A 72,089-nucleotide genomic window follows, 5' to 3' on the forward strand; every position below is an offset into this window, starting at 1 on the left:
GTCGTGGTCAATGGTTGGGAAGAGTCATAGGAGGGCTAGGGCCCGAGTCTTAGGCTGGGGAAGAGTCCACGTGAAGAGGGGCTCCTCCCCAGGCTTGCGCAAGGGCAGCATCGGCCAAGGGGGCTCACGGATAAAGATGGGAGGCTCAGGGTTGGTCCAATAGGGTCTATGGAGGATGGTCAGGGGTTGGGCCATTGGTTGTGCAGGATGGTTCGCTGTTGGTTCGACCACAGCATGAGGAAGAGGCGCGCGGCTCATGTTTTCTAAAGCAAGGTTCGCGGCGCTGGTTCAAGGGCTTGGGATGGGTTTGGTTGGGTCCGTGCATGGTCCAGGGTCGGTGAGGGTCAGGTGTGCTCGGTGGTGGCTCGATCAGGAGAGTCCTAGAGTGGCTAGGAGTCATAGGCGTGAAGATGAAGCACTTGCGCATCTCTTGTATCTTTGGGGCAGGGCCTATCTGGCGTGTAGAGGCTGGTTCTAAGGGTCAGGGCTGGTCAGTAGGTTACCTAGGTGGGTTGGCTAGGGTCTTGCTCGAGGTGGCTTGACAAAATAGTGAGATGGCTCGGTGGGTTCTATTAAGGGTCAAATTACAAAAATTAAAAATCAAAATTTGAAACATGGGTCCACGGGGGTGGTTCATAGCTCACAAGGGTAGATTAGGTAATAATTAGTCCATGTTTAAAGTTTGGGAAGAAAATATTAAATTTTGAATTTATTTGGGAAATAAACGTCACACGAAATATTTAATAGGAAATTTAATTAAAAGCCTCGAATTTAAGCTAAATAAAATTATGAAGAATTAAACTTAAGCTTAAATAAGTATTTTGGATAAACCCACATCATTAAAAGTAAGAAAAAATCAAAATCAGGAAATATCACGTCTAAGGGCAAAAATGTCATTTTACACCTGGGTAATACGAAAAAGCTTGGCAGCTTCTCGAATGGGTCATAACACATGTTAAATGATTAAATATGATGATTTTGATGAAAATATGATATTTTACGTTTTATTGTAAAGTTGTGCAATTTTTACTGTAAAATGTTATTTTTGAAAAGTAATGATATTTTATGCTTTAAAATGAAAAGAAAAAATATTTTGAGGGATATGAATTGACTGTGACAAATGATAGAGGATATGTGAAGGATCCGTTTTAAGAAGGAACGGTGAACTTACAATTTTATGGGAATGTCGTGAGGAAGAAGGCCCTAAAAGGAGTCCGTTTACGGGAAAAGACCCCAAAGGGAGCCCGACGATCGTATTTCTACGGCGGTGCCTAGTGCCCGTCCCCATGGGCCATGTGGAGCTGAAGACTGATCAGCATACCAGAGGATAAAATGCTAGTCACTTTCAAGGATCAAACTTCACGCAAAATGATAAAAGATTGAAAGTTTTACGATTTTATGATTATGATTTATATATGTCGAAAATTATTTTAAATGGTTTATTTATGTCAAAATTACTTTAAATAAAAGTATGATTTCAATGCATATGATTGTATATGTATTACTTTTTATTCATGTTTAGAACGTCCTAAGTCATTAGACTCACTAAGTTTGAATGTTGCAGGTGATACTTATATTGATGGATGCATTGACGCTTCATTGGATCGAGTCGAGCAGTACACTCCCGAAGGACAGTTGCTTCCTAGTTGCACATGTCATGCTACTATTAGTACTCAAATCGAATTCATATGCAACTCTCAATATACCAATGGTTGCAGATTCGATCGGGATATATGTGTTGAAGGAACCATACTGTACACTAACCACGACTAAAGGTTCTTGCAGGCACTATCAATGATACCTGGGAGATCATGGGGCGATGCTATTAGACACTCTTACCATGATCTGATGGGTGGAATCAGAAATGAAATCTGACATTATTGATCAATGTGTTGGAATTTAAAACAGGTCAAAATGATTATTAAAACATCTTAAAATTTTAACCAAACATTGGATAAGTGTTTGACTATTAATCTATCCTTGTTTAATCCACTCAACCAAACACACCCATAATGTATTATTAAAAGTTGATAAATATATTAATAATATGGGAATATGAAAAATCCTTCTCAATCTAACAAAAAAGCTCACAGCCACCTAAAGGAAACATGGAAGAAAACTTAGGCCAAAAAGCAAATCAGATTTGCTTAATTACTGATTAAGAATCAATAAGTGTTTGGTTATTTATTGATTAAGAATAATAAGCACAAAATTAACAAAATCTTCCCGTCTTTTAAAATAAAGTCACGGCCACCTTGTCGAAAAACAAGGAAAATTTCAGCCACTTTTGTGTCTTCTACCGTAGCACCGCTTCGTCTCCAGAGTTTGGAAATTCGGCGATTACGGTCTCAACGCATAAATCGTTTAGATTTTCTAGTGCAAACCAAGCGAGGAAGACAGTCTTCGATCATGGACCTAATTAGGCGATCAAAAGAGAAGAGCCGTTCATAGGGATATACAAGAAGGGTTATAGCCTCCTAAACACCAGTATAGTTAGGAGTTTAGCGTTGAGAACGCAAATGTATAATTCCAAACGACTTATGAATGTTTTGAACACACGATGCCCAATAACAGAATTTTTAAACTTCCGTTGTGTCTTGGATGCGAGAACATGATGTCCTAACACCTAACAGAGATAATATTACACGTTAGTATCTTGTCACTATTTTATGACCACCTAAGCCCCCAGATCAAGCGGTAAAACGTCGACATTTTACCAACAAGAGCTTTCCAAAAAATCACTCATTACAGTACTACTCTCACTTATGCATGTTTAACACAAAAAAACTTTTCTTGTGGATTTTCTCTTGACACAAACCATCCTTGATCAATTTCCCCAAAATATCTACTTTGCACATCACCTTAAAATATGCGGCCAACACCGGAGCTTCACATTTTTTTTAAAAATATGCTGAATGCGTTTCTTGTTCTTCTGGAATTTTCCCCTCAAATCAGCTTATAATTCACCAATATTTTCCTAAATTTTAACTCCAAATCACCCGGACCATCCACAACCGTTGTACACTATAATCCGCTTGTAACTACTCATCAAATCTTGCCAACATATTCTTTTGCCAACTCTTTTGGTACTTCTGTTGCATTTTTTTATTTTTTTTGTAAGGCCCGAGAATTCGATTACCGTAATCTGAAATGATTTGGGTATATTTACCGTAATCTGAGATTAATCTAGGAATGATTTCTTGATTAATTGAGATGATTATAAACAGAACGGATTAGACCGGAAAAATAAGGGAGAAAAGATGTAAATGTATGTGCAAGGAGGTGTGCTTGCGCACATGCGCGACGAGATGCGCGAATCATGCGCGGAGTGGGCAGAAGACCCCGCGCATATGCGCGAGGTGTCCAGTAGCCTAGTGGAGTGCTCGGTGCATATGCGCGACGTGAACGGCGCATATGCGCGAGCAGGGCAGAAAGGTTGGCGCACATGCGCGGCAGAAGGCACGCATATGCGCGAGTTGATATATGCGGAGTAGGTCTCGCGCATATGAGCAATGTCAGTGCGCGCATATGCGCGAGTAGTCCAGTAGCCGGACAGTACTTCCGGCGCATATGCAGCGGATCTTGGGCGCGCATATGCGCCAGTCATGCAAAAGGAAAAATTGACATTTGGCCATCATGCGACGTATGTGTGTATATATATATATATAGCTAAGTTCCTTCTTCAGAAATCAGAAGAAAGAAACGAAGAAAGAAATCGAAAAAGTTTCAGAAAAATCCTTACGCCTTTTGTGAAAAATCCGTCAGTCCGATTTTGAATCTGACTTCGGTACTGAGTTCCTATCAACGTAGGCTAAAACAGGACGTAAGTTTTACTACGTTTTGATATGTTTTGAAATGGTAGTATTTTCAGAATCTGATATGATTCATATATGATGTTCTTGTCATATTAGACATCGTATAATCGAAAACGGACTGAGGAAAAGATACCATATGAAATTGTTATGATTTTTAGAGTTGAGTTGAGTAAGAATGGATATCAAGATCGAGTGATTATCGAGTATAAGACGTTAGAACTAATATCTGACTGATATGGTATTACTGGATATATTGAGACGATGACGTTATGCTGTTGAAACAGAATTTGATTGAGTTATGATTATATCCAGTACTGATTGAGTGGTGTATTGATACCGTACCCTCGATATTGTTATTGTCAGATTGAGTATTGACAGGCTTTGAGTTCGAGACTTCGACAGAGTCAGAATATCAGAAAGAAAGGTATAAATTAATGTTGAGTTGGGATTGCACAACTCGAGTGAGGTTTGACTCGAGTTTCCCTTAATCACATACTTAGTTTATTACATTGATATTTGTAATTGTTGAGATTGATGTTTGTAGTCTATTGATTTATAGCCACTGCATGTATTGACTACTGATTCGCTAGTCATCGGCTGATTCGCCTAGTTACTGTATGTATGTATTAACTGCTGATTCGCTAGTCATTGGCTGATTCGCCAAGTTACCGGCTGATTCGTCTGGCTATCGGCTGATTCGCCTAGTCCCTGACTGATTCGTCTAATTATTAGCTGATTTGCTTAATCCTTGACTGATTCGTCAATTCTGTGGCTGTTTCGCCCAGACACTGGATATATGAATTATATCGATGCCGTTTAGGGTTGATTCATTCCTACCAACTGAGATTCGATATAATTATTAATATCCTGACATCGGGATCCCTAGGTTAGAGTTGAGTTGAGTCTGAGACGACGCGTTGTTTGAGCCGAGTCTGAGTTTGAGTGTGATTCATTGCTTGATATTGATTTATGTTTCTGATTTGATACATGATATGAGTAATTCTTATATGCTTTTGTATATGCTTTTATATGATTGCATTTTTACATTGTTTATACTGGGATATAATTCTCACCGGAATTATCCGGCTGTTGTCTTGTTTTGTATGTGTGCATGACAACAGGTGGGGCTGGATCAGGGTCAAGAAGAGGATGAGAGAAGACAGTTAGCATGGAGATCCAGACTTAAGAGTATATCTGTTATATCACCTGAGACGTAGTGAAGAAAACAGTAGTTATTATGATTTATTGTTGTACAAGACTTGTACTTAGATCTGAATAGTGATCTTGTAAATGAGATAAGATTTATTTCATATGCTACGTACACTCGTATTTAAAAAAAAAAAATTAGACCCTGTTTATTTCAATTGATTAATTATTCCCAGAAAGTGATTAAGAATTGAATTAAGTTCGGGTCCCCACATTTTTAGTGATCAAAGAATCGTATGCATAGTAAATCAGTAAGTATTGCGTTTTATATATGATTTATAGTATTACTTTCCATTTATCTTGTTTCGGGTTTTCATTTTGTTTAGAATTATGAGAAACAATAGATTCTTTTTACCATATATTATTTACAATTTGTACCTTGAGTTTTATCAAATTTTACATAAAAATAATCTTTATTTTAATAATATTTTATGGTTTTATTCAATTATGATATTTTTTTTATTTGTATACTCCTACAAGCTGCATAAATAAAGCTCTTGAATATATTATAAATACCACGAGGTCCACGAGTCAGTGTATCATTAAATTAATTAAGAAGTATATTATATATTATAAATTCGTTTATAGTCGATTCAACAGTAAAAAAAAAGAATAAAGGTCACTATAGCTCTAGATTAATGTATGTGATGTTACATCACATTTTATTGGTATGCGTATAGTGATCTATGATCATACATATGGACGATCATAAGATGATTACACTGAACTATCCTCTATTTAACTTTCCAAATGGTTATCATTTACAAAGTGGATGTACAACATTAGTTCTTAGACTTGGGACAACATGAAGGTTTTTCGTACTAGCACTGTACTTTGACTTGTTTACAGATTCTAAAAGAGTAATCAGGTGATGAGATTGGGTGTAGTCTCAACATACGTAGGATCCGATTTAATATAGTATGGGATTCACCGCTCACATGTATGGATATCTTATATGATCTGATGAGTTAATATTTAAAGAAATCTCATGCCAGTGTAATATATGTGCATTATGAAAATTTGTTTCCTTAATTGCACATACAATGTTACTACGATTACTCAAGTATACATCAGATCGATGTCGAATTCACTTGCAACTCTGGATATACCAATGATTATAGATTCGATTGAGATATATGTGTTGAAAGGATCGTACTGTATGCTAACCATAACATATTAGTTCTTCCAGGAACTATCAGTGCTACCTAAAAGATCATGTTGTGATGCTACTAGACGCTCTTACCATGATCCGATGTGTACAACTTTGACGTTCTTGATCAAGGGTTGATGAAAATGCCCGAATAAGGACAAATGTTGTCTTTAATCATATGAAGTTTTGAATATATATATATATATATATATATATATATATATATATATATATATATATATATATATATATATATATATATACATATATATATATATTCCTAAACCGTTGAGGATCACAAAAGTAATGAATTATGTGTTCTCATTGAGATATTCAAATTCAACGAGTTGAAATTGATTATTAAGTTTGATGGAAATCAAACATATAGCTTATCAAGAGTTTATTAGTGTATTTTATATTTGAAAATTGTGAAAGTTAGCTTGACTGCTAATATTGTGGAGAGAAGGAAACTGCCTAATTTAGCAAAGAAGTTCCAAAATAGGCAGCTGTCAAAAATGAGTCATGATTCATTATAATAAGGAGAAATGTATCGTAGTCACTTCAGCGCTATCTGATCGTCGATCGTTATTATAATAAAACCATAATTAGTTATTAATAAATTTAGAATATGCTAATAAATATTCATCAAGTAGTTTTGGCTACTCTGTAAAATTCTCATAGAATATTCAAGAAAGGTCTAGAATTAATTAATTAAATATTAACCACACGGCCGAGATCCAAAACAACACCACATGACTGATGTTGCCTCGCCGTGGTTCCGCCAACTTCCCACGACCAATTTTCAACACAAAATTTCGTCTAGTTCTCTAGTGCAACTTAGACAATGAATCTAGTATTTGATAGTGGATCTATTTCGAATATTGAAAAAAAGTGGTTACTCCAGTAAATCGTTTATAGTGATTTACAAGAAAGACTATTCGTAAGTTCCAAAAATGCTGTGACGTAATCGAACTACATATAAATATAGGGAAATGATAAAATGCCTAATTAAGTTATTTTAATTGCATTAATGTATGTCTAAAAGCATGTTTATATGTTTAAGTAGAAAGTTTTACCTGATTGCTTGTTGGAAAATTTCGTGTTCGCAATCTTGATTTTGATGTAAACAAAACTTGTTATTTTGTTTCTAATGATTTATCGAAGTACGCACGAAGATGAAAGTGATTACTGAGTCAAAACTGAAGCTATCAAGACGCAAACTGAAAGTTCCAGCTGATTGCCAAAACTGAATCAGTTCAACCGATATATCAAATAACAGTTCAACAGATTGTCCAGCTGATAGGTGCTTCAGCAGGAGAACTTCAGAAGCCCGACCAGCTGATTAAGTGCTCAACTGATGAAGAGCCTAGCTGACTAGTTAAACTGAAAGAGTGAAATCAGTTCAACTGACGATTCAACTGATTTCACCAGCCCAACTGAAGATCAGTTCAAATAACCACTTGGAGCATCAGTTAGGAATCAATCTGTTGCAGATAAAGACAAGCTTATCCAAGTGGATTCCAGCTACGCACAAGGATACAAAAGCAATTGTATGATTAAAGTACAATAATGGACGTTGCAACAATACTTAAAGACAAAATGTTCCAAAATGGATGTCGGAAAGTCGAGACACGAATCTCAAGGAACACATTATCAAGCTGCAACAGATACAATTATTGAGTCTCAATGTACGATCAGTTTCCCGCCTATAAATAGAAGATCAATGAAGATCAACAAACATATAGAATAAGTGTGTGTGAAGAAGAGAGAAAACACATCAACGTATTATCATCTTAGTATAGAAGTCCTATTTCACTCAGTGTGTGAGAACACCTTCGTGTGGTATTCATTGTTCATTTCTCACCCACGCACACACAAAATCACTCACATATATCAGAGAGTTGAGCTTATTGAATAGCTAAGTGAGTCTTGCAAAAAGACAATAAACTTGTCTATGTAGTCTTTGACACATAAACGTTAAACAAGTGTTGGCTGGAAAGTGTTGCCTTCAGCCTAGACTAGGAGTTCAGTTAGGCAGTAGAGTAAGTCCTAAGCTGAGTGGGTTTGTACTAGTCATTATATAGATCAAAGTCTTCTAGTGTATCCTACCCGATGAGGTAGAAGGGGTGTGATGTAGGAGCAGTTGAAGTCTCTGAACATGCATAAACATATTTTTTGTATTTAATTGTTTAGATATTGTTTTCAAATTGATTTGATCAGTTAGAGCATCCGTCAGTTAAATTTTCACCATAAGTGAACTGATATATGCCAAAAATTATTTCCTTTATTTTCAGTTATTCAGTTGCACATTATATAAAATATATCAGTTTTTCTTAACGAATGATTACTTCGAGTGTTTTCCGCTTGATTTAAAATCAAATTCGATTTAATTCATCGATGTAAACATTCTTAGAACACGAGCTATTGAAGCTCATGGAGTATATTGTGTTTGAAGCACCTTCAAGAGTGCCTGAACCGATCCTTCATTGCTTATTATAGATCTTTTATCATTTTTCAATGCTCGATCGAGAAATGAAGACTGGAAGTGGTTAAGGAAAATGTTTTGTTAAATAATTATTTTTAAATATTTAATATATTATGTAATTATCATGTGATTTTCAAAAATGGGGTGTTTTAGGATATTTTTACATGTCGAGTTATAGTTCAAACCGGTAATTGATTTTTGTCAAAATTAAGGAACTTTTGAGGAATCGGGTAATATTTTTGAAAACTTATCAAAATATTTTACGTACACATTATCAGACTTGATGGGCCTGTTATAATAGGATTTTGGCCCAAGGTCACTACCTTTTTATATTTTAAAATTTAGGCCCAATATCCCATCATTCTTTTCATTATTTTCACTCAAAAAACCTAGTCCCTCCCCACCTCTCTCACGGCCACACGCACTCAATCACACACATGTTTTGTGGCCAATTTTTTCAAGGGAAATCATAAGGAACATCATCCCGTCCGTCTATCGTTTGTGGAAATTTTCGAGCGTTTAGACGCAAAATCACGTTTTATACCCTCGTTTTCTCATCATTCACATCAATATATATGTACTTGTATGTTTGTGGATGATAAATATCCGATCTATTGATCTATGCATGTATCGATAAAAAATACATGGAAAACGCCTCACTTTTCTTCATTGTATCTCATGTTTTTTCATGGTTCGTGAGGGCTGCCAGGTCTCGATGGTCAAGGGTTGTTTTACAGCAGGTTGAAGGTGTTTTAGATTCAAGGATCAGGTCTGGAACAGGTGATGTAGGAGGCCGATCACAATTTCATGGTTTGGGGCATGATTTTGGCTCATTCGGGTAAGGGATAGAGACGGTTTTGTACGGGTCTAACCAGGCCATGGTGCAGACCCTGGTGGGTCTGAGTCATGGTCCAGGATTGCTCAAGCATGGATGGTCGAAGCCTAGGGGCCGATCGTGAAGCTAGGAGCGAAGGGGAACCTTACATGTCATTGTGCATGAGGCTGTAGCCAAGGGCTAGGTCAGTCCAGGAGGGTTCAATAAAGTTTTAGGAGGTCTTATTTTGGGTCTGGGCTCGACGGTTTTGGGCTAAGGTTGAAATTTTGAGGCTAAAGTAAGCTAGGGTTTCCGGCTTTAAGTGCATAATTTTTCCAACAGAACTTCAGAGGGTTTTTAAGGTTATTAATTGGTCTGGTCAAGGTTGTTTAAGCACTGGTTAAGTGCTATTAAGCCATGGTTAAAATTTGGGAAAGTTTGGTTGAGTTTTGGATTGATTCGGGTTAAAATCGGGATCCTGGTCCGAGTTTTAAAACGAATTATGAAACTTAGCCAATGAGCTTGTGTTAATGTATAAGAAATGATTCATAGTGTGTTTTAAGATGTTTCGGTAAGCGTGGGTGGATTCAGGTCAAAGTTCTAAGGCCAGAGGAAAAATGGTCAAATTAGGGTTACATGGGCGAAATGATTATTTTTCACCTGAACTAAGTTAGCAGTCCTGACAGTGCCCTGATAACTAAAAGTTTATGTTTAAAAATGTTTACTTTGAATGAATATGGATTTTTATGTAAAATATTAATGAATACGTTGTATGCTTGGTTTCAAGAAAATGTTTTATGCATGAATTTTTATAAGTGATGGACATGATAAAAGGTTTCCAAGGAGGTGATTTGATTGTGACGAATACAAATACGAATATGAATACGAAATGATACGATGACATGTAAGGCCAATGCTCAGTTGACGGGTGAGAGTATCGCTGATGTCCCAGTCACCTAGTACCATGGTTATATGTAAGATTGATCAATCGACAAATAGCTGATACGAAAGTCATAGTTAATGATTTGAACTCGTGTAAGGGGAAAATTTATATGTATTTGGGGACATGAACTAAATATGTTTATGCTTATGAAAGTTCTTGAAAATTGTGTTAATTAAAGTACTTTTCACTATTGCATGTTGTGTATATGTATATTTTGTTATCATGGTTAAAGTTTGTTGAGTTTTTAGGCTCACTATATATGATTGATGCAGGTGAGCATGAGTTTGAGGAGACAGGAGGTGCAGATGACTGATCTGGCGGAGCTGGTGGTGCACGAGAACCCGAGGACCTTGTGTTATTTCTCGCAAATATGATCTTTCAGGATATGTTTAAACTGCATTTTTAAACGGTTCATGATTTCAATGTGGTTATGATTTGACAGAGTTTATCATCTTATTTGATGCTTTTGTTTTTACGTAGTAGGCGCGTAATGTGGTTCATTTTTATGATTTTAACTGCAGTAATTTATTAAACAGTAAATTTGTTTTAATAGCATGATTCCAATTTTTGTACGTATGGGTGTATGTATATGCTTCGTTCTTGGCTAGATTTAAAAAAAAATTTAGTAGACGTAAGGGTCGTTTCGGTTGGTATCAGAGCAAGGTTTCCTGTAAAGGGTTTTTACACCTCAAGCTTCAGAATTTCAGTCGTCAAGCCTCAATTCTATAAGTTTAAATGATTTAATGTTATCACCTAAGTGAAAATAGGAGAATGTCACTATGGATTTTGTGGTAGGGCTACCGAGGACGGTTGGGGGATTCAATGTCATTTGGGTGATTTTCGAACGATTTAAAAAGTCAGTGCACTTCCTCCCTATTAAAAAGACTTTCACCATGACTCAGTACGTAGACCTGTAAATCAGAGAGATCGTTAGATTGCATGGGATTCATGTGTTTATCGTTTCAGATAGGGACCTAAGGTTTACATCTTCTTTCTGGAACAGTCTGCATCAAGCTATGGGTACCAAACTGTTTTTTAGTACAACTTTTCATCCTCAGGCCGAAGGTCAGTCTCAGAGAGTGATTCAGATTCTGGAAGATTTACTTCGAGCTTGTGTGATCGATTTCCAGGGTAGCTGAAAACCGAAATTATCTCTATTGGAGTTCACATACAACAACTGCTATAATGCATCTATAGGTATGGATCCATATGAAGCACTTTATGGGAGAAAGTGTTCATCACCTATTTACTGGGATGATGTAGGAAAGAGAGCAGAGTTGGGTCCAGATATTGTCAAATAAACTGCAGAGTTAGTAGTCAAGATCTGGGATAAGATGAAGACTGCTCAGAGCCGTCAGAAAGGTTATGTGGATAAGAGACGAAAATATCTATAGTTTGCATTGGGTGACCCTGTATTTTTGAAAGTTGCACCTGTGAAGGCCATAATGAGATTTGGCAAGATGGGCAAACTCAATCCTAGGTTCATAGGTCCATTTGAGATTCTCGAGAGAGTTGGAACACTAGCTTACAGAGTTGTACTTCCACCGAATCTGGTTGGAGTACATATTGTTTTTCATATCTCGATGTTGCGGAAGTACATGTTGAATCCTTCACATTTGCTGAATTATGAGCTTTTGTAGTTGACATCGAATATGTCGTACGAAAACAAGCCTACTCAAATTTGGGACAGATAGGAAAGGAGACTCCAAAACAAAGAAATTTAGATGGTCAAGTTCAAGAGGTTAAATCATTTGGAGGAGGAAGCTACTTGAGAGACTGAGACTGAGATGAGGAGTTGCTACCCAGAGTTATTTGGTGAGTTTTAAATTTCAAGGACGAAATTGTAATTTGGGGAGGATGAATTGTAAGGTTCAAAAATGCTATGACGTAATCTAACTGCATGCAAATTTAGGAAAATGATAAAATGCCTAATTAAATTATTTTAATTACAATAATGTATGTCAAAAATCATGTTTATATGTTTAAGTAGAAAGTTTTACCTGATTTCTTATTATTGGGCTTTTAGCATTTTTCGATACTCGATCGAGAAACGAAGACCGGGGTCTGGTTAAGGAAAATGATTTTATTAAATAATTATTTTTAATTATTTAACATACGATATAATTATTTTGTGATTTTTGAAAATGAGGTGTTGTAGGATATTTTTATGTGTCGAGTTATAGTTTAAACCGATAATCGATTTTTGGCAAAATTAAGAACCTTTTGAGGGATCTAGATATTTTGGAAAACTTATCAAAACGAAATATTTTACTTACACGTTATCGGACTTGATGGGCCTGTTATAGTAGGATTTTTGACAAAGGTCACAACCTTTTTTATATTTTAAAGTTTAAGCCCAATATCCCATCATTCTTTTCATTATTTCACTCAAAAACCCTAGTCCCTCCCCCACCCCTCTCACGGCTGCAAACAATCACTCACACAACAGGTTTTGTGGCAGATTGTTTCAAAGGAATTCATAGGAAACATCGTCTCGTCCTTTTGGTGTTCGTCTTTCGTATCGTTTGTGCGAATTTTTGAGCGTTTAGACGCAAAGGCACGCCCTATACCCTCGTTTTCTCATCATTCACATCAATATATGTGTACTTGTGTGTTTGTGCATGATAAATGGTCTATCTACTGATCTATGCATGTATCGATCGAAAATACATGGAAAACACCTCACTTTTCTTCATTGTATCTCACGTTTTTGGCATGGCTTATAAGGGCTGCCAGGTCTCGATGGTTAAGGGTTGTTTTATAGCAGGTTGAAGGTGTTTTAGATGCAAGGATCAGGTCTGGAACATGTGGTGTAGGATGCCGATCGCGATTTCATGGTTTGGGGCAAGATTTTGGCTCGTTCGAGTAAGGGAGAGAGACGGATGTGTATGTGTCGAACCAGGCCATGGTGAAGACTCTGGTGAGTCTGAGTCATGGTCCAGGATGGCTCAAGCATGGCTAGTCAAAGCATAGGGGCCGATCGTGAAGCTAGGAGCGAAGGGTGGGTTCGGTTGGTTCATGTTTGGTCTAACCTTGCACGTCCTCATGCATGAGGCTGTAGCCAAGGGCTAGGTCAGTCCAAGAGGGTTCAGTCAAGTCTTAGGAGGGTCTGGTTTGGGTCCGGGCTCGACGATTTTGGGCTAGGGTCGAAATTTTGAGGCTAAATTAAGCTAGGGTTTCCGGCCTTAAGTGCAGAATTTCCAGCAGAATTTCAGAGGGTTTTCAAGGGTAAGAGTGGTATGTTCTAGGTTGTTTAAGGTCTGGTTAGGTTGTAGAGGCCCGTATTTCATACTTGAAAATTTGCGGAAAAATTAAAAATTTTCTTTTAAAATAAATAAAATGCCTCATTCATAAATAAACTAATAAAAAAAATTCAACGTTTAAAGTAGCAACGAAAGTAAATGTTTGTTTCAAAGTAACAACTTAAAATAATTCAACAAAATAAAATATGAGTTTGAAATAAAAATGTAAGTGCTGAAAATGAGGTCCTCGGGTTCCTACTACTGTCGAACCAAGATGGCTCACTGGTCCCCGCCCTCGGTCCCGACCTCATCAATACCTACAACAATCAAGTCTAGTGAGTCTAAAGACTTAGCATACATATATCATAAATAACAAGTAAATATAGTAAAATCGCATGCAAGGTAAAAATTATCATAAGTCTGACGTAACGTGAAAATATCATGTCATGAATAATTATAAATACGTGCATAACTGAACTGAAAATTATAAGTGAAGTGTTTGCTCCATAGAGCCCTGAAATAAAATAGAATAATTTTTGTTGAGAATATGTTCTACGCAAGTGACCCATAACGTGAAATGAATCGTCTGATCAGACTAAACTACAATACACTGGGAGGTAGAGATCCACCAATACATGAAAATGAACCGGTCAGTGACCACCAGATGAAGTGATAATCCCGTGATAAGCTGCAATCCCATGAACGTGAAGTGGCCACAAGCAATATCGCATATATCTCAAAAATGAACATTTTATATTTTTATGCACGTAATATAATTAAATGTCCTGTATTATTTTACCTAAAGGGTTGGATCGTTCCCAGGCTCGCTGAGACCTAATTCTAGCATGAAAAATATCCGAATGATTTAACTTGACCAAAACTTCGTAATTGAATCCAAAAACGAGACAATTACGCCCAATGACTTAGTATTTAATCATGACTCTGTGCCAACTCGAACCAACACCGAATTATCATTTAGTCATGATTAAAATGCACCTAAAATGATGACATAATGCTCTTAAAATTACAGTACTCGAAATTTGGTGAATGGAGGCCAAAAACATGAAACGCTCTTTCGAGAGTCACTTTGGCACATTGCAGCATAAATTCTCGTACGACCTCTAAACTTAACCGAATCACGAACGGCCAAAAACATGACCTTCCTAACATGATGAGGTACTATCCAGTACATGGCCATAGGCTCAAAGCCAAGAACTAAACGAGCCTCTGAATCAAATCACAACTTGCTGTCCAATGAATACAGCAGTAGCGCTTGCGCTCCATTGCATTATTTGCGAGGCTAATGGCCATGGGGGCTTGAACCACCAACCAGAGCCTCTTACCAACATCCCAAGGTGTGGTTTGAACCATGGCTAAGGGCCCTAGGCCAGCCACAATCAAAACAACACCAGCAACAACTCACACACCCTACCCGAGAGCCACGCTGCGCGTGTGGGGAGAATTACTTCGCTTGCTATCATGGACCATTACAATGGACATTTGATTGGCCATGGCATGATCAAGACATCGTAAGGTATGTTATGAATCATGGCTAAGGGCCAGAAGCCAACCACGATCCATACCAAACCACCAAAGCCGAAAGTTCACATGCAGAAAATTAAAAGGATAGAAGTGGCTTGTCTTGTTTTGTTTGAAAACTGATGCATCCATGGACCAACCCTTGAAAGGATGACTTGGTCTCGTCTTAGACATAAAAGGAGATGATCTAACCATGGATATAGCCCATAGGGTAGCCAAGATCAGAAACACCCCCTTGACAGCAAAACCAGAAATTTCGAGACTCAATATGATACTAGGGAAGATTTGCTATCATTTCTCAATTCCAGCGTGCATGGGGCTTGAACTAATCGGCCAACGTGATCCCGACACACCCTAGTACGTGCCTAGGTGCAGTCGTGGGAGCCTAGGGTCGAGCCAACCACCTGTACACACCAAAAACAACAAGACCGTGAAGCATGAAATATGCCGAGGAACAATTCTTGCATCCTTCGAAATTGTTGCTGTCTTGTTTCAGTTTATATGACTAAAGATCATGCACTTGCGATTTTTTAAAATACTATGACTTGATTGAGTAGTAAATAAAAACATATACATGCCTTGGATTTTTGTTTTGAAGAAAACAAAAGGATACGACTACACGGCGCGAAGGAGATGGAGTTGCGTTGCTTCTTGTTTTTCCCTCTTGAATTCTCACAAATTTTCTCCCTTTTCTCTCGGTTGTCTACTGAAGTTTGTTCTGAAATTTTCGAGAATGGTGAGGGAGAAATGGCTAGGGAGAAATGAGGGAAGGTTGCTAGATGAATGGGATTTGAAATGGTAAAATGAATCTTGCTATCCTAGTTTATTTGTTAGATAGGAAATGATGTGTGATATCAAAAGATTTGAAGGATAATAAGGAGTGCACATGGTCGATTTTTGTGTCTAGGAACAAGGGAGAAAATTGCTTAATTTAATTATTTGTTGGTGATTTAAAAGTGGGGGAAATTATCTACCTAGAAAAGATTAAGGAAAAGAATCAAGGAATGAGTTGTCAATTATTTAAATCTAGCAAATGATGATGGCCGAATTTATCTAGTTAAATGAGTAGGAAAATAGCTTAAATTATTATTTATTGAGGGTTTAAAGTGAGGGGATTAATTATCAAGAAAAGGATTAGGGAAAGATATCAATGAAAATGAGTTGGCAAATAATTTTTGAATCTAGCAAGGACGGCCGATTTTTACTAGATAAAAGAAGAGAAATATTGCAAAATTATCAATTATTGGGGAATTAAAAATTGTGGGAATTTCTCTACCAAGAATGGATAAGGAAAAGAATCAAAGAATGAGTTGTAAATTATATCCAATCTTCTATGGTGAGGGCCGAAATCTAGATAAAATGGGAGGGAAAAATATTTTTAAATATTGTATTTTAATTCTTTAGAGTTTTAACCACCCATTAAATATTTTATTGAATTAATAAATTAATTAAGGAATAACATTATTTTGCATGCATGGCTAGGAATGTTTTCTTAATATTAAAATTTATCTCATTATTCCAACTCCAGTCCGGCCTCATTTATTTAACTGAAAAGATAAAACTAAACTTATGCGATTTAAAATAAATAATCATGACTAACAACTTTAAAAATGCTTTAAATAATCAAGAAATCATTTTTATATAAATACTAGAAATTATGCATGGCTTATACGTAGTCTGATTTACGGGTTCTACATAGGTGCTACTAAGCCATGGTTAAAATTTGGGAAAGTTTGTTCGAGTTTCGGGTTTAAACCGAGACTCCAGTCCAAGTTTTAAAACGAATTATGAAACTCATCCAATGAGCTTGGGTTTATGAATAAGAAAAGATTTATAATGTTTTTTTAGGTGTTTGGTAAGTGTGGATGGATTCGGGTCGAAGTTCTAAGGTCCTGGGGAAAAGATTTAGCAGTCTTGGCAATATCCTGATAACTAAAAGTTCATGCTTTAAGAAGATACACATCAACATACCATTTGATGATGCTTTGAAGAAAATGCCGAATTATGAAAAATTCATTAAAAATGTGATGTCTAAGAAGAGAAATTTGCAGGATTATGAGACTGTGAAGCTGATTGAGGAGTGTAGCGACATTTTTCAGAAGAAGCTGCAACAAAAATTAAAATATCGAGGGAGTTTTACTATTCCTTGATTTATTGGTTGTTCTCAATGTAGTAGAGCTTTATGTGATTTAGGAGCAAGTATTAATCTAGTGTCATTTTCTATTTACAGGGAATTGGAGCTTGGAGAGGTCAAACCAACCACTATCACCTTACAGCTTGCAGACAGAAGTCTCACGTATCCATGTGGAATCGTTGAGGATGTACTGGGAGACCTTTCTTGGTGACTGGAAGGGCATTGATAGATGTGCATAAGGGTGAACTCACCTTGAGAGTTGGTGGAGAAGCAGTCATTTTTAATAAATATCATGTCATGAAGGGCTCAAATGAGGTAAGTATTGTCAAAGCATTGATGTTATAGACTCATGTGTATCTCTTGATTGTGCAGGAACTAGGGATCCTTTGGAGAGTTGTTTGATATGTGCTGCACGAAATGCTAATGAAGATGATTGGGAAGTGAAAAAACAACTCGTGGCTCTTGATGGATTGCAGAAAGAAAGAAAAAAAGCTGCACCACTTGAGGAGTAAAACGTAGATGAAAAAATTGAGGTATTACCATCTTCCCCTGACTTGAAGGAACTGCCAAGCCACCTTTGTTAGGCATTTTTAGGTTAGAAGTCTACATATCCACTAATCATCTATTCATCTCTTACTTGTGATGAAAAAGATAAATTATTGAGAGTATTGAGAAAATTTAAAACTGCATTAGGATGGTCGATTTCTGATATTAGGGGAATTAGTCCCACTATATGCATGCATAAAATATTTATGGAGGAGTCGTATACTCCTTATGTGGATCATCAGAGGAGGTTGAACCCAGCGATGAAAGAAGTTGTAAAAATGAGGTACTAAATTATTAAATGATGTTGTGATTTATGCTATTTCTTACAGTATTTGGGTGTCTCATGTGCAAGTTGTACCTAAAAAGGGTGGAATAACTGTGGTTAGAAATGAAAATGATGAACTTATATCTACTCGTACTGTAACTGGCTGGCGGGTATATATTGATTATAGAAAGTTGAATAATGTCACATGTAAAGATCATTTTCCACTGTCTTTTATTGATCAAATGCTTGATAGAATTGCTGGTTATTGTCATTATTTCTTTTTAGATGGTTATTCAGGTTATAACCAGATTGCTATAGCGCCAGAGGATCAGGAGAAGACTACTTTCACGTGTCCCTATGGTACGTTCGCTTTTAGGAGGATGTCTTTTGGCCTATGTAATGTGCCTGCCACTTTCCAGAGGTGCATGATGGCCATATTTGCAGACATGGTAGAGGAAATCATGGAAGTCTTCATGGACGACTTCTCGGTATTTGGCTCTTCCTTTGATCATTGTTTACATAACATATCTTTTGTTTTGCAGAGATGTCAAGAAAAGAACCTAGTTCTTAATTGTGAGAAATGTCACTTTATGGTCCAGGAGGGCATTGTTCTTGGACATAAAGTGTCTTCTAGGGTTAAATTGTTTTCTAGTGGATTAGAGGTAGACATAGCTAAAGTGGTTGCAATCGAAAAACTTCCTCCACCAGGAAACATCAAGGGAATAAGGAGCTTTCTAGGACATGCAGGGTTTTATAGTAGATTTATTAAAGATTTTTCTAAGATCACTAAACCCCTATGTAATTTGCTTGAAAAAGAGTATTCTTTTGTATTTTATGATGATTGTTTGCAGGCATTTGAGAAGATCAAGAAGGCATTGTTGAATGCACCGATTAAGATAGTGCCTGACTGGAAGGAGCCCTTTGAGCTAATATGTGATTCTTGTTTTTCCCTCTAGATTTCTCACAAATTTTCTCTTGTTTTCTCTCGGTTTTCTTCTGAATTTTGTTCTGAAATTTTCGAAAATGGTGAGGGAGAAATGGCTAGGGAGAAATGAGGGAAAGTTGCTAGATGAATGCGATTTGAAATGGTAAAATGAATCTTGCTATCCTAGTTTATTTGTTAGATAGGAAATGATGTGTGATATCAAAAGATTTGAAGGATAATAAGGAGTGCACATGGTCGATTTTTGTGTCTAGGAACAAGGGAGAAAATTGCTTAATTTAATTATTTGTTGGTGATTTAAAAGTGGGGGAAATTATCTACCAAGAAAAGATTAAGGAAAAGAATCAAGGAATGAGTTGTCAATTATTTAAATCTAGCAAATGATGATGGCCGAATTTATCTAGTTAAATGAGTAGGAAAATTGCTTAATTAAATTATTATTTATTGAGGGTTTAAAGTGAGGGGATTAATTATCAAGAAAAAGATTAGGGAAAGATATCAATGAAAATGAGTTGGCAAATAATTTTTGAATCTAGCAAGGAGGGCCGATTTTTACTAGATAAAAGAAGAGAAATATTGCTAAATTATCAATTATTGGGGAATTAAAAATTGTGGGAATTGCTCTACCAAGAATGGATAAGGAAAAGAATCAAAGAATGAGTTGTAAATTATATCCAATCTTCTATGGTGAGGGCCGAAATCTAGATAAAATGGTAGGGAAAAATATTTTTAAATATTGTATTTTAATTCTTTGGAGTTTTAACCACCCATTAAATATTTTATTGAATTAATAAATTAATTAAGGAATAACATTATCTTGCATGCATGGCTAAATCTTTAAATTAAATTACTAACATGTTAAGTTGAAATTTCTTAATTAAAATAAGTCTAGATTAACTCCTCTCAATTGGTCACATATTTTAATTTAGGCTTTTTAATTACTTATTGAAAAAAGAATTATTTACTACTTATCTCTAATTAGTTAATTAAATTCTTAAACTATCTTTTATATTAAATTAACTTATTATTTATCTTAAATAAATTCTAGGAATGTTTTCTTAATATTAAAATTTATCTCATTATTCTAACTCCAGTCCGACCTCACTTATTTAACTGAAAAGATAAAACTAAACTTATGCGATTTAAAATAAATAATCATGACTAACAACTTTAAAAATGCTTTAAATAATCAAGAAATCATTTTTAATTTAAATACTAGAAATTATGCATGGCTTATACGTAGTCTGATTTACGGGTTCTACAACTCTCCCCACTTAAAGAAATTTCGTCCTCGAAATTAAAACTTACCGAATAGCTCGGGATATCGACTCCTCATCTCTGGCTCAGACTCCCACGTAGCTTCCTCCTCTGAATGATTAAGCCATTTGACTTTCACTCGCTTAACAAGCTGTTCCGAAGCTTCTTCTCCTGTCTGTCTAAGATCTGCACTGGTTTCTCTTCATAAGACAGGTTCGGGGTAAGCTGCAACGACTCAAAGTTCAAAACATGCGAAAGATTCGCAAAATACTTCCTCAACATAGAGACGTGGAACACATTGTGTACTCCGGCTAGATTCGACGGAAGAGCAACACGATAAGCTAACGTCCCAACCCTGTCGAGGATCTCAAATGGTCCAATGAATCTCGGACTAAGGTTCCATTTCTTCCCAAATCGCATGACACCTTTCATAGGTGCTACCTTCACGAAAACATGGTCGTCAATGGAAAACTCTAGATTTCTCCTCCTCTGATCTGCATAACTCTTCTGTCGACTATGAGCAGTCCTCATCCTATCACGGATTTTGACTACTACATCGGCATCCTGCTGAATAATCTCTGGACCCAACTCTGATATCTCCCCTACTTCTTCCCAATGAAAAGGAGATCTACACTTACAGCAATACAGTGCTTCAAACGGAGCCATAACAATAGACTCCTGGAAACTGTTGTTATAGGTAACCTCTACCAATGGCAGATTCGACTCCCAACTCCCTGAAAAGTCGATGACACAAGCACGGAGAAGATCCTCCAAAATATGGATAACTCTTTCTGACTTCCCATCTGTCTTAGTGTGGAAAGCTGTGCTAAACAACAACTTCGTACCCACTGCTGAATGCAGACTCTCCCAAAATGCGGAAGTGAATCTAGGATCTATGTCAGACACTATAGAAACTGGAATACCATGAAGTCTGACTATCTCTTAGATATACAACTCTGCATACTGAATCATGGTGAAAGCCGTCTTGATAGGCAAGAAGTGCGCTGATTTGGTAAGACGATCAACAATCACCCAGATATCATTTGACCCTCTGACTGACTTCGGCAATCCGGTCACGAAGTCCATGGTAACATTCTCCCATTTCCACTCGGGAATAGGAAGAGGCTTGAGCAAGCCTGCTGGTCTCTGATGCTCTGCTTTCACTAGCTGGCACGTCAGAAACTCGGATACAAAATGTCTGATATCCTTCTTCATTCCGGGACACCAATACAACAACTGCAGATCTTTGTACATCTTTGTACTCCTAGGATGAATAGAGTACGGCGACATATGTGCTTCGGATAGAATATCTGCTCGGATAGAATCACTGTTAGGAACCCACATCCTGTCTCGATACCTAACAATACCGTCGCTAACAGTATACAAGATACTGCCCTTGGCCTCATCTCTCTCCTTCCACTTTGCCAACTGCTCATTTGCTGACTGACTACTGCGAATACGGTCTAGAAGAGAAGACTGAATCGTTAAAGTAGATAGACGGGGAACTCTACCTCGAGGATAAGTCTCTAGATCAAACTCTGCATCTCAGAATGAAGAGGTCTCTGAATCGTCAAATGAGCAATCACTGCGACTTTCCTGCTCAATGCATCCGCAACTACATTAGCTTTGCACGGGTGGTAGCTAATGTCACAGTCGTAATCCTTCACTAACTCCAACCAACGTCTCTGACGCATATCTTTCTGCGTAAAGAAATACTTGAGACTCTTGTGGTCGGTAAAAATCTGGCGCTTCTCTCCATACAAATAATGCTTCCAAATCTTCAAGGCAAAAACTACGGCGGCCAACTCTAGATCATGGGTAGGGTAGTTTTTCTCATGGACTTTCAACTGCCGGGATGCATATGCTATCATCTTCCCATGCTGCATCAACACTGCGTCTAAACCGAGCTTCGAAGCATCGGTATACAAAACAAAGTCTCCGAGCCCTGACAGCATGGCCAAAACTGACGCTGAGATAAGAGCTTGCTTCAAAGTATCGAAGCTCTTCTGACACTCATCGCTCCACACAAATTTGACATTCTTCTTTGTCAATGATATGAGTGGAACTGGGATAGAGGAGAATCCCTGAATAAACTTCCGATAGTATCCTGCTAGCCCAAGGAAACTACGGATCTCTGATGCATTCTGCGGCACAATCCAATCTCTGACTGCTGCAACTTTCACTGGATCTACCTCAATACGCTGCTAGAACCGATGTGGCCTAAGAACGCCACCTTCTCTAATCAGAACTCGCACTTACTGAACTTGGCGAATAACTTATGCTTTTGCAAGGTCTGCAAAACTGTGGTCAGATGTCTGCTTTGATCCTCTTGATTCTTTGAGTAGACGAGGATGTCGTCTATGAATACTATCCCAAACTGATCAAGATACGAATGAAATACGCAATTCATGAGATCCATGAAGATCGCTGGCGCATTCGTCAAACCGAATGACATCACAAGGAACTCGAAGTGGCCATAACGAGTCCTAAATGCAGTCTTGGAAACATCTGCATCTTTCACCCTCAACTGGTGATAACCAGAACGAAGATCAATCTTTGAGAATACCGAAGCTCCCTACAATTGATCAAATAAATCTTCAATCCTCGGAAGTGGGTATTTGTTCTTCACTGTAACCCTATTCAACTCCCGGTAATCAATGCAAAGTCTCATCGTACCATCCTTATTCTTCACAAACAAGACTGGCGCGCCCCATGGTGAAAAACTCGGGCGAATGAACTCCTTATCCAGAAGTTCCTGAATCTGCTTCTTAAGTTCTGCCATCTCTGTCGGTGCTAATCGGTACGGTGCTTTGGAGATCGGAGCCGTACCTGGCATAATCTCAATAGAAAACTCCACCTCTCGCTCGGGTGGCTTACCGGAGACGTCCTCAGGAAAAACATCTAGGAAATCCCTAACAATCGGAACATCTGAAGCTGACTGACTGGGTGCCTCGGGGACAGATATAAAAGTCGCTAAAAATGCCGGACACTCTCTATGCATGAGCTTCCTAGCCTGGACACAAGATATCAAACGCGGTAAATGAAAGTACCTGTCTGGCTCGAATAAGAACTGCTCCATCCCAGGCGTTCGGACTAGAACAAATCTCCGCTGGAAGTCGATCAAAACTTTGTTCCAAAATAGCCAGTCCATCCCCAGAATGATGTCAAACTCTGGTATTGGCAGAACGATAAGATCCGCATAAACAAGATTGCCATGAAGCTCGAGGTCTATGTCTCGGATCACATTAGTAGCTGCCATCTCCTCACCAGAATGCAATACTACTGAATAGGCTATATCTAGCCCAATGGTCTTGACCTTGAGAAAATTAGCAAAGGTCTCCGAAATGAATGAATGAGTAGCCCCTGAATCTATCAAGGCTTTCGTAGCTGAACCTGCTATAAAGATTCTCCCTGAAAGGTTGGACGTCAAGCTGAACCCAATAATTACTAGAACTAACTTATAGACATGAAAAGGTCAAAGTTCTTCTAACCTAATTCCCGAACGTATCACTGATTAGGGCATGCATTCCTATCGCAATTTCTAAGTTCGAAATCTCAATCCAAAACATTAATTCGCAAAACATTAAATTTCGAATATTAACTTAAATCTTTAAGCTACCTCTCATAAGCAAGGGGTTTGGGTTCGTCTCCGCTGCATGGAGAGCAAAGACTCTTCCTTGGGTAGGCAGACTCCCCCGAGGGCACTGCTGCAGCAAGTGGTCTGAACTACCACACTTATAACACTTCCCTGAGCCATACATACACGCTCCAGCATGGCGGCATGTGCACTTAGGACAGACCGGGTGCTCAAAGGTCCTCGGGACTGCGCGTCCCTGCTGTTGCTGTCCTCTGTTTCTGGGTGGACCGTGGAAAGGCCTCTTGTTCTGATGCTGCTGCTGAGGAGGAAGACGGTGTGGCATCTCGACTGGGCGCTTGCCCTGGCGGTCTCTCTCTATATCCTGTTGATCTTGCTCTACAGCTAGAGCTCTGGAGATGGCAACATCATAAGTAGTAGGGCCAACCACCCTAACATCGCGGCGCAAGATCGGCCACAGACCATCTAGAAAATGCCTCAACTTTGCTCTGGCATCATTCGCAATTAGGGGCACGAAATAGCAACCCCTCTCAAACTTACGAATGAACTCTGTAACAGTCATATCTCCCTGCCTCAGGGTCATGAACTCCCTGGTCAACCTAGAACGCAACTCATCAGTAAAATATTTGGAGTAGAATACCTCTGTGAAGCACGTCCAACTCAGTGTAGCCAAGTTCAGGGCTACTGATGCTCCTTCCCACCATAAGCGGGCATCTCCTCTGAATAGATATGTGGCACAACGAACTCTGTCCGCATCTCCAAGCTCCATGAACTCGAAGATAACCTCGAGGGACTTAATCCAGCTCTCGACAATCATGGGATCTGTCGTCCCTGAAAACTCCTTCGGCCTCATCTTCATGAAGCGCTCATAGGTAGCCTCAGGCCCTGTCGGCTTGGCTGTCACAGCGTTGTTCACCGCAAACTGTGGGAAGAACTGAGTCATCCCAGCTAGCATCTGGGCATTCATGTCAGGTGAAGGGGGTGGAGGTTCGTTCCTCTCCTGCCACTGTTCCTCCATGTCCTCCTGGCGAGGCTCATCATCTCTCGTACGCACAAGAATGCGTCTAGTAGGCATACTATTTTATACATAACCCATACGTAACTAACATTCATAATCTCTATTATTTCATAAAATTTAAATAAATACTGAATAATCAAAATCTTAACGTAAAATATTCATGAAAACATGCTGTTAACATATTTCATGCTGTAAACGAAATGCGAAAATGTAATACTTACATACCGAAGAAGTGACTTCGTGAGCTTCTCGTGGTCAGTAGTAGTACAAACCTTTACAAGAACATATGCTCCGATACAAGCTGTAGAGGCCCGTATTTCGTACTTGAAAATTTGCGGAAAAATTTAAAATTTTCTTTTAAAATAAATAAAATGCCTCATTCATAAATAAACTGATAAAAAAAATTCAAAGTTTAAAGTAGTAGCGGAAGTAAATGTTTGTTTCAAAGTAACAACTTAAAATAATTCAACAAAATAAAATATGAGTTTGAAATAAAAAAGTAAGTGCTGAAAATGAGGTCCTCGGTTTCCTACTACTGCCGACCCAAGATGGCTCACAGGTCTCCGCCCTCGGTCCCGACCTCATCAGTACCTACAACAATCAAGTATAGTGAGTCTGTTGAAAACTAGATTCTGGAGTTTGACAAAACATAATTCAATCGATTAACAAAATATGAATCAACTGATGCGCACAAGCAAATTCGGCAACTGAAGCAAGTTGATACAATGATATAAGGCAAACTGATCAACTGATCAGTTTCTCAACTGAAGACGTCTCGGGAAAGAACAAAGGAGACATAACAGATTACAAGAACTTCGCACTTCAATCATTACAGCATAGAACAATGTGTTTCGGCTATTGCAATTAAGATGCCGTATCACAATCAATGAAGAGAACATTGCCCAAGGAATGATGAAGTGGCAATCAACGGATACTAGAATTCAAATACACATCAAAGTTACCGTTGAAAATGAAGTATAAATATAACTGAAGAACAGCAGAAAAAGTAGTGACGATCATTCAATCTTAAAGCTTACTGTTACTCTGTCAAAATCTCAGCTCACTCTCATTTGAATTATTCGTAGCAATCAAGGCTACAATCTGAGCTTATTAGCACTATCTAAAAGTTGTTAGACTCAATTGTGCTAATATCAGTTACGTACTGAAAATATTGTGTAGATCTAAGAGTTTCAGTTTTGGCAGTTGTAAGTCCAAACTGAAGTGGGTCTGTACAAGTGTTGTACTTGATCAAAGTCTTTTAGTGAATATCCTATCCTTGTGATAGAAGGGGTGACGTAGGAGTAATTAAATTCTCCGAACATCCAGAAACAACTCTTGCATATTTCTTTCAGTTCTGTATTCTATCTTTCAATCAGTTACTTTCCGCAACTATTATAGTTTAACTGATTGTTATTGACCAACAAGATTCCGAGATTCAGTTTGTCACCAAACTGAACTCAAATATTGTTAAAGAACATCTTTAAGTGTGAGTGTTTAATCAACCCTCCCTTCTAAACACTCTTATTACGAGAACCGATCCTATCAAGTGGTATCAGAGCAGTTGAATCTTGTTTTTGAATACTTCTGATCTATAAATCTGTTAGCATGACTTCTTTCAATAAAATTCCTATGTTCTCAAGAGAAGATTTTGATGAGTGGAAAATCAGAATGCAGGCTCACTTAGCTGCACAAGAAGATGATATGTGGTTTGTCATAACAGACGGACCCATGAAGATTCTGAAAGCAAACACAGCAATAGCCATAACTGAAGGGGCGCCACAGAGAATTCAGAAACTCAGAGAAGAGTGGACAACTGAGGACAAAAGAAAAGCCAATCTTGACAATGTGGCCAAAGATACTCTTTACAAAACACTGGATAAAGCAACCTTCAACAAAAAAAAGATGTGCAAAACAGCAAAAGAAATTTGGGAGAAGTTGATTCAGTTATATGAAGGAAATGACCAAACAAAAGAAAATAAACTATCTGTTGCTGTCCCGAAATTTGACAATATCAAAATGAAGGTTGGAGAGTCAATGAATCAGTATGATGAAAGGGTGAGCAGTATTGTAAATGAATTAAATGCACTCGGAAAAGTGCATACTAACAAAGAGGTTGCATTAAAAGTAATGAGAGGTCTTCCAAAGGAATGGGACGTCAAAACTATGGCTATGAGAGAATCAAAAGACTTGAACCAGATCGAAATTCATGAACTGTTTGTTGATTTAAAAGCTTATGAATTTGAATTGCAGAACAGAGAAGGAGAACCATCTACTCCTACAACTACAACTGCCTTAGCAGCTGTCAGAACTGAATCAAACAGTTCAGCTGAGAAATCTGCTGATCAGTTAAGCAATGATGCAATGTCATTATTCATCAAAAAGTTCGGGAGGTTCATGAGAAAGAACCAAGGAAACTTTCAGAAGCAATACCAGAAAAATAATTCAAAAGAAGAAACAAATGCTTGCTACAATTGTGGCAAAACAGGTCATTACATTACAGACTGTCCTAAACCTAAAAAAGACAGTCAAGGATCAACTGACAGAAGAAAGAAACCATATGAGCATAAGAGAAGGCCTAGAGATGATAAGAAAACCAACAGAAAGAAATACGAAGTTCTATTAGCTGAAGAGAATAAATCCAAATGGGCAGAAACTGATAGTGACGAATCAGAACCAGAAAGCTCATATAGCTCAAGTGATGAAGAGGAAGTCAAATGTCTAATGGCAAATGATGCTGAAGCAGAATCTACAAGTCAACAGGTATTTGATTTTAGTTCAATTGATTTTACAAGAGAAGAACTCATTTTGACATTGCATGATATGGTAAATGAGTACCAGAAACTTGCATAATCATTTGAGAAAATAAAATCAAAGCAAAATGATCCCATAGACAACAAAACCAAAACTGATGAATCAGTTGATGAGTTGAGTCTAAGAAGGGAAATTGCTGAGCTAAAAGCAGAGAGAAAGAAAGATCAGTACTGATCCAGAAATTGATCCTTGAAAACTCAAAACAGACTGAACTCATTCAATCGTGGAATAAGCCGTCTACTGCATTGAATGAGATGCATAATTCACAAAAATTAGTTTCTGACAAAACTGGTTTAGGGTTTAGTAATCAAGGAGAAACATTTTCAAAAGATACACAACCACAGTTGACAGTAAACAAAGGAAAGTACATTCAGTTTGTCAGATCAATAGTAGATCAAGAAAAATTTGAGCCTAACAAAATGAATGAACAATCCATTGAGAATATGTATAAGGGCAAAAGGCATGGAGTTGGTTACAGTCCAAAAATCTCTACTGACTCAGTAAGTCAGTCATCAAAAATGCTTGGAAGGAATCGTTCAAATAACTATTCGAATTATCACAACTGCAAACCAGTCCAGAAAAGATACAGACTAAACAATCAGTCGAACCAAGCCAAAATGCATACTGTGTCATCTGTACAACACACACCTAACACACAGAAGCCGAGAAAAACAATTTGGAACACAGCTACTGGAAAGACAGTTAGACTAATCCAAGTATGGATTCCAAAAGGACTAATAAGTCGTGGACCCAAATAGATATGGGTACCAAATCATATTATGTATGTGCTTGCAGGTAACATGTACAGATAAAAATTCAATATGGTATTTAGACAGCGGTTGCTCATGACATATGACAGGAGATGCAAGTATGCTATCTCAACTGACCAAATATAGTGGTCCAAACATCAGTTTTAAAGATAATTCCAAAGGTAAAACCGTGGGTAAGGGTAAGATTATCCATGGTAACTTTACTATTAAAGATGTTTTATTGGTAGAAAATCTAAAGTATAACTTGATTAGTATATGTCAGTTATGCGACAATGGATTTTTGGTACAATTTGATAAAAACTCATGCTCAGTTAAAACATCAACTGATGAAATCATACTAACTGGCAAACGATGTGGAAACACATATAAAGTAAGTTGGAATGAAAAACCTCATGCACCAGTTTGCTTCATTGCTTCAAATTCATCTCAAAACTGGTTATGGCATAAAAGATTAAATCATTTAAAATTTAAATCCATTGCTTAGCTGAGTAAGCATGAACTTGTAACTGGTTTGCCCAAAATAAAATTTTCAAAAGAAAAACTTTGCTCAGCATGTCAGTATGGAAAACAAGTACGATCTTCTTTAAAAAACAAGGGCTGTAAATCTTCATCCCGATGCTTAGAACTATTGCACATGGATCTCTTTGGTCCAATTCCAGTCATGAGCTTAGGTGGAATGAAATCCACCCTGGTGGTCGTAGATGATTTTTCAAGATTTACTTGGGTTATATTTCTAAAATCCAAAGACCATACGGCTGCACAACTGATTAAACTCTTCAAATGACTTTTAAATGAAAAATCAGTTGGGATTGATCGAATCAGATCTGATCGAGGAACTGAATTCATCAATCAAACACTTTCAAGTTTTCTAGAAAATGCTGGAATCAGACATGAGCTCTCAGCAGCAAGAACTCCTCAGCAAAACGGTGTAGCTGAGAGAAGAAATCGGACCCTAAGAGAAGCTGCTAGAACAATGCTTGCTGATTCTGGGATTTCTCAAAGATTTTGGGCAGAGGCAGTAAACACTGCATGTTATACTCAGAACAGATCGATGATTAATAAGAATCATATGAAAACAACATATGAGATCTGGCATGGAAGAAAAAGTATAATCACCTATTTCAAAATATTTGGTTGTAGATGCTTTATTCATGATAATGGTAAAAATTACTTAAAGGCATTTGATGCCAAATCTGCAGAAGAAATTTTCCTTGGATATTCATCAGTTAGTATAGCTTATAGAGTCTTTAATAAGAAAACTTTAAATTTTGAAGAATCTGCGCATGTTAATTTTGATGAAACTATACTAACTGATAAGCCAACTGATCAAGTTGAGCTAGCTGATCGATTGACAGATATAAGTTTGGACGATGAAGATAAAGATGAAAGTCATAACAATCAAGACATCTTTCAAACACCAGAACAAGAGATTTTAGATCAATTAAATGAGCAGGAAGTCAATAACAACAATCAGTTATTAAAGGAAACTGATAACATTCAAATACCAGCTATTGAGACATTAACTGAAGCTGAAAACTGCACTCAGATATCAACTGAAGAAGTTGCTGATGCAAAAAATACAGAATACAGATGGAAAAAGTCTCATCCACCTCATCTAGTAATAAGAAATCCATCTGATCCTGTAAGAACTCGCAATCAAATGTTAAATTTATTTATTCACTCAGCCTTTGTCTCACAACTGGAACCAAAGAAAACTGATGAAGCTCTTGCTGATCCTAACTGGGTAAATGCTATGCAAGAAGAGCTGAATCAGTTCAATCACAATAACGTCTGAAACTTAGTTCCAAGACCAACTTCAAAAACCATTATAGGAACAAAATGGGTGTACAGGAATAAGCTAAATGAGGATGGCTCAGTTATACGCAACAAAGCTAGACTAGTAGCACAAGGATATAGGCAAGAAGAAGGAATTGACTACGATGAGACGTATGCTCCAGTTACAAGATTGGAAGCAATCAGAATATTTCTTGCTTATGCATCTCACAAAAACTTCAAAGTTTATCAGATGGATGTGAAAAGTGCATTCCTAAATGGTCAGTTACAAGAAGAAGTATATGTCGAACAACCTCCAGGTTTTGTAAACCACAAATTCCCTGATCATGTATACTATTTGAACAAAGCATTATATGGTCTTAAACAAGCTCCTAGGGCTTGGTACGAAACTCTTTCAAAATTCCTAACTGATCATGACTTTTCATTTGGATCAGTTGATAAGACCTTGTTCAAATTTACTAAAAATAATCATATCTTATTAGTTCAGATTTATGTTGATGATATAATTTTTGGGTCAACTAACCCCAAATTGTGTGAAAAGTTTGCTAAGTTAATGCAGGATAAGTTTGAAATGAGTATGATGGGTGAACTGACATTCTTTCTTGGACTGCAAGTGAAGCAACTGGAAACTGGCATATTCATTAGTCAAACAAAATATACAAAGGAGCTGCTAAAGAAATTTGGTATGGAATCATATTCAGCTGCAACAACTCCCATGAGCTCATCAATTAAATTAGACACTGACGAAGGGGGAATATCAGTAGAGACGACATTATACAGAGGGTTAATAGGTTCACGGCATTATCTAACAGCCAGTCGCCCTGATATTGTTTTTGCTGTCTGTATGTGTGCCTAGATTTCAAGCAAACCCTAAGCAATCACATTTCTCAGCTGCCAAAAGAATTCTGAGATATCTTAAGGATACACAAAATGTTGGACTATGGTATTCCAAAGACTCCACCTTCAATTTAGTTGGATACTCAGATGCAGATTATGCAGGATGTAAGCTTGATCGTAAAAGTACAAGTGGATCTTGTCAATTCTTAGGAGACAGACTGATCTCTTGGTTCAGCAAGAAGCAGACATCCATAGCTACCTCAACAACAGAAGCAGAATATCTTGCTGCTGGTAGCTGTTGTGCACAACTGATCTGGATTCTGCAACAACTGAAGGATTATGGAGTAACATCAACAGAATCACCCATATTTTGTGATAATACCAACACAATTGCCATCACCTACAATCCAGTTCTTCACTCAAGGACCAAACATATAGATGTCAGGCATTACTTCATCAGGGATCATGCATTAAAAAAGGATATTCGGCTAGAATATATCTCAACTGAACAGCAAGCAGCTGATATCTTCACAAAACCATTACCTGAGGCTAAGTTTTCTTATTTTCGAAATATTCTTGGTTTAATCGATTTATCTTAGAAATTTTTAGTAATATTGTTATACTAACAGAATCATATACAGAAAATAAGAACACAACAAATAGAAAATAACATTTTATTATGAATACCAACGTTCCCATTTTACAGAAGATATCATGGCATCAACTGAATCTAGCCATGCTCTAACCCAATCATTTAACTCATAAATTCAAACTCTAGCAAATGCCCTAGATTTCGAAATCTTATCAACAACATGCCACTCTTTCCACAGCAATGCCTCCAAAAGACAGTTGTCCTCCACCAAATCTCTAACATGCCTAACTTCAAAACGTTCAAGATACTTCAATGCTCTTGCCTCCTGAGCACGAGTAGGAACAGCATCACTGTCACTAATCATCTTCAATTCATGAATCTTCTCCCATGTTGACAACACTTTCTGCAGGACATATATCTCCATCTTTCTTTTGATATTTATTAAACGAGGGGTTGATTGCTCAGTCACATGGACATGAGTGCTGCTGCATGCATCAGAATCGGACATATTGAAATATTTTTGAACTGATATTAAAACACATGTTTTATCACTATCATCCTATTTATAGGAAAATGATGATGGAGAAACTGAAGAGTCTCAAGTCAATTAAAGAGTATTTCACATATACCGAGGACTTTTAAGTTATGAGTTGTTCATTATCAACTGACACCAGTTTGATTGCTCTTAACAGTTGTTTAAATAGTATCAGTTTATCATCAACTTATGATAATTAGTTTCTCAATAGTTTATTTGATTACTTATCGCAACTGATGTTTCTTAGTGTGTCATTACTCCATGTGTTTAAATCTCATAACAGATCATTGTGTGCAGAAACAAAGAAAAACGATGCATTATCAAAATAAAGATTTTATTTATCCTTAAATTTTGGAGAGAACTACATTTTCATAAATTTCTTCTACACTAGCTATCCACATCCTCATCCAAACAGCTAGAGCTGAGGAAGAAGTTTTGCAGAAGCTGTGGGAAGAAGCAATGCCATTAAGAATCTCCAGCTCCTTGCAAAGCATCAGCTCATAGAGATGGCCCTCCTTGAAAGCATCCATCTCTACAGCAATGTTTAAGTGCCTTCGCACTTCTCTCAGCTGGGCCATCCGCCTGAAGGTGGTAACCCTCCCAGAGTTGTACAGAAGCTCCAGCTCCTGTAACTCTTCCCAATAGGGAAGACTGGCATAAAAAACCTTGTCCTCTATGGCAGCCTTTTGAGCTTCAAGCGAAAGTGGAGAAACATTTGAACTACTTGCTCCTTCCATTATTTTTACTGATACTTGTGACTAACTTCTTTATTTATATTTATAGGCCAAGTCGGGAAAATGAAAAGACACTTTCCTAAGTGATGATTACTCTACTAAGCCTCAGGATGATCTTATTTAATCGACTTTATTTTTTAACGCATCTATTTAGGGGGAATGGTGGTTTAAGTGGTTAACTGAGAAGACAGTTGTTAGTGTATTATCAACTGAAAGGACTCAGCCTCACTAATTGATCGTTCAGTTGCTAATTCCACTAATCTTCTCATATAAGTTATCTAATTAAACTTATCATATTCCAAATCAAATGACGTGACTGTCTGCCAAATCATGATGAATTTCAGTTTATAACGTGGACACATTTTTAACCGCTCAAAATTGTACACACGTTTACAACACACGTACACACATTTTTTTACTCAAAACTTTCCTGGACTGACACGTGTCCGATAATTCAAACAGTCACAAACAAAAGTACTTTACCCGCTTTGATTCAGTTCATCTTCCTTACAATCACGATTATCCTCACTTTTCAAAAGAAATCTATATTTTTCGCTTCTACAGGAAATCATTTAGCTTTCAATGGCGACTCAAACTCCTGCTCACATATTAAATGCAATGGTCATCGATTTTAACTCTGCTCTATCGATTCAAGAAGCAGATGTTAAGAATGTATTTCTAAAGCTTGAGTCGACAGGTCTCAGGATGTTCTTAGGAAAATCTTCCCAGAAGATATATCTCAAAGAGGTCAATGAATTCTACAGGAAAGGATTTATCACTAATAATGACACTGTATCTGTCACTATCAATGATCAAATGCTACGTCTTTCTGAGGAATCTTTCGGAGAAATCTTTTCACTACCAACTGAAGGTTATGTAATTTTTTATGAAGTAAAAACTCAGGACATTGAAGAAATGCAGTCTCGATTATCTGCTGATGGACGAAAAATCAAGGTTTCTGATCCAAAGAAGGAACTGAAACCAGAAATTCAGTTGCTAGCTGATATCGTGGCAAAGGGAATATTAGCAAAAGCCGGTTCTTATGCTGCTCTTACACTCGAAAAATTCCAGGTAATGACCATAATCATGAGTGAAAAGAAAGTAAATTGGAGATATATTCTGTTTAACATCTTGAAGAATATGCTCAAGTCATCCAAACAATCATGTGGTTTTGCTATCCAAATCAGTTATCTGTTAAAACTGAAGGGTTTAGTAGCTGAAAATGCTGAAATATCATTAAAATTCAAAATCTTTACTGCCAAAAACATCTTGCAATCAAAAGCCAAACTGGAAGTTGAGTCATCACCAGTCAAGAAGGTCAAAACAGCAAAAAGGAAACTGCTTCTCAGTGAATCAGAAGCAGAGAAAACTTCTTCACCTAGGCTTGTCAAAAGACCAAGGACTAAAAGAACCAAAACAACAACAACAATGGAAGTTATCCAATCAGCTGATCAACAACCCATTCAAGCCATACCGTTGCAGATACTCTCACCTGATGAACCAGTTACCAAAGCCAAGACAACAGCTAAGGTTGAAGCCCCATTAACCCTTGTATATCATCCTACCATCTTGCCTAGGGCCAGATCTAAAGGTATAATATTAAGGGAACCAGTGCAATCAACACACTCAGGAATGGATCTTCTTCACACTCTTTCAACTGACAAAGGCAAAGGACAGCTAGTTGAAGAACCCCGGCCATCCAATGCCATTCAAACACACATTGACCTTGTTTGGGAACAGGTCAATGCATTTGCCACATCACAATTAAAATCTTTTGACTGTTGGAAAAGCTTCAGAACAGAAATCTTTGCCAAAAAACTGAAGCATAGATCTCAACTGAAAAAGTTCATCAAACTAGAAGAAATCGTGATGAAAGTAGTCAAAGCTGCTACAATTTCACAAGCATTGGAAAGGCAAAAATACTTCTTCGATCAGATTCGGGTCAAAAAGCTAGCAAAAATGGTAGCACAGCTGAAGTCCAACTACCATCCAACAAGTCCAACTGCATCCAATGATAGAGCTGTGTTCACACAACTGGACGTTGATCTTAGTAGCCTACAAAGGGAAATAAGATTTTGGGAAGAAGATCAGGAACTAGTTATTCATGAAAAACCCTTCAAATCAAATATTGAAAAAGATTCATCCTTCTCTCCACAAAAAGAACCTTCTCCACAATGTTCAACTGAAAAGCCAGTTCAGGAAATACCTAAATCCTCTCAGACAGAACATCAGTTATACTCTGAAGAAGAACTATCCTTGGCAAACATCGATGAAATCATTCAAGCTGTTGCTTTAGAAGCTCAGTATGACTCAGTTGCTCATTCAGCTGAACAACCACAGCAAGATATTAAGATATCATCTGAAGCACCAACTGAATCACTCGTTGATGAAACATTTATATCTGCTCAAACAAAGACCAAACTGAAGTACCAACCCAAAAATCAGAAAAAGAAATAACTGCAGCAGAAAAAGCTCAAACTGATGCATCTGTTCAGTCAGAAAGTTCTGCTGAACAAGTTGTTCAAACTGACGAACAAGCAAAACCAGCAGACCAAGAAACTGCTGAACATGAAGAAAGTCAGTTGCTCACTCACTCAAAAGAGCAAGAACAAAGTTCAGTTATTCCTCCACAGGCAGCATCTATGCATAAACAACCCACTTCCATCATTCAGCCAGACAAACAATTATTTGATCAAAATCAACCATCATCATCTCAAATTATTGAAACCATTCCAGCTCAGTCTACGGTTGGAACAATGGAAACCAATCAAGCATTAGTTATTTTTGGACAATCATCGAAGCATTCAAAAACGCCCAGCCAGAAATCTCCAATTCAATCCACAGAAATGGATACTGTTCTTGAAGAAATTCAGAACATACAGTACAGTATGCAGCAGATGCTAGCTGAAATCAAGAAAATTCAACTCGAACAGCTGTCCATACTATCAAATTGGATTCTTCGATTGAATTTGACTCAGCAAAACTAAACAATCTTCAACCCAACATGGACTCTCTTAGCAGGACTGTGCAAGAAATGAAGAATGGGCTAGTTAGCTCATTATGTACAACTCAGAATGTAATCAGTCAGAGAGTTGAGCGACTGGAAACCTCTGTTTCTAATCGAATAGCATCGCTTCAAACTTCCTTCACAACTGTGGCATCAAGTCTCTCAGTAGATGTAAAACTTCTATCCATTGACGTTCGAAAGCTGTCAGACAAAATAGAGATGTTTGACAAAAAGGGGGAATGACAAAGCAGCTGAAGAAGATTTAATCAGAATATTACATTCTCAGATTTTATATTATCTACAAGGAATCCAGATATTATATTCTCAAATGTTATGTTATCTACAAGGAACCCAGTTATTTTATAATTCAGTTGCGTAATCTACAAAGAGCTCAGTTATTAAATCACTTGGTTTTGTCAAACACCATAAAGGAGGAAATTGTTGGAAACTAGATTCTGGAGTTTGACAAAACATAATTCAATCGATTAACAAAATATGAATCAACTGATGCACACAAGAAAATTCGGCAACTGAAGCAAGTTGATACAATGATATAAGGCAAACTGATCAACTGATCAGTTTCTCAACTGAAGACGTCTCGGGAAAGAACAAAGGAGACATAACAGATTACAAGAACTTCGCACTTCAATCATTACAGCATAGAACAATGTGTTTCGGCTATTGCAATTAAGACGCCGTATCACAATCAATGAAGAGAACATTGCCCAAGGAATGATGAAGAGGCAATCAACGGATACTAGAATTCAAATACATATCAAAGTTACCGTTGAAAATGAAGTATAAATATAACTGAAGAACAGCAGAAAAAGTAGTGACGATCATTCAATCTTAAAGCTTGTTGTTACTCTGTCAAAATCTCAGCTCACTCTCATTTGAATTATTCGTAGCAATCAAGGCTACAATCTGAGCTTATTAGCACTATCTAAAAGTTGTTAGACTCAATTGTGCTAATATCAGTTACGTACTGAAAATATTGTGTAGATCTAAGAGTTCAGTTTTGGCAGTTGTAAGTCCAAACTGAAGTGGGTCTGTACAAGTGTTGTACTTGATCGAAGTCTTTTAGTGAATATCCTATCCTTGTGATAGAAGGGGTGACGTAGGAGTAATTAAATTCTCCGAACATACAGAAACAACTCTTGCATATTTCTTTCAGTTCTGTATTCTATCTTTCAATCAGTTACTTTCTGCAACTATTCTAGTTTAACTGATTGTTATTGGCCAACAAGATTCCGAGATTCAGTTTGTCACCAAACGGAACTCAAATATTGTTAAAGAACATCTTTAAGTGTGAGTGTTTATTCAACCCCCCTTCTAAACACTCTTATTAAGAGAACCGATCCTATCAGAGTCTAAAGACTCAGCATGCATATACCGTAAATAACAAGTAAATTTAGTAAAATCGCATGCAAGGTAAAAATTATCATAAGTCTGCTGTAACGTGAAAATATCATGTCATGAATAATTATAAATACGTGCAACTGAACTGAAAATCATAAGTGAAGTGTTTGCTCCATAGAGCCCTGAAATAAAATAGCATAACATAATTTTTGTTGAGAATATGTTCTACGCAAGTGGCCCATAACGTGAAATGAATCGTCTGATCAGACTAAACCACAATATACTGGGCGGTAGAGATCCACCAATGCATGAACATGAACAGGTCAGTGACTACCAGATGAAGTGATAATCCCATGATAAGCTGCAATCCCATGAACGTGAAGTGGCCACAAGCAATATCGCATATATCTCAAAAATGAACATTTAATATTTTTATGCATGTAATATAATTAAATATCCTGTATTATTACCGAAAGGGTTGGATCGTTTCCAGGCTCGCTGCGACCTAATTCTAATGTGAGAGACATGCAAATAACTTAACTTGAGAATAACTTCGTAATGGAACCCAAAAACGAGGCAAACTAGACCAACAACTTAACTTCTAACCATGACCTCGTACCAACCTGAACCAACATCGAACCATCATTTAGTCATGGTCAAAATACTCCTACCATGATGAAATAATGCTCCTAAGAATTGTAAAATTCGAAATTTGGTGAATGGAGGCCAAAATCATGAAACGCTCTTTCGAGAGTCACTTTGGCACATCGCACTGCAAATTCTCGTACGACCTCTAAACTTAACCAAATCACGAACGGCAAAAAACTGACCTTCCTAAATCAATGAGGTACTGTCCAGTCGAAATCCATAGGCTAAAAGCCAACCAAGAACTCGAAACAAGCCTCTGAACCGAAGGCGAAGTTGCTGTCAAAAAATTACAGCAGCAGTTGTTGCGCTTACGTGCTTCGTTTTCGAGACTATCGGCCATTGAGGCTTTAAACACCGACCAGATCCTCTTACCAACATCCTAAGGTATGGTTTGAACTATGGCTAAGGGCCCTAGGTCAACCAATATCCAAGCCAACACCTACGACGATCCCAAGCTTCACCCGAGAACACACATGGCACGCGTGGGGGTGTTGCTTGTTTTGCTGTCATGAATCATTCCAGTGACCATGTGATCGACCATGGCATGATCTAGATATCATGAGGCATTGTGTGAACCATGGATAAGGGCTAAAAAGCCAACAAAGATCCACACCAATCCTCAAAACCAAAAACTACTCACACAACCCGAAAAAAATGAAAACCAAGGGGTTGTCTTGTTTGTTTTAAAAATTCGATGGGGCCATGAACCAAGCCATGAAGGGTCATATTATTCACGTCGTAGACATGCTAAGGAAGTGTTCAGACCATGGTTATAGGCCTTGGGTGTGGGGACCCGAACTTAATTCAATTCTTAATCACTTTCTGGGAATAATTAATCAATTATAATAAAGAGGGTCTATTTTTTTTTAAAAATACTAGAGTACGCAGCATATGAAATAAGTCTTATCTCATTTATAAGATCACTATTCAGATCTAAGTACAACTGCTGTACAAATGTAAATCATAATATCTACTATTTCTTCACTACAGCTCAGGTGATGTAACAGATATACTCCTAAGTCCGGATCTCCACGCTAACTGTCTTCTCTCATCCTCTTCTTGACCCTGATCCAGCCCCACCTGTTGTCATGCACACATACAAAACAAGACAACAACCGGATAACTCCGGTGAGAAATACATCTCAGTATAAACAATGTAAACATGCAATCATATAAAAACATATATAAAAGTATAATAAAGGTATCCTTAATATGTAGCAATTCAACAAACATGAAAGATCTAACAAATGTAAATCAACATGTCGTATCAGACTTAGCTCAACCGACGCGTCGTCTCAGACTCGACTCAACTGACTCGTCGTCTCAGACTCCGACTCAATTCTAATCTCAGTCGATAAGAATGAATCAATCCCTAAACTGCATCGATATAATTCATATATCCAGTGTCTGGGCGAATCGGCCGCATAATTGACGAATCAGTCAAAGAATAGGGGAATCACTCGATGAATAGGAGAATCAGCCGATAACCAGACGAGTCAGTCGATAACCAGACGAATCAGCCGATAACCAGACAAATCAGCCGGTAACTGAGCGAATCAGCCAATGACTAAACGAATCAGCAATCAATACATGCAGTAGCTATTAATCAATAGACTACAAACATCAATACCATCAATTACAAATATCAATGCAATAAATTAAGTATGTGATTTAGGGAGACTCGAGTCAAACCTTACTCGAGTTGTGCAATCCCAACTCCACATTAATTTATACATTTCTTTCTGATACTCTGACTCGATCGAAGTCTCGAACCCCAAGACTGTCAATAATCAATCTGATAATAACAATATCGAGGGTACGGTATCAATACACCATTCAATCAATACTGGATATAATCAGAATTCAATCAAATTCTGTTTCAACAACATAACGTCATAATTTCAATATATCCAGCACTACCATATCAGTCAGATATCAATTCCAACACTTCAATCCTGATATCAATTCTCAATCAATTCAACTCTAAAAATCATAACAATTTCATATGGTATCTGTTCCTCAATCCAGTTTCAATTATACGATGTCTAACATGACGATATCATCATATATGAATCATATCAGATTCTGACAATACCATAATTTCAAATCATATCAAAACGTAGCAAAACTTACGTCCAGTTGTAGCCTACGTTGATAGGAACACAATACCGAAGTCGGATTCAAAATCGGACGGGCGGATTTCTCACAAAAGGCGTAAGGATTTTCTTCCTTTCTCGTGCTTCCCTTTCTTCGTTTCTCCCTTCGTTCCTTTCTTTTTTTCCCCAAGGATTAGGATGTACATATATATATATATTTATATATATATATATATGTATGTATATATATATATATATATACATACCCGAACATGCAAGAAGGCAAGTGTCTAAATGTCCCTACTGCACGTCTCGCGCATATGCGCGACCACCTTCCGAGCATATGCGCGAGACATTCTGTCTCGGCGCGTTCCAAGCACGGCAGCTCGCGCATATGCACGACTTATCTCCGTGCATATGCGCGAGGTACTCTGGACTTCGCTTGTACAGGCTCGCGCATATGCGCGACTCACTTTGCGCATATGTGCGAGGTCCTCTGCCCACGTCGCGCATATGCGCGCATCGGTGTCGCGCATATGCGCGAGGCTACTGTTCCTCGCACATTTTCATGCATTTTCTTGTCTTCCTCGGTCCGATCTGTTCCGTCTATAATTACATCGATTATCACAAATCATTTCAGATTATCATAATCAAAATCTCGGGCATTACATTTCTCCCCCTCTAAGATACTATTTCGTCCTCGAAATCACAGGTAATAAAATCATATCATAAGAAGGTATATCTGAAGAAGCTAAATCAAATAACTCATATCAATGAAATAACTCTGGGAATCTCTATCTCATGTCAGACTTAATCTCCCAGATAGCTTCTTCAATGCCATGACTACTCCACTGAATCTTCATAAGTGGAATAGTCTTTGTTCTGAGGTGTTTTTTCCTTCCGATCAAGAATCTGAATTGGATTTCCAAAATAGCTCAATGTCTCATCCAATTCAGCTTCGTCTGGTTGAATCATAAGTGAAGCATCAGACAGGTATTTCCTCAAATACCAACGGTCGTCGTCGGACATTGGCATATTTGGCTTGTCTGTTTTGAGCTGCCTTCATTTTTCTTCTGAATAAGCTTCACTTTTTCAGTCATATCTCAGATCATATCAGGTCCAATCTCAGGGACATTAGAGATATCGTCCCAATACAGAGGGGATCTGCAATTCTTACCGTACAATGCTTGAATGGGGCCCTCTCAATACTCGTCTGATAGCTATTGTTGTACGATAATTCACAAATGACAATAAATCATGTCAACTAGTGCTAAAATCCAGCACTACAGTTCCTGGATATTCTCCAGTATCCGGATAGTTCGCTTTGATTATCCGTCAATCTATAGACGATAGGTGAAAGATTTTATGGTATATTCTGCCAAAAATACAAAATCAACCGAAAATCATAGTATGATATAGTCAATTTTGTCATTCAGTGCAGTCTAAGCACTCTTCTGACATAACTCTTGATCGTCTGATCTTATCTGTACATCATCCTGTCCACATAATATATGCAGATTCAAGCATTCTATCAATTACAATCATAATCACATCGCAATACAGTCTTAGGAAGATTTCAATAGTTTCGTCATCAATCCATAGAAATGTATTCCCATTTCTATTTAAGTATCAATAATCTGTATAACCAACCTCCTGGTTTCTATCGTTCTGTCTTTATCTATCGGTGATTAGACATTTCAGTACGGACTCTGCTACATATACTCTCATCTGTTTCTATCAACATCTTTTCTGCTATCAACTGCACACTTAATAAATTATTGCACACTTCTGGCAATATTTATCATTTTAAATTCGGATCATCTGGCACAACAGATTGGTTATTCATACACAATGCAATATTACTTACCTGATTCAAATACGGATTCAGAACAACAGCAAGATTCAATCAGATTTTAAAACATCATTCATCGGTACTGATATGTTAAACTCATAAAACCGCAGATATCTGACACTGATATCCACCTCGGCCGGTTTAATTGTGTTAAAATCAACAAATATATCATCTTCAGATATGACACATCCTGAATGCAATCTGTCTCAATCAGGATTCAAAATTTCAACAATTTATAATATCAGTTCAAGGCTAAAATCAATCTCTCTAACTGAAATCAGATCTAAAGTCTTATCGGGGGAAAACATTGATAGCTTTCATATCATTGGTAAATCAGCCAATGATAAACTCAACTTCAGTAAATCAACTGAATACATAAGGAGTCCGCTGCTCCTTGTTGTAATAATCGAGTCAAAGATAGTACGGATATCAAAGGAATTCTCAATCTAGAATCCTTATCGTACCATATTCATTCCTTGGCCATCTCAGCTCCGATTCTCACCATCTTCTGGAACTAATCTATGGTAGCTCTGTACTTGGTCAGCATATCAATATCAGTAATGCAGTCCCAAAATCAGAGAACACTAGTACAATACCATCTACCACATGATCTAATTCGATCTCATTCTCATCCTACTGTAGTATACAATATTTTACAGAATTCACTGATATAAAACTCTCCCCAACTAGTAAAGAGATACACTACAGTAGATAAAGATTCAACAGGTAATGCATAACTCAATGCAAATCATTCAAAAATAAGTGTATGGGAAGCATCCGTAGTTATCAATACAAAAGCTGGATAACTATATCAAGAACAGTTACCTGCAGCATCATCATCTGGTGCTTCCTGAGCCTGCTCCTCGGTCAAAGAAAATACTCTGGCCTGCTGTCTAGGAGGCTGGCCAATTGTCTGGCTTCCTCCTGCTTTGCTGTGACTGAGATGGTGCTGGCTGAAATGAATGAACACCAGCTGATCGTCTACTCCACTATGCCGCTGATCCAGATGATTCGGCTCCCTGGGATCTTTGGGAACCCCTCTGTGGACACACTCTGGCAAAATGTCCCTGTTGTTTGCAGAAGTGGCAACTACCAAGTACTCCTTGGAATTGTTCAGTGGAATGTCTCCCGCCACAATTTCCGCAGTAATCCCTGGTATAACTCTGTTTGGAACCACTGGAGCTAGAAGAACTGCCGCCAGACTTCTTAAACTGCTTTCCTCTAGACTTCAGAAAATCTTTCTTTCCACCACTGCTACTGTCACTCTCAAATCAGGGAGGTGGTTGCGGTGGTCTCGGTGAGGGAGGAACGTCTGCAGCTCCTCTCTGCCTTATCAGGCCCGCTTCAGCGCCCTTTGCTCTATTCATGGCATCAGCAAAGTTATTTGGTCGCCCTGTGTTCACCAATGTAAATATATCGGGATTCAATCCATTGATGAACTGATCAGCAACGGCTTCGTCATTTTCAGCCACATGTGTAGAAAATTTCAACAAGGTAGAGAACTTGGTCACATATTCTTCAATGTATGTTTAGTTAACCCTGTCTCAAATCGGCAAACTCCGCCCCCTTGTCTTTCTGTACGACACTGGAAAAAATCTCTGATAAAACTCAGTTTTAAATACATCCCAAGTAATAGTCGTACCTCGATGCTCCAAGGACCTCTTCATCGTAACCCACCAGTTCTTTGCTATGTCCTGCAACTGGTGTCCTATCAGCCGAACTCGTCGTTCATCTGTATACTCCAACGAATCAAACAACATTTATATGTCATTCAACCAACTCTCACAGTCAACCGAAGTCTCTGTTCCTTTCAAGGTTGGCGGTTTGAATGACTGAAATCTTTTCAATATTTTTTCCATAGGCGTGGCTGTAACGTCCATTGGAGGATTTGAAATGATACCCTGTTCAGGTACTCTTCTCGGAGGCATATCTGATAATCAAATGGATTACTAACCTAATCCAATAAACCTGTTTCACTTCAGTCCCCTCCTCCGATCATCTTACTGCTGATCGAGAATCGGTTCAAATTCGTTCCAAATAATACATATTGCACAAACAAATCAGATAAGTCAAGTAACATGTATTATATAAAGCAGTACAACATGCTAGCAATCACAAGCAAGGAAAGAAAATTCAATCGACCCCGCTCATTAGCTTCTATCTCAGTCTCAAGAGCCTACAGTTATAGTACCTACTGCTCTGATACCACCTGTTGTGGGGAACCGAACTTAATTCAATTCTTAATGACTTTCTGGGAATAATTAATCAATTATAATAAACAGGGTCTAATTTTTTTTTTAAATACTAGAGTACACAGCATATGAAATAAGTCTTATCTCATTTACAAGATCACTATTCAGATCTAAGTACAAATCCTGTACAAATGTAAATCATAATATCTCCTGTTTCTTCACTACATCTCAAGTGATGTAACAGATATACTCCTAAGTCCGGATCTCCATGCTAACTGTCTTCTCTCATCCATTTCTTGACCCTAATCCAGCCCCACCTGTTGTCATGCACACATACAAAACAAGACAACAACCGAATAACTCCGGTGAGAAATACATCTCAGTATAAACAATGTAAACATGCAATCATATAAAAACATATATAAAAGTATAATAAAGGTATCCTTAACATGTAGCAATTCAACAAACATGAAATATATAACCAATGTAAATCAACATGTCATATCAGACTTAACTCAACTGACGCGTCGTCTCAGACTCGACTCAACTGACGCGTCGTCTCAGACTCGACTCAATTCTAATCTAGGGATTCCGATGTCTGAATAATGATAAATATACCGAATCTCAGTCGATAGGAATGAATCAATCTTTAAACGGCATCGATATAATTCATATATCCAGTGTCTGGGCGAATCGGCCGCAGAATTGACGAATCAGTCAAAGAATAGGGGAATCACTCGATGAATAGGCGAATCAGCCGATAACCAGACGAGTCAGCCGATAACCAGACGAATCAGCCGGTAACTGAGAGAATCAGCCAATGACTAAACGAATCAGTAGTTAATACATGCAGTAGCTATTAATCAATAGACTACAAATATCAATACCATCAATTACAAAATATCAATGCAATAAATTAAGTATGTGATTTAGGGAGACTCGAGTCAAACCTTACTCGAGTTGTGCTGTCACACCCTTACTCTATACTTGACATGATTAATGATACTTATACTTGTAATCAAAATAAGGTTTGAATGATATAACTATAGTATGAAGTAAATCAAACAAGAGGCATCACTTTGATGGTTTATAAAAATTTTGGCATGATGTCCCTATATTTTGTATACACCAAAACTCAAGCAATACTATTCATACACATTTATAAACATATTCTCATATACCAACATACTTTGTATCATCATACATAACATGGAACTTGTTTCAAACCCTCATATAAAATTTATTACAATACATATGCGGAAGCTATACAATAAGAAGTCCCGGTTCTTGTCGAGGTAGGGCACGTCACAAGCATCCATTGGCGAACCGGCATCCTATGTCTCTTCACTACCTGATCCTGAAACACATGAGCTACGTGAGTTTATAAAACTCAATAAGTTGGCACTTATACGTATCAATATGCATCGAAGGAACATACATATCAAGTCGTGACAACAATGAATCTTAAAAACATGTCATACCGAAGCATATATTCAATGTTCATTTTTGTACTTGAGCCTCATTAGTTGACCTGTACTACTGTGCTTGCTTTATTATATAGCTACTACTGTGTTGGACGTCAGGGAACAACCTTTGGCAACCCCACGCCCCATGAACATATATTGGCCAATAGCTTTGGTGGACTTAAAACCACCCATGATGTCAACAAGCTCTATATCATGTAAAATCGATCCTTTTCTTTTCATGTTCATGTTCTTGTTCATGAAATAGCACACATCATCAATATCCATGAGTTTCTTACATATTTAATACATAACAATGGAATATGGTGCTATGTTTTCATCAATAAACATACTAACAATGTACATATATCAATAGACAATGAGAAGCATTTGAAATTCATAATATTACTCATGTATTACTTCAAGAACATGCCAACTTACAGTCCAAGCTTAAGAACACTGGTTTGAGACGGTGTTTCACGCTCCTATACTGTCAAATATACCAATAATTCAGTCACTATTGTATAAACTAGCTGAAAATCACTCCTATACATGTAGGATAACTAAAAAGGAAGAAAAATTACACCTCTAGGAAGCTCTTGGGATGAAGAACAAAGTTCTAACTTCAATTCTATGAAAGGAATGAAGAAGAAAGCATTTGGAAGAAGTTCTCTAAGTTTTGTTTCGAGTTTATGCTGTTAGAGAGGTTGAGGATGGTGGAAAGTGCTTAGAAAACCCGATACTTATCTTTTTATATATTGGGCGGCGCTCGGGTGGTCATAAATTACCGCTCGAGCGCGGCACTTTCTGTCCAAAACCAAAAATCCAGAACCATTGGCGCTCGGGCGGTAATTTCTTACCGCTCGGGCGCCACCTATTCTGCTTCTGCGCACTGCTTCTTCAAAGATCGCTCCAGAAACGTATCTTCCGTTCATAATCTGAAAAAATGGTAAGCTAGGAAGTTGTAGCTCTATGTCTTGGCTTGAATCTCCCACTGGTTTCAGGTAATTTGGAGGTCTGAGTAAAAAGTTATGCCCATTCTCCCAACATGTGTCATTGTAGGAGTGACGATACACACAACTCACTTCGGGGCGTTTTTGGCTTGTCTTCCACAATGATTTGGACAAAACCCAAAACGTGAAAGTTGTAGCATTATATCTTATCTTTCTAAGGGTTAAGGCCTCACACAATTTGGATCAATATTCAAATCATTATGCTAAAACCCGTACGAACTACCATATTTACGTCTCATTTCCCACAACTTCCATTACACTATCATTACCTACACATCTTACTCTAACTATTTAGGCATATATTCATTCTCAATATACCATGGACAATATAAAAGTCATGTTCAATCTCAATATTGATACATCAATCATCACTTTAAATCTAACAAGCTAAACAACTACATAATAAACGACATAAACGCATTATTATCATTTGTACGAGTAACCGGGCATTACATGTGCAATCCCAACTCAACATTAATTTATACCTTTCTTTCTGATACTCTGACTCGGTCGAAGTTTCGAACCCCAAGCCTGTCAATAATCAATCTGATAATAACAATATCGAAGGTACGGTATCAATACACCATTAATTCAATACTGGATATAATCAGAATTCAATCAAATTCTGTTTCAACAACATAATGTCATAATTTCAATATATCCAGCTCTACCATATCAGTCAGATATCAATTCCAACACTTCAATCCTGATATCAATTCTCAATCAATTCAACTCTAAAAATCATAACAATTTCATATGGTATCTGTTCCTCAATCCAGTTTCAATTATACGATGTCTAACATGCCAAGAACATCATATATGAATCATATCAGATTCTGACAATACCATAATTTCAAATCATATCAAAACGTAGCAAAACTTACGTCCAGTTGTAGCCTACGTTGATAGGAACACAATACCGAAGTCGGATTCATAATCGGACGGGCGGATTTCTCACAAAAGGCGTAAGGATTTTCTTCCTTTCTCGTGCTTCCCTTTCTTCGTTTCTCCCTTCGTTCCTTTCTTTTTTTCCCAAGGATTAGGATGTACATATAGATATATATATATATATATATATATATATATATATATATATATATATATATATATATATATACCCGAACATGCAAGAAGGCAAGTGTCTCAATGTGCCTACTGGACGTCTCGCGCATATGCGCGACCACCTTCCGCGCATATGCGCGAGACATTCAGTCTCGGCGCGTTCCAAGCACGGCAGCTCGCGCATATGCGCGACTTATCTCCGCGCATATGCGCGAGGTCCTTTGGAATTTGCTTGTACAGGCTCGCGCATATACGCGACTCACTTCGCGCATATGTGCGAGGTCCTCTGCCCACGTCGCGCATATGCGCGCATCGGTGTCGCACATATGCGTGAGGCTACTGTTCCTCTCCCATTTTCATGCATTTTCTCGTCTTCCGCGGTCCGATCCGTTCCGTCTATAATTACATCGATTATCACAAATCTCGGGCATTACACTGGGCCAACCAAGATCCGAACCCTCGCCTTAGACAAACAAGAAGAGAAATCGAGACTCAACAATTGCAACTATGAGAGTTGCTGTCAAATCTCTTCCGTCAGCGTGTAGGGGCTGGAACCAATGGACTACCATGACTCTAACATGCCCTAGTACATGTCTAGATGCAGCCTTGCACGCTTGGAACCGAACCATACCCTGAAACCGAAAGATCAATACCAAACGTGAAGCATAGGGGGAAACCGAACAAAAATCTGTACACCATTTTCGAACGTTGCTGTCCAAAAATCGGTTTTGCTCTATGAATCATGTACATATAATGTTTTAAATTATTTATATAACTTGATTGAAGAGAAAAGAAATGTATATACATGCCTGAAGTTTGTTTGAAACGAAAACAAATCAATTACGACGAATACGGCGCGGTGGAGGCGGAGTTCTCTTTTCTTACTTGTTTTTCTCTCTAATTTTCCTAGAACAACTCACGATTTTTGTTGCTGAAATGCTCAGAATTTTCGAGAATATGGGGAGGGAAATGGCTAGGAGATGAATGAGAAGTTTACTAATAGATGGGAGATTTGAAAGGCAAGATAAAATCTTTCTATCCTTTGAGTTTGTTAGATAGGAAATGATATGATATCAAGATATTTGAGGGATATTTGATAGTGAATGGCCGATTTCTCCTATCAATTGTGGGTAGGAATATTGCTTAATTAATAATTATTGAGGATTTAAAATGAGAGAATTAACTATTGTAATGCCCTAGATTTTATATCATGTTAAGCAAAGATTATTGAAGTTAAATTGATATAATTATAGACGGGCTATTATGAGACCCAAAGTGGACCAAGCATATGATTTACACAACTTGGGGACAGAGAGTCTGGCGCCCGAGCGGTAGAAAGTGACCGCCCGAGCGCCAGTGTTCATCAAGTAAGTGTCGCGGGCAGAAGAGTTGAAATTGCTTGGGCAGAGAAGGCCGCGCTCGAGCGGTAATTTACCACCGCCCGAGCGCGAGACATGCAAATTGGAAAGTTGCCACGTTTCTCTTGGCATGTGAATTCGATATATATATATATATATATATAAATATATATATATATATAAATATATATATATATATATATATATATATATATATATATAAGAAACGTATTTCTCATAATCTGAGAAAAGAGGAACGAGAGCTTCCAGGGGAATTACGTTCAATTTGATTTACGATCAATCCTTCCATTAGATTTTAAATCCGACTTCGGTACTGTGTTCTTATCAACGCAGGCTACTACAGGACGTAAGTTTTACTACGTTTTGACATGTCTTGAAATTATGATATTGTCAGAATTGAATGGAATTCATATATGATGTTCTTGACATGTTAGACAGCGTAGAATCGAAGTCAGATTAAGAAACGGACTGAATATGGAATTGTTATGAATTTCAGAATGAAATTGACTAGAATCAATATCAGATTTGAACAGGGGTTGATTGTAAATGATTAGAATTGATATAGACTGATATAGTATTATCAGTATCGCAAGATTGTACTGTTGTACTGTCAGAATTTGATAAAACAGAAATGTTGTGATTTGATTAGAATATTGATACAGAATATTGGTATTGTCATTGCCAGATTGAACAGTGACAGATTTTGAATCAAGACTTTGATTGTATCAGAGCGACAGCAAGAAAGGTATAAATAAATGTTGATTCGGGATTGCACAACTCGAGTTAGGTTTGACTTGAGTTTCCCTAAATCACATACTTTATTTAATTGCATTGATATTTGCAGATTATCAGATTGATATGTTAATGTATTGACTTAGAACAGAGTCAGAGTCCGAGTCTAGGGCAGATCATCCTAGCTAGGGCAGAACCGCCGAGTCTTTCTCAGAACCGATAAGACTCTAGACTTACGGTGTATCGAAGAGCCTTAGATTTAGATCGACGTCTATCTCAGACACTCGATACAGAATACCAAAGTCTAAATTTAGATTGGGATCCCTAGATTTGAGATAAGATAAGATTAGATCACGAGTCATTGATTCATGTAGTCAGATTGGATACATGTTTTGATGTTTATTTATGCATTTAATACATTGTTTATACTGGGATATTTATATCTCACCGGAGTTATCCGGTTGTTGTCTTGTTTGTATGTGTGCATGACAATAGGTGGGACAGGTACAGGGTCACAGAGATGAAGACAGACCGAGATTAGAGTGGTGATACCGAACTTGCACTAGAGCTAGGGTTTGAACACTTGATAGTAGTTGTTAAACTTGAGTATGTATGATTGTATATTTTATCAGAGTTATACTTTTATACTGATATGTATAGGAGTTTGATTCCATTACCTTCCGCATTTTAAAAAACAAATTTAGACCCGGATTACTATAATTGATTAATTAGTCCCAATGATGTTTAAAAAGATGATTAGCGTCCGGGTCCCCACAACTATGCCATGAAAGGATTAAGGAAAGATATCAATAGATAGTTACTAAAATTAATCAAATCCTCAAAGTGTGGTGGCCAAAATTTGCTAGATAAAATGGGGTAAAATATTTATTAAATATTGAATTATATCTCCTTAAAGTTTTAAACACTAATTATGTATTTTAGTGAAATACTAAATTTAATTTAGGATGGTAATTTCTTGCATGCATGGAAAATTCTTTAAATTAAATTAATAGCATGTTAATTTATAATTTCTTAAATAAAATAAGCCTATATTAACTTATCTCAATTGGTCACACATTTTAATTTAGGTTTTTAATTAAATTATTGGGCATAAAAGAACTTATTTCCTACTTATCTCTAATTAAATCCCTAAACATTATTTTACCTTAAAATAAATTATTCCTTATCTTAAATTAAGTCGAGGAATATTTTCTTATTATTAGAATTTATCTCAATACCCCGACTCCAGTTCGGCCTCGCTTATTTAACTGAAAAGATAATAACTAAACTTATGCGATTTAAAAATAAAAACAACTTTAAAATGCCTTAAATAATAAAGAAATCATTTTTAATTTAAATACTAGAAATTATGCATGGCTTATACGTAGTCTGGTTTAACAGGTTCTACAACTCTCCCTCCCTTAAAAGAAATTTTGTCCTCGAAATTAAAACTTACCTAGTAACTCGGGATACCGACTCCTCAACTCTGTCTCAGATTCCCATGTAGCTTCCTCCTCTGAATGATTAAGCCATTTGACTTTCACTAGCTTAACCAGCTTGTTCCGAAGCTTCTTCTCCTGTCTGTCTAAGATCTGCACTGGTCTTTCTTCATAAGACAGGTTCGGAGTGAGCTGCAACGGTTCAAAATTCAGGACATGCGAAGGATTAGCCATATACTTCCTCAGCATAGAGACGTGGAAAACACTGTGTACTCCGACCAGATTCGACGGAAGAGCAACACGATAAGCTAACGTCCCAACCCTGTCAGGGATCTCAAATGGTCCGATGAATCTCGGACTGAGCTTTCCTTTCTTCCCGAACCGCATGACACCTTTCATAGGTGCTACCTTCACAAAAACATGGTCGCCAACGGCAAACTCTAGATCTCTCCTCCTCTGATCCGCATAGTTCTTATGTCGACTCTGAGCAGTCCTCATCCTATCACAGATCTTGACTACTACATCGGCAGCCTGCTGAATAATCTCCGGACCCAATTCTGATCTTTCCCCTACTTCAACCCATGAACAGGCGATCTGCACTTACGACCGTACAGTGCTTCATACGGAGCCATACCTATAGACGACTGAAAACTGTTGTTATAGGTGAACTCTACCAATGGCAAATTCGACTCCCAACTCCTTGAGAAATCAACGACACAAGCACGGAGAAGATCTTCCAAAACCTGGATAACTCTCTCTGACTGCCCATCTGTCTGAGGGTGGAAGGCTGTGCTAAACAACAACTTCGTACCCACTGCTGAATGCAGACTCTTCCAAAATGCGGAAGTGAATCTAGGATCTCGGTCCGACACAATAGAAACGGGAATGCCATGAAGTCTGACTATGTCTCGGATATACAACTCTGCATACTGAATCATGGTGAAAGTCGTCTTGATGGGCAAGAAGTGCGCTGATTTGGTAAGACGATCAACAATCACCCTGATAGCATTTGATCCTCTGACTGACTTCGGCATACCGGTCACTAAGTCCATGGTAATATTCTCCCACTTCCAATCGGGAATAGGAAGAGGCTTGAGCAAGCCTGCTGGTCTCTGATGCTCCGCTTTCACTAGCTGGCACGTCAGACACTCGGATACAAAACGTCTGATATCCTTCTTCATTCCTGGCCACCAATACAACAACTGCATATCTTTGTACATCTTCGTACTCCCAGGATGAATGCAGTACGGCGACATATGGGCCTCTGATAGAATATCTGCTCGAATAGAATCACTGCTAGGAACCCACATTCTGTCTCGGTATCTCACAATACCGTCGCTAACTGTATAAAAGATACTGCCCTTGGCCTCATCTCTCTGCTTCCACTTTGCCAACTACTCATCTGCTGGCTGACCACCACGAATGCGGTCTAGAAGGGAAGACTGAATTGTCAAAGTAGATAGACGGGGAACTCTACCTCGAGGATATGTCTCTAGATCAAACCTCTACATCTCAAACTGAAAAGGCCTCGAAATCGCTAGATGAGCCACCACTGCGACTTTTCTGCTCAGTGCATCCGCAACTACATTAACTTTGCCCGGGTGGTAGCTAATGTCACAGTCATAGTCCTTCACTAGCTCCAACCAATGCCTCTGACGGATATTCAGCTCTTTCTGCGTACAGAAGTACTTGAGGCTCTTATGGTGGTAAAGATCTGGCATTTCTCTCCGTACAAATAATGCCTCCAAATCATCAAGACAAAAACTACGGCGGCCAAATCTAGATCGTGAGTAGTGTAATTCTTCTCATGGATTTTCAGCTGACGAGTAGCATACGCTATCACCTTCCCATGCTGCATCAACACTGCGCCTAAACCGAGCTTCGAAACATTGGTATACAAGACAAAGTCTCCCGGCCCTGATGGCATGGCCAATACTGGTGCTGAGATAAGAGCTTGCTTCAAAGTATCGAAGCTCTTCTGACACTCATCGCTCCACACAAATTTAACATTCTTCTTTGTCAAAGACGTGAGTGGAACTGCGATAGAGGAGAATCCTTGAATAAACTTCCGATAGTATCTGTAAGGCTCGAGAATTATCGATATTATTGATGTTGGAATTGTAGAGATAAGAATGCACAATTATGAGATTTTGAGCAGCAGGGCCGAAGCCACACCGCACCCGCGGTGCTAAGACTACCGCACCCGCGGTGTAGGTGACAGAAATTGGTGAATTTGTGCGAACAGACACCGCACCCGCGGTGCTAGCACGACCGCACCCGCGGTGTGAGACCGCACCCGCGGTCATGTAAGGACCGCACCCGCGGTCTAGGTGCAACATTTTTGGATGGACTCGCCGTGAGAACAGCGCACCCGCGATGCAAGAGGAGCGCTCCCGCGGTGCTGCATGCGAGAGATCCACCTCCTTTTCTTAGCTTGACACATGGCATGTATATATATACGAAATGGCTGAATCTTCATCCTTCATTTCAGCTGCTAAGAGCACCGAGAGTTCCTTTTACCTTCTTCTAAGTTTCTTCATGATAGAATTGAGATTATGCAACAACTAGCTATCCGATTTTAATTCCGAGGTAAGATTTGTGTTCCTTGCATTGACGGCTACAAAGTGACGTAAGTTTGATATAATTCCAGCATGATTCAGATTGTGGATGTTGGGGAACTTATGATTTTGTTGCGAATATATGTTCTTGATATATAGAGCATCGTATATTTGTTATCAGATCGATTTTCGGACACCGTATACGAGCCTTGCGAATTTCCAGCATGTATATTGATATTGATTGGAAGAATTGAGCATATTATATTGTGTTGATGAGTATATTATGAAGATTATGAGTTGTGGCTATGGTATATATTGTTTGTTGAGATTGAGTTGATCGGTATTACGAGAATACGCTGTTATGCCGTAGATTTGTACCGAGATTTATTATTGATTGGCATATATGTTGCTTTGAGTTAGAGATTGATATTGGGTGTCTACACATTGCCGTTTCAGATTTGAGGTGACAGGTTTGACCTTTGATTCGAGATCTCGACAGACGATTCGACAAGAAAGGTATAATTCATGTGGTCACGGGATTGCACAACTCGATTCAGATTTGATACGAGTTTCCCTAAATCACATACTAGATTGTTATTACATTGATTATGTAATGCCTTGTTTATTGATTTATATTCGAGTCCTGAGATAGGAGAGATTGGCAGACTTGCCAAAAACTAGACGTTTCGGTGTATCGACGCATAGGAGCAGATTTGCTATATGTGTAGACCCTCGATACAGAGTTGACCGAAGTCTAGGAATAAGACGTACCGTTGCCCTGAGTGGTTGGGTAGGTAACAGACCGTCTTATTCACACCGGGATCCCTAGATTAGAAAAGAGTCGAGTCAAGATTTGAATTGTCGAATACAGATTTGTATTCTACTACATGTTTAGATGTATATTCATGTTACTTGATTTATGTTATGCATTTGTACATGATTTATGACATTGCATGCATCCATGTTTTATACTGGGATATGTTCTCACCGGAGTTATCCGGCTGTTGTCGTGTCTGTATGTGTGCATGGCAACAGGTGGGGCAGGATCGGGGTCACGAGCTAGATGAGAGATGATGATAGCGTGGAGATCTCGGCATTGCAGATTACTAGTGTTTTCTTATGGAACTTGTACTACTTATGTTTGTAGTTGTCATGTGAACACTAGTGTATGTTGTACGAACAGACTTGTATGTACATTACGTTGTTTAATTTCTATCGAGATATGTTATGCTTTAGTTAATACATTTGAATTAAAATTAAAAGCAAAATTTTGACCCACATTTTCGAACAAAGATCCAATTAAATCCCAAAAGAATAGAGTTAGAGCCCGGGTCCCCACAACAGGTGGTATCAGAGCAGTAGGTTCTGTAGACTGAGATAGAATAGAATGAGCGGGGTAGATCGAGTCATCTTCCTTGCTTTTGAGATGCTAGCATGCATTATTGCTTTCCCTATTATATGTTGTGTTGTATTATCTGAATTGATTTACAGCATTTCAAGCCTGAATCAGAACCGATTCTCGATCAGAGTCTATGATCAGAGGAGGGCTGAGACAGATGATATTGATTGGGTACTAATTAGTTTGATAATCAGATTTATGCCGCCTAGACGAGTGCCACAGACAGAGTAGGGTAGCACATCAGGTGCACAGATGGATGTTACCGCTACGCCGATGGAGACCTTATTGAAGAGATTTCAGTCTTTCCATCCGCCTACACTGAAGGGCGCAGAGAGTGCAGTAGAGTGCGAGAGCTGGCTCGATGATATCGAGATGTTGTTTGAGTCTTTGGCTTACACTGACGAGCGACGTGTGAAGCTGATAGGGCATCAGATGCAGGAGGTTGCCAAGAGCTGGTGGTTGACGACGAAGAGAGCCTTGGAGCACCGAGGCATTGATATTACGTGGAAAGTCTTCAAAGATGAGTTCTATCAGCGCTTCTTTCCCGTTTCGTACCGGAAAGACAAGGGAGCTGAATTCGCGAATCTGAAGCAGGGACAGTGGAACATCGAGGAGTATGTTGCGAAATTTTCTGCATTGCTACGATTTGCACCGCATGTGGCCGGGAACGATGAGGCAGTGGCCGATCAGTTCATCAACGGGCTGAATCCCGATGTCTTTACTTTGGTGAACACGGGCCGGCCTAGTACTTTTTCAGAGGCACTGAACCGAGCGAAGGGAGCCGAGGCTGGCTTGATCAGGCAGCGAGGGGCTTCCTACGGTGTTCAGGGGCAAAGACCGCCACAGCCTACTACCGTACAGTTTCCACCACCTCCTCCTCGTTTTGACAGCGGAGCTAGTGGTAGTGGTAAGAAGGAATTTCTAAAGGCTAAAGGCAAACAGTTTAAGAAATCTGGGAGTAGTTCATCGAGTTCGAGTGGATCTCGACAGAGAGGTCAAGGGTCAGAGTATAGTGGCGCATACTGTGGTTCATGCGGAGGGCGACATGCTACGGAGCAGTGTCAAGGAGTTCTGGGACGCTGTAACATCTGTAGGCAACAGGGACATTTCGCCAGAGTTTGTCCCCAGAGAGGTGCACAACGATTCCAGAGCACAGGATCATTAGCACCAGCGCCACAGATGGAGAGACAGGCATCTTCTGTACACTCCTTTCAGCCACCCTCCACACAGACACAGCAAAGGCCAGGAGGTAGTCAGACGGTGAGTCAGCCTCCTCGACAGCAGGCACGTGTCTTTGCCTTGACAGAGGAGCAGGCGCAGGAGGCGCCAGATGACGTCATTGCAGGTAATTGTTTCCTTTGCGGTTATCCTGCATATGTGTTGATTGACACAGGGGCATCTCATACATTCATATCTGAACATTTTGCATTGAGACATTCATTGCCTGTTGAGTCAATGTCGACAGTAGTGTCTATAGCTTCTCCGTTGGGAAGTGGTTTGATATCTGTGACTACTGTTAGACATTGTATGCTTCAGTTTGAGGGGCATGAGATTGATCTTGATTGTGTAGTACTTGGTTTAGCTGATTTTGACTGTATAGTGGGCATAGACATGTTGACCAAGTACAGGGCCACGGTAGATTGTTTCCACAAGATTGTCAGATTCAGACCCGAAATGACAGACGAGTGGAAATTTTACGACAAGGGTTCCAGATCTCGGATTCCCTTAGTATCTGCTCTGACTATGAGTAGATTGCTTCAGAGAGGAGCAGAGGGCTTTCTTGTATATTCAGTAGATCTACTGAAGACGAGCCCAGCATTGGCAGATCTGCCAGTGGTTTGCGAGTTTGCAGATGTTTTTCCTGATGAGATTCCAGGATTACCTCCGATTCGAGAGGTTGATTTCAGCATAGATCTTATGCCCGGTTCTGTTCCTATTTCGAGAGCTCCGTATAGGATGGCGCCGATAGAGCTGAAAGAGTTGAAAGCACAGTTGGAGGATCTTTTGTCCAAGGGATATATCAGACCCAGTGTATCACCTTGGGGTGCTCCGGTGCTTTTCGTTAGAAAGAAAGATGGTTCGATGCGACTGTGTATTGATTATAGGCAGCTGAATAAGGCAACAGGGAAGAACAAGTATCCTTTGCCTCGCATCGACGATTTATTTGACCAGTTACAGGGATCTTCGGTATATTCGAAGATTGATTTGAGATCAGGGTATCATCAGCTCCGAGTTAGAGATGTTGATATTCCGAAGACTGCATTCCGAACCAGGTATGGACATTACGAGTTTGTTGTTATGCCTTTCGGTTTGACGAATGCACCAGCGGTTTTCATGAGTTTGATGAACCGTATTTTTCAGAGATATTTAGATGATTTTGTGATTGTGTTTATCGACGATATTTTGGTTTATTCGAAGAGTTTGACTGAGCATGCAGATCATCTGAGAATTGTATTGAAGACTTTGAGGAATGAGCGGTTGTATGCCAAACTGTCCAAGTGTGAATTCTGGTTGCGACAGGTTGTCTTCTTGGGGCATATTATATCTGGAGATGGTATTGCGGTAGATCCGAGTAAAGTTGAGGCTGTGATCAGTTGGCCAAGACCGACTTCTGTGCCTGAGATACGCAGTTTCATGGGTCTAGCCGGGTATTATCGTCGTTTTATTCGAGATTTCTCCAGTATAGCGAAGCCTATCACCCAGTTGACACAGAAGAATATGCCATTTGTGTGGTCCGAAGATTGTGAAGCCAGTTTTGTAGAGCTGAAGAAGAGGCTGACTAGTGCGCCTGTCTTGACGATTCCTGCAGGTACAGGTGAGTTCGTTGTATACTGTGACGCATCTCACAGAGGGTTAGGATGTGTTCTTATGCAGCGAGGGCACGTAATAGCATACGCCTCTAGACGGCTGAAGCCGCACGAGACTCGTTATCCGATTCATGATCTTGAATTGGCGGCGATTGTGTTTGCACTGAAGATCTGGCGTCATTATCTATATGGCGAGAAATTTGAGATCTACTCCGATCATAAGAGCTTGAAGTATCTCTTTTCTCAGTCAGAGTTGAACATGAGGCAGCGACGATGGCTTGATCTGCTGAAAGATTTTGATTGCGAGATCAAGTACCATCCAGGAAAGTCGAATGCAGCGGCAGACGCCTTGAGTCGAAAGGTATGTGCTCTTTCCTTGTCGACTGTAGGTGTATCGAGTTTAGTAGAAGATTGTTGCTTGTCTGGATTAACATTTAATACAGAGAGTAGACCGCTGCGACTTGCTGCGATTCAGATTGAGCCAGATCTGATTTCGAAGATCAAAGAAGCGCAGAGAACCGATCCAAGCGTTCAGAGATCGATTGATATGGTCAGAGCTGGTCATACATCAGAGTATCAGGTCAGAGGTTCTGTTCTGTATGTGAATAACCGCTTAGTGGTGCCAGAGATTTCAGATTTGAGACGACAGATCATGTCGGAGGCACACTGTAGTCGGTTCAGCATTCATCCTGGTGGCAGGAAGATGTATAACGACTTGAAGACACAATTCTGGTGGAAACAGATAAAGACAGACATTGCAGAATTTGTGTCTAAATGCCTGAATTGCCAGCAGGTGAAGGCAGAAAGAAAGAAGCCCGGAGGTTTACTTCAGAGTTTGTCTGTTCCTGAATGGAAATGGGACCACATTTCCATGGATTTCGTGACGAAGTTACCTCGATCATCCCGGGGCTGTGATTCGATTTGGGTCATCATTGACAGATTGACCAAATCTGCCTGTTTCATTCCGTACAGGATGACCTATCGATATGATCAGATGGCAGCGTTGTATGTCAGAGAGGTCGTCAGATTGCATGGTGTGCCGAAGTCGATCGTATCAGATCGTGATCCACGATTCACTTCTCACTTCTGGCACAGTTTGCAGCAGGCTTTGGGTACGACTTTACACCTGAGCATTGCTTATCATCCCCAGACAGACGGACAGTCAGAGCGGACTATCCAGACTTTGGAGGATATGCTGAGAGCTGTAGTACTAGACTTTGATACTAATTGGCAAGATGCATTGCCATTGTGTGAGTTTTCATACAACAACAGCTATCAGACGAGCATAGAGATGGCACCGTTCGAAGCCTTATACGGAAAGAAGTGCAGATCTCCGTTGTACTGGGATGATATTTCTGAGGTACCAGTGTTGGGGCCTGATATGATCCGTGAGATGACAGAAAAAGTGAAGATCATTCAGAAACGAATGAAGACGGCACAGGATAGGCAAGCGAAGTACGCCAATATTAGACGCAGACCGTTAGTATTCGAACAGGGAGACAGAGTATTTTTGAAGATTTCACCTTTCAGAAGCGTTGTCAGATTTGGCAAGCGTGGGAAGTTGTCTCCTAGATACGTCGGTCCGTATGAGATTCTTGAAAAGATTGGCGATCGAGCTTACAGACTTGCTCTTCCTCCTTCACTGTCCGGTATACATGATGTTTTTCATGTATCGATGTTGCGCAGATACATGCCGGATGACTCTCATGTCATTCAACCTGAAGAAGCCGAGTTAGATCAGACTCTGAGCTATGTTGAAAGACCGATACAGATTCTTGATTGGAAAGAGAAACAACTTAGAACCAAGACCATTCCGCTGGTGAAGGTTCAATGGAATCGTCATGGCATCGAGGAAGCAACTTGGGAGACAGAGTCTGAGATGAGACAGAGGCATCCCGAGCTATTTGTATGATGTGAGTTTTCTTTCAGTTCTAATGTCATTTCTTCCTTTACTATGATTGATTAAGTTGTTTGCGAGTTCGAGGACGAACTCCTGTCTAAGAGGGGGAGAAATGTAAGGCTCGAGAATTATCGATATTATTGATGTTGGAATTGTAGAGATAAGAATGCACAATTATGAGATTTTGAGCAGCAGGGCCGAAGCCACACCGCACCCGCGGTGCTAAGACTACCGCACCCGCGGTGTAGGTGACAGAAATTGGTGAATTTGTGCGAACAGACACCGCACCCGCGGTGCTAGCACGACCGCACCCGCGGGGTGAGACCGCACCCGCGGTCATGTAAGGACCGCACCCGCGGTCTAGGTGCAACATTTTTGGATGGACTCGCCGTGAGCACAGCGCACCCGCGATGCAAGAGGAGCGCTCCCGCGGTGCTGCATGCGAGAGATCCACCTCCTTTTCTTAGCTTGACACATGGCATGTATATATATACGAAATGACTGAATCTTCATCCTTCATTTCAGCTGCTAAGAGCACCGAGAGTTCCTTTTACCTTCTTCTAAGTTTCTTCATGATAGAATTGAGATTATGCAACAACTAGCTATCCGATTTTAATTCCGAGGTAAGATTTGTGTTCCTTGCATTGACGGCTACAAAGTGACGTAAGTTTGATATAATTCCAGCATGATTCAGATTGTGGATGTTGGGGAACTTATGATTTTGTTGCGAATATATGTTCTTGATATATAGAGCATCGTATATTTGTTATCAGATCGATTTTCGGACACCGTATACGAGCCTTGCGAATTTCCAGCATGTATATTGATATTGATTGGAAGAATTGAGCATATTATATTGTGTTGATGAGTATATTATGAAGATTATGAGTTGTGGCTATGGTATATATTGTTTGTTGAGATTGAGTTGATCGGTATTACGAGAATACGCTGTTATGCCGTAGATTTGTACCGAGATTTATTATTGATTGGCATATATGTTGCTTTGAGTTAGAGATTGATATTGGGTGTTTACACATTGCCGTTTCAGATTTGAGGTGACAGGTTTGACCTTTGATTCGAGATCTCGACAGACGATTCGACAAGAAAGGTATAATTCATGTGGTCACGGGATTGCACAACTCGATTCAGATTTGATACGAGTTTCCCTAAATCACATACTAGATTGTTATTACATTGATTATGTAATGCCTTGTTTATTGATTTATATTCGAGTCCTGAGATAGGAGAGATTGGCAGACTTGCCAAAAACTAGACGTTTCGGTGTATCGACGCATAGGAGCAGATTTGCTATATGTGTAGACCCTCGATACAGAGTTGACCGAAGTCTAGGAATAAGACGTACCGTTGCCCCGAGTGGTTGGGTAGGTAACAGACCGTCTTATTCACACCGGGATCCCTAGATTAGAAAAGAGTCGAGTCAAGATTTGAATTGTCGAATACAGATTTGTATTCTACTACATGTTTAGATGTATATTCATGTTACTTGATTTATGTTATGCATTTGTACATGATTTATGACATTGCATGCATCCATGTTTTATACTGGGATATGTTCTCACCGGAGTTATCCGGCTGTTGTCGTGTCTGTATGTGTGCATGGCAACAGGTGGGGCAGGATCGGGGTCACGAGCTAGATGAGAGATGATGATAGCGTGGAGATCTCGGGCATTGCAGATTACTAGTGTTTTCTTATGGAACTTGTACTACTTATGGTTGTAGTTGTCATGTGAACACTAGTGTATGTTGTACGAACAGACTTGTATGTAAATTACGTTGTTTAATTTCTATCGAGATATGTTATGCTTTAGTTAATACATTTGAATTAAAATTAAAAGCAAAATTTTGACCCACATTTTCGAACAAAGATCCAATTAAATCCCAAAAGAATAGAGTTAGAGCCCGGGTCCCCACAGTATCCTGCTAGCCCAAGGAAACTACGGATCTCTGATACATTCTGCGGCACAACCCAATCTCTGATTGCTACAAATTTCGATGGGTCTACCTCAATACCGCTGTTAGAAACGATGTGGCCTAAGAATGCCACCTTCTCTAACTAGAATTCGCATTTACTGAACTTCGCGAATAGCTTATGCTTCTGCAAGGTCTGCAAAATTGCGGTCAGATGTCTGCTGTGATCCTCTTAATTCTTTGAGTAGACGAGAATGTCGTCTATGAATACTATCACAAACTGATCAAGATACGACTGAAATACGCGATTCATGAGATCCATGAAAATCGCTGGCGCATTCGTCAAACCAAACGGCATCACAAGGAACTCGAAGTGGCCGTATCGAATCCTAAAAGCAGTCTTGAGAATATCGGCTTATTTTACCTCAATTGGTGATAGCCAGAACGCTGGTCGATCTTAGAGAATACTGAAGCTCCCTATAACTGATCAAATAAATCTTCAATCCGCGGAAGTGGGTATTTGTTCTTCATTGTAACCCTGTTCAACTCTCGGTAATCAATACAGAGCCTCATCATACCATCCTTCTTCTTCACAAACAAGACTGGCGCGCCCCATGGTGAAAAACTCGGGCGAATGAACTCCTTGTCAAGAGGTTCCTGAATCTGCTTCTTAAGTTCTGCCATCTCTGTCGGTGCTAATCGGTACGGTGCTTTGGAGATCAGAGCCGTACCTGGCATAAGCTCAATAGAAAACTCCACCTCTCGCTCGAGTGGCATACCAGAGACGTCCTTAGGAAAAACGTTTAGAAAATCCCTAAAAATTGGGACATCGGAAGCTCCCTGACTGGGTGCTTCGGGAACAGACACAAAAGTCGCTAAGAACGCTCGACACCCACTATGCATGAGCTTCCTAGCCTGGACACAAGATATCAAACACGGTAAATGAAAGTACCTGTCTGGTTCGAATAAGAACTTCTCCATCCCAGGTGGTCGGACTAGAACGGATCTCCGCTGAAATTCGATTAAAACTCTGTTCCTTAGTAGCCAGCCCATACCCAGAATGATATCAAATTCTGGCATCGAAAAAACGATCAGATCCGCGTAAACAAGATTGTCATGAAGCTCGAGGTCTATGTCTCGGATCACATTAGTAGCTGCCAGCTCCTCTCCAGAAGACAATACTATTGAATAGGCTATATCTAGCCCAATGGTCTTGACCTTGAGAAAATTAGCAAGGGTCTCCAAAATGAACGAATGAGTAGCCCCTAAATCTATCAAGACTTTCGTAGGTGAACCAGCTATAAAAATTCTCCCTGAAAGATCGGAACACAAAGCTGAACCCAATAGTTACAAGAACTAAACTTATAGACATGCGAAGCCCAGAGTTCTTCTAAACTAAATTCTCGGAAATAACACTGCTTAGAGCATGCAATCCTATCACAAATTCTAAGTTCAAAATCTCAACCCAGAACATTAATTCCCAAATACAAACTTAAAGCTTAAAGGTATCTGTCATGAGTATGGTCTCCGGGTGCGTCTCCGCTGCATGGAGAGCAAAAACTCTGCCTTGGGTAGACAGACTCCCCTGCGGGCACTGCTTCAGCAAGTGGTCTGGACTACCACACTTGTAGCACTTCCCTGAGCCATACATACACGCTCCAGTATGGCGGCGTGTGCACCTAGGTTAGACTGGTTGCTCTAAAGTACTCGGGATTTCACGTCTCTACTGCTAACATCTGGGCGTTCATGTCCGGTGAAGGGGTGGAGGTACATTCCTTTCCTGCCTCTGGTTCTCGCCGTCCTCCTGGCAAGGCTCATCATCTCTCGTGCGCTCAAGAATACGTCTAGGAGGCATAATGTTCCATATATACAACCCATACGTAACCAACATGCTTAATTCCATTATTTCTTTAAATTTAAATAAATACTGCATAATCCTAAGCTTGACATAAAATATTTCATGAAAACATGCTGTCAAAATATTTCATACTTTAAACGAAATGTGTTAACGTAAAACTTACAGACCGAAGACGTGACTTCGTGAGCTTCTCGAGATCAGTAGTAGTACAACCCTTTACAAGAAGTTGAGGGATTATAATAAGTTGCTAGAAAATAATATGCAGCGGGAGAGGGATTACATGGGATGATAGCGAGGGATTTTTGCAGACGAAAGATGATATCTCACTGGATGAGCCCCTCCCCAGGGATAAGAGACGGAGACAGATTATTAGTGGTCTGGGAGAGGCATTAGGGAGCAGAGCTGTAGAGGCCCGTATTTCGTATTTGTAAATTTGCGGAATTATTTAAAAAATTTCTTTAAAAGTAAATAACTTGCCTCATTCATAAAATAAACTGATAAAAAGTTTAAATGTTTAAAGTAGCAGTGAAAGTAAATACTGTTTTTCAAAACAACAACTTAAAATAATTCATCGTAACAAAATAAGTTTGAGCATAAAATGATAAATAAACTGAAACATGAGGTTCTCGGGTTCCTACTACTGCCGACCCAAGATGGCTCACTGGTCCCTGCCCTCGGTCCCGACCTCATCAGTACCTACAACAATCAATTCTAGTGATTCTAAAGACCCAGCATGCATATATCGTGAATAACAAGTAAAATATATCATAAAGTTACATGCCATGTAAAGATATCATATCTAAAACGTAACGTGAAAATCGTGTCATGAATAATTATAAATACATGCATAACTAGAAATCGTACGTAAAATGTTTGCTCGATAGAGCCTTGTCATAAAATAGCATATCATAATTTTTTGTTGAGATAATGTTTTACGCGAGTGGCCCATAACATAACATGACTCGTCTGATCAGACTAAACCACAGTATACTGGGCGGTAGAGATCATCACAGCCCTTGGACTGGATATCCGTACCCATACATGAACCGGTCGTAAGTCACCGGGTGAAGTAATAATCCCATAAGCTGCAATCACATAAGCGTGAGGTGGCCACAAGACATATCGCATGTATCTCAAAAATAAACTTATTATATTTTATGCATGTATTATAATTAAATTCCTGAGCTATTTTACCAATTGAGTTGGATCGTTTCCAGGCTCGCTGCTACCTAATTCTAATATAAGAGACATGCAAATAACTTAACTTGAGAATAACTTCGTAATGGAACCAAAAAACGGGGCCAACTAGACCAACAAATTAACTTATAACCATGACCGCATACCAACCCAAAACAACAACGAACCATCGTTTAATCATGGTCAAAATACGCTTAATATGATGAAATAATGCTCCTAAGAATTGTAAAACTCGAAATTTGGTGAATGGAAGCCAAAATCGTGAAACGCTCTTTCGATAGTCACTTTGGCACGTCGCATCGTAAATTCTCGTACGACCTCTAAACTTAACCAAATCACAAACGGCCAAAAACATGACCTTCCTAACTCATTGAGGTACTGTCTTGTCCAAGGCCATATGCTAAAAGCCAAGCAAGAACAAGCCCCTGAACCGAAGGCGAAGTTACTGTAAAAAAGTAACAGCAACAACTGTTGTGCTTCCGTGCTTCCTTTTCGAGACTATCGGCCATTGGGGCTTGAACCACCGACCAAATCCTCTTACCAACATCCTAAGGTATGGTTTGAACTATGGCTAAGAGCCCTAGGCTAAGCACAATCCAAGCCAACACCTACGAAGATCCCAAGCTTCACCCGAGAACACACATGGCACGTGTGGGGGTGTTGCTTGTTTTGCTGTCATGGATCATTCCAGTGACCATGTGATTGACCATGGCATAATCTAGACATCATGAGGCATTGTGTGAACCATGTATAAGGGCTAAAAAGCTAACCAAGATCCACACCAATCCTCAAAACCAAAAACTACTCACACAACTCGAAAAAAATGAAAACCTTGGGGCTGTCTTGTTTGTTTTAATAATTCGACGGGGCCATGAACCAAGCCATGAAGGGTCATCTTGGTCACGTCCTAGACATGCTAAGGAAGTGTTCAAACCATGGTTATATGTCCTAGGCCAACCAAGATCCGAACCCTCGCCTTAGACAAACAAGAAGAGAAATCGAGACTCAACAATTGCAACTATGAGAGTTGATGTCAAATCTCTTCCGTCAGCGTGTAGGGGCTGGAACCAATGGACTACCATGACTCTAACATGCCCTAGTACATGTCTAGATGCAGCCTTGCATGCTTGGAACCGAGCCAAACCCTGAAACCGAAAGATCAATAACAAACGTGAAGCATAGGGGGAAACCGAAAAAAAATCTGTACACCATTTTCAAAAGTTGTCCGAAAATAGGTTTCTCTCTATGAATCATGTACATATAATGTTTTAAAGTATTTATATAACTTGATTGAAGAGAAAAGAAACGTATATACATGCTTGAAATTTGTTTGAAACGAAAACAAATCAATTACGACGAATACGGCGCGGTGGAGACGGAGTTATTTTTCTTACTTGTTTTTCTCTCTAATTTTCCTAGAGCAACTCACGATTTTTGTTGCTGAAATGCTCAGAATTTTCGAGAATATGGGGAGGGAAATGGCTTGGAGATGAATGAGAAGTTTACTAATAGATGGGAGATTTGAAAGGCAAGATAAAATCTTTCTATCTTTTGAGTTTGTTAGATAGGAAATGATTTGATATCAAGGGATTTGAGGGATATTTGATAGTGAATGGCCGATTTCTCCTATCAATTGTGGGTAGGAATATTGCTTAATTAATAATTATTGAGGATTTAAAATGAGAGAATTAACTATACCATGAAAGGATTAAGGAATGATATCAATAGAGAGTTACTAAAATTAATCAAATCCTCAAAGTGTGGTGGCCGAAATTTGCTAGATAAAATGGGGTAAAATATTTCTTAAATATTGAATTTTATCTCCTTAAAGTTTTAAATACTAATTATGTATTTTAGTGAAATAGTAAATTTAATTTAGGATGGTAATTTCTTGCATACATGGAAAATTCTTTAAATTAAATTTCTAGCATGTTAAGTTACAATTTTTTTTTTTTAAAAATAAGCCTAGGTTAACTTATCTCAATTGGTCACACATTTTAATTTAGTTTTTTAATTAAATTATTTGACATAAAAGAACTTATTTACTACTTATCTCTAATTAAATCCCTAAACATTATTTTACCTTAAAATAAATTATTCCTTATCTTAAATTAAGTCTAGGAATATTTTCTTATTATTAGAATTTATCTAAATATTCCGACTCCGATTCGGCCTCGCTTATTTAACTGAAGAGATAATAACTAAACTTATGCGATTTAAAAATAAAAACAACTTTAAAATGCCTTAAATAACAAAAAGATCATTTTTACTTTAAATACTAGAAATTATGCATAGCTTATACGTAGTCTGGTTTAACGGGTTCTACAAGAGCATAGCCACAGCCAGCCCCACAGACATCACATGCATGACAAGCAGGGACCGGCAGCAGACAGACCACCCACGAGCGTCTCGATGACTTAGAGCGTATGATGAGAAGACAGTGGCGGATCACACGAGAGCACATGGATTACATGCACGATTTTACTCGTGTGCTTGCACAGCGCTTCCCTGCGACCGGTCCATCTGATGAGCCATTCCCACCACCGCCAGAGTTTTCACACCAAACTATTGAGGATGATGCCGAGTATGATGATGAGGAGGAGGCAGAGCTGTCAGGCGAGGACAACAAGTCCTGATGCTCACTATATGAGGTACGCGATCCTCTATTTCTCTTGATTTATTACTGTACATTGGGGACAATACACGTACTTAATTTTGGTGGGGGTTGTTAATTCTACTTTACTTTGATTTGTTTAGCTCATTTGAGTTTCAGTTGTTAATTCGATTTGAGTAACTGCATGCTTAGTTATTTCCTGCACAGTGGAGTCTGGTCGAGTCTATTCGTTTATAAAAAAACCTTCATTTTGATTTATTGCATGTTAGAGTCGTTAGAAAGAGTCATGGATAAGTCATTGTGTGGCTGATGATGAGAATGAAGTGCAGTTCTGAATAAATTTGTTTATGATAACATGAGAGTCACATTTTTATGCACTGTCATGTTTTTTGATACTATCGTTGCTTAGGGACAATTTACATGCATGTGATGCTAAATAGAAAATGGAGATATGATTTTTAGTAATTCTCGCATGACATTGACTGACATTTTTGCAAACACAGAGATGACATAGACAATTTTTTCCAATATCTTTTGGCCTGTTTTCGTTGTTTATTACCAATTGTTAACCAATTGAGCCTCGAGTTTATTGAGATGCTTGGAATTTTTTGTATGCCTACCTCAGTTACCATTTTGATTGAATAGTGCAAGTGATTGGTTTGTACGAGATAACATGTAATGCCCGGAATTTGCTACGTTATTAATCTGAAATGATGTGTTAATTAATTGAGGTGATTATGAGATGATTAATCGGGACACGGTTTGAATTCAGCATGAAAAGATGTATGTGCGAGGATGAGCTCTCGCGCATATGCGCGACCCAGCCGGGCGCATATGCGCGAAATGTCAGAGAGATATGCGCGACATGAACCCGCGCATATGCGCGAGGGTACCCGAGAGTTGGGTAAAATGACCAAGGGGCTCGCGCATATGCGCCGAATGAGGGCGCGCATATGCGCGAGGTTCTGTGCCGTCAATGCGCCGAGACATACTGTCTCGCGCATATGCACCGAGACATACTGTCTCGTGCATATGCGCCGAGGAGTGTCGCGCATATACGCGAGACGTGTTCTACAAAGGAGTGAGCCACTTGCCCCGTGCATGCATGTATATATATATATATATATATATATATATATATAAATATATATATATATATATATACACATCATTACAAACGTTTCTTCAGAAGGAAAAAAGGAAAAAACGAAGCCAACTTCACAAATTTGATTTTGATTTTAAGTGTGCGAGAATCCGGCCGTTCAATTTTGAATCCGACTTCGGTACTGAGTTTCTATCAACGCAGGCTACAACCGGACGTAAGTTTTGTTACGTTCTGACATGTTTTGAAATTATGATATTGTTGGAATCGAATACACTTCATATATGATGTTCTTGGCATGTTAGACATCGTAGAATTGAAGTCAGATTGAGAAACGGATTGATTATGAAATTGTTATGATTTTTCAGAATACATCGATTGATATTGGATAGATTTGAATTATGGATTAATTACCGATGATATCGGATATGAGTTATGATTTGTAATTGATGTCTGTTGATATGGTATTGACGGGGATACTAAGATATGCCGTTATGCCGTGATTTTAATTAAATCCAGATTAATCAGATTCAGTGTTGAATTGAGAATAGAATATTGATATTGTGATTCTCGATATGTCGTTGTAGATTTATAGAGACAGTATTGAGTTCAGAACGGTTATTGCTTCAGACCTAGACTACAAACGAAAGGTATAAGTCAATGTGGTATTGGGAGATCAACTCAAGTAGGATATACTTGAGTTTCCCTAAATCACATACTTATTGTTATTATATGCATTGATTTGATTTGATGTGCTTGTTCTATTGATTTGTAAGAAGCATGTATTAGATGAGTATTAGACGAGTGATCGTGTGACAGAAGTGCCTGATAGTGGTGGGATCGCCATGGGCACATTGCACGATGTCACAAGATAGTAAGTCTATCATGTATAGGTTACCAGACGATTGGATATCGATGTGGATAGAATTGGAATTTCTTCTATTACTGGTGATCGATACCATATCGATGTGGATAGAATTGGAGTTTCTTCTATTACTGGTAATCGATATGGAATGCCAACGTCTGGAAATCGGGATCCCTAGACTAGGATTGAGTCTAGTCTGAGTCGTGGAGTCACGAGTATGATTGACAGTTTAATATGAATTATGTTTCAGATTTTGATTTATATCTGTTTCATGCTTTAGATTGATTATATGATTGCATGTTCGTTGATTTATACTGGCATTATACTTTCACCAGAATTATCCGGCTGTTGTCGTGTTTGTATGGGTGCATGACAACAGGTGGGACAGGATCAGGGTCGAGGAGATGACGAGAGATCAGGATTAGATTGGAGACCACAGACTTTGATGTTGCTGTAAATAAGGTTTGAACACTTGATAGCTAGTTGTTGAACCTTAGTCTGTTTTGAATGTATGATGTACAAGACTTGTACCTTATGTTATACTGATATGTATAATAGTATGATTTCCATTACGTTCCGCATTTAGAAAAAAAATTTAGACCCTGTTTATTATAATTTATTAAATTGTCCTAATAATTGATTAAGAGTATTATTAGCGTCCGGGTCCCCACATAACTAATGGATTGACGGTAATCTAGAACTTGCTTAAACATTTTTCGAGGCGAAATACGGATAATATGTGACATAGGAATGATTTAGGCAATCTTTGTAACTGTTTGAGCCTTCGAGCCTACCAAATGAACATGAAATATCCCTAGTGTCCCATTTTGAGCATACTAAAAATCATGTGGTGTGTGTCGATGACAAGCAATTAGCCCCCACTTGCATCGATTTTATATCCCCCAACAACTACCAAATGAAGCTTATACAAATATTATCATACTTAATTTTGAGAGAAATAAGTTCATTGGTGTTGAAATGATTCAAATACTCCTTGGGAAAAAAAAATAAAAACAAATGTGTATAAATGGAGTTGAAAAAGAAACGAAACGAAAAGAAGAAAAATTATGAAAAGAATGAATCAAAAGTGGTGAAGAAAAACAAATATGGGAAATGAAGGATATGAATGATGAGAAAACAATAAGTGGATGGTGAATGAAATGAGTGAAGATGAGAAAAATTCAAATATTTCTCTCAAATTTTGATTTCCATACCTTTTATTGTAGCCATGAGTCATAGCCTAACGTTACAAACCTACAAGACCTATTAACCTTGTCACATCTATCCAATATAATAGCGGATAAAAATTGTTCAAGTCAAGCTTATGAATACCTGATAAACATGGTTATCAAGTATGAAATTTAATCATTTGCATGTCATCATCTTATTACGTGACATCATTTTTGGGTGTAATCATGTTGAATATCTTATATGCCAAATAATCAACGATAAAGTCCTTTGTGATATGTGTAAGTGAATTTGTATTTTAATGAAGTGTGAGTTGAACTGAGCTGAAGTGTAACGTCCCGAAAATTTAAAGATCCACGTAAACCACATGCACGCAAATTATTAAATTCCTTTGTATTTTAACTATATGTTTTAATTACATAAGTTAATTATGTTGTGCATATTTACATGTTTAAAATGTGTTTTTCTACATGGTTGCATTAAAATGTATTTTAAAATTTATTCGAGTTGCGATCGAGGAACGAATACCGATGGCGGAAAAATAGAAAATGTTTTTATTAAATAATTGTTTTAATTATTTAAAATATGGGTGTTGATTTTTCATATTTTTGAAAATAAGTGGCTTTGAGGTGATTTTATACGTCGGGGCGTAATTTTTATCGTTGTTGGATTTTCAACAAAAATACGAAATTTTTGCAACCCGGCTAATAAATTCACAAACCTATTTTTACCAAAACGATTTTAATATTCTAATAAAATCATAATTAAGACTAATGAGCCTAAATTGTTGGCTTAATAGGCCTAAAGTCTTGTTAGTGATTTAATTAATATATATTATACAAAATCCTTCCCTTAACCCTATTTTCCCACGCCACTTTTCAGAATTTTGTTCCCCCAAAACTCACTCATACACACGACAACACACACCACAAATTGAAGAGGAAAAATCGAGAATTTCCAAGGGACTTTCAAGCCAAGGTTCTTGCCCCGTTGTTAGCCATCGTCAACAATTAATCGTGCGTTAAATATGCAAAGGCACGTCATATTCTCTCCTTCACTCATCTATCACACCATAATATTTATTTGAACATGTTTTGAATGAAAAGAAATTACACATCATGAAATTTTCGTAACTATGCTTATGTGTGTGGTAAACTCTTGTGTTTTGGTTCAAAAATCATGTTTAATTTGTGTCAAGTGGCTGCAATGGTTAGGGTATGGATTAAGGGTGTTTTACACAAAATTTAAGGCCCTAGAAACACACCAAGTAAGCTGCAAACATGAATAACAAAAGCTGGAAAAAAAACGTAGGCATCAATTAAGAAGGAACCGTGAGTTTGTTGGATTTGTGCAAAATTCATGGGACTCAATCACTGTGCATGGGGGCTTGGGGTGGTTCGACCAG

Source organism: Primulina eburnea, chromosome 16 (genome assembly GCF_022965805.1).
Source record: "Primulina eburnea isolate SZY01 chromosome 16, ASM2296580v1, whole genome shotgun sequence".
NCBI lineage: Eukaryota > Viridiplantae > Streptophyta > Magnoliopsida > Lamiales > Gesneriaceae > Primulina > Primulina eburnea.